The following is a 72,089-nucleotide window of genomic DNA, read 5'->3' as shown; positions in this document are numbered from 1 at the left end:
CTCAAATACCGTAATTAGATAACGAAATCAATTAGAAATTAGCGATTAAATTTTCAAATCAAACCAAACGAAATCGTTACCTAATTTGAGGATTCGTAGCATGGCAGGAGCTAGAGTTGGCAAAATGGGTCATAAACCCATATTATGACCCATTTTTAGTTAAATGGGTCATATATGGGTCAAGTGAAAGTTAAATATGGGTCAGAAATGGGTCTGAGAAAGTAAAACACAAAAAGAAATGGGTTATTAGGAAAGTAAACCCACTTTAGAGTTTAAACTCATGGCCTTTTTTAACTTTATAAAATGTTTTTTTTATTTATAAAAATCGAAATTATAATTATTTTTCATATTTCAATTTTTTTCTTTTTCTTTTTCTTTCTTTTTCTTCCTTCCTTAGCCGGCGGCCGCGCGGTGATAGGCCAGTGAGGCTTGGCCTCGCTGACTATTGGCGAGGCTTGAGCCTCACCGAATCTCGGCAAGACTTGAGCTCGTCGGCATTGGGTAGGGCCTCGCCGAATCGGCAAGATTGAGCCCCGCTGACGCCGGCGAGCTCAATCTCGCTTGTGGCCGATCGCTGGCCGTTGTTGTGGCCGGCGGCCGACCGAAGAAGAAAAGAAAAGAAAAGAGAAAAGAAAAAGAAAATATAATTATTAAAAATTATAAATTATAAAAATTATATTTTAAAAAAAATAATTAAAATTATATTTAAAAAATTAAAAATTCAATTTTTTAAAAAATATTTTAAAAATAATTATAAAAATTTCCATTAAATTTGTATTGCATAAAAATTGTCAAAAAATTTGTATAGCATAAAAATGTTTTAACAATACTTTTTTTTTAATATAAAAAATCATAAAAATGAGCTTTTTAGGTTTAGTTAAAAAATTTCATGTTACGGTTTTTAGTTATTCAATGGTGGTATGTTTACTTCAAATAAGAGAAGCATGTGCATAGTCTACTTTTTTATAAATATTTTAATTTATAGGTTTTTTTTATAACTTTTTATAACTATTTTTAATTTAATTTGAAGTTTTAATCCAATTAGCATATAGTAGAAGTGGGTTTTCTTAGAGTATTAATAGGTTTTAGCATTACGGGTCGGGTCGGATATGTGTCGGGTACGGGTGCACGAGTCGGTCGGGGTCACTAGATTTATACTACAAGAATATGGTTAAAACAATTAAATGGGTCAAATATGAATAGATCCATTTTTGACCCGACCCACCCATTTGCCACCCTAGCAGGAGCTATCCCCTACCGGAGGCAACAGCAAGTCTTGCGGAGGTCCAAGTGGCAGTGCGTAGGAGCAACGCCACCGTGAACCTGCGAAACACAAAATTGATTCGGCTTAAGTGTGCTTGTTGCCCTCCCCTTCTTTTTCTCGTATCTTTCTCCTCGGAAGTCATGGGGTTGGACTCCAACTCGACTGAAGAAAACCAGCAACGAGAAAGATCCAGTTGTGGCGGCTAGGCAAGGACGATCTCACACGTCGGGGATCTTGGCGTGATGTGGAGGCTTGCGGCACGTTAGATATCCACTGAGATCACTGGGAATTCGCGGACGATCTGCTAAACACAAAGGAAAACAGAGCAAGCTCGAGGTGCTGGTGCAGCAGCGTCGCCTCGCGTTGGCACGTCTCCGTGTGTGTATCGTGTTACTACTCGACTCTCAGCCACGGTGGTGGTGGTGCTTGCTCGAAGCGATGCTTGACAAGGTGCAACGCCGGGGTAACTATCGATAAAACGCGACCATAGTGGTAGTGGAATACGCTCGGCTGGCTCACTTGGTGCGGCAGCGAGGTGCCAACGTCAGGGTCTCGGAGAGGGAGCGATGTCGACCTGATTGAGGTGATGACTGTAGGCACGCTTGCTTGCAAATCTGGCGTCCGCGTTGAGTGGTGGATGAAAAAGGAGTTGGAGCAGGGGCAAGTCACGGCGAGGTTGCTGGGATAAGCTTGACGACAGCTTGTTGCTGCGGCGGCTCTGGCGTCGAGCCTTGTGGAGACGCCTTGGAGATCTGACGCGCGTCAAGTTCCAGACCAGCGTCGGAAAACCCGAAGCTCGCCATCGTTGAGAGCGTTGCCGGAGATCACTGCATATGCTGGCGGAGCGTCGGTGCGCGAGGGGGGGAGCTCACGGTTGTGCAAGCACGAGGACCGCACAGTGGCGGAAACAGTCCTGAAGAAGATGAAGGAATACCGCTTCTTCTCTGGCTTCTTCTCTCTGTTCTCCTTTCTCCATCTCTCTCTCTCTCTCTCTTGAGCGCTCTCTCACTCTCTAGCTTCCCCGTTTCTCTTTCGGATTCCCGCTGAAGCTCTCTTCCGTCCAGCAGCTCACTTTCCGAGCTCCCTCTCTCTCTCTCTCTCTCTCTCTCTCTCTTCCCTCTGTTTATTCCTCAGAACGATGCCCAGAACTCTCGGGTTCAAGGGCCAGAGCAGCCCCAAAGAAGAAGAAGAACCAGACCCCTTTCTTCTCTCCTCCAATTTCTCTCTCTCCCTCGAGCTCTCTCTCCTAATCTCTTTCCTCTTTCTCATCCTCTCTGAAAGCCCCTCTCTCTCTCTCCTCGCTCGGATCTCTCTTTCTTCTTCCCTCCCGAAGAAGAGAGAGAGATCCCTGCTCTGCTTCCCTGTCTATGTTCCTCCTCTCCGTGCCGTCCTTCGCTGCGTTTGTCGTCGAGGTATCGTCCAAGGGAGAGAAGGGGGCGAGAAGAAGAAGTGAGCCGGGCCAAGGGAAAAGGGAAGAAGAAATGGGCTGGGCCAGCCCAGGAGGGGAAAAAGGAAAGGGCAAAGAAGAAGGGGCCGAGCTAAGGCTGGCCCTAGCCCAGCCCGCTGCATGTTTTCTAATTTTAATTTTTTTTTAAATTATTAATAAATTTTTTTATTTTAAATAGTAATTTTCCGAAAATTTTGATAATTAATGCTAGCAATGCAAATATTCCTAATTTCTATATGTGATGCAATTTAATGAAAAATATTTTTTATTTAGGGGTTAAAAATTATTTTTAATACGGAACTTTTTTGGACAATATTTTATAACTGCAAATTACCATTTATGTTTTAAATTTAAAATAATCAATAAAATTTAAAGATTTTTCTTACATATCCTATTTTAAATGCACTTTTTGATATTTATGTTTTCTTACAAACTAATTTCAACTTGACTAATACAAATACCAATTCAATAATTAAATTTTAACCAATTCAATACAAATACCACAATATATACTTTAGTATTATATTGTTAATGCCATGTTTATTTTAATATAATTCATTCATATTCTTAATGTGGATACTGAAAGAGATTGGAAACATTGAATAAAAGTCGAATTATTCAAAATAGGAATTGCAATATATTTGCTCTTAACAAAAACAAGTTTCTTATTAAAATGGTATGTATAGTTTTTTATATTAAAGAAAAAATTTTCAAGTGTTTAGTCAATTTAACTTTAAGCTATAATTCCATGCATCTTTTTTTGTGGTACAATTATCATTCGCTTATATAATATCTATGGTCTTCCTATGGGATTTTATTCGTAAAAGCTTGAAAATCAGACTAGCTTTTTGATTTTCTGTATTTTATAGAAAGATTTAAATATTAAAGCATCGAAATCAAGATGGCAGTGTATCTTGCCAAACTCAACAAAGGAATATTCAATTAAGATAAAGAAAATAAGTAACAAGATTTGTGAAACAATTTGTTGAAAGAAACCAAATTCCCGAAGATGGTCTTTCGTATTGTTGAAGAGAAAAAGGGGGAGAAGAAATGAGTTGAGAAGGAAATGGCTATGGATGAGAATAAATAGTTAGGAGAAAGCTATTTGATTGGATAAACGACCGAGAAACTTTAGATAATAGTGAAAAAGCTATTTGATTGGTCAAAAGAGAGTTATTTTCAACAATTAGAAAATGTTGGAAACAACTTTTAATCGTAAATACGTTGGCATTTTTCTAAAGTGGTAGGCTAATTAATGGAAGGGTGACAATTGAACAATTTAAAGTAATTCAAGATGCAACATTGCGCATTGAAGAGAGGTCGAGGGACCTAGTCACATCAACTATAAATTCAAGAATAATATTACACATTGAACAAAAATTTAGGGACTATTAATATTATTTTCCCCTTGAAAAAAATTATCTTACCAGATGATAACATCATCGTCTCGCCCCAAGTGATGTTATGGTCCAACAATAGCGGGTCACTACTTGTTTACCCTTTCTTTTTGTTCTTTGTCTTGTTTTGGTAAAGAACTACTTAATTTGAAGCATAGCTTTTGCTTACTGAAACTTTACCTAGGGAAAGAGCATATGTATATGGAAACATAAATAAGAAGAAATGTGCTGGGCAAAAAATATTTGAAATTTTTCGTTTATTTAGGAAAATAGACCCAAACTTTTTTACAAAGTAAGACGGGTTAAAAACATATGACATAGATTTGAATAAAATTATCATTTACTTAAATAATATATATGTGCTCTCTATGGATTTTATTTGAAAATGCTCGGAGATTAAACTATCATTTAGATCAACTGTATTTTATAGAATGATTTCAATTTTAAAACCTCAAACCAAGAGAAAACTGTATCTTGCCAAAACCACAAAGGAATAGTTATTCAAAAAAGTAAAAAGGTAGGGTAAGATTTGTGAAAAAAAAACATAATCGGAAGTAGATTGTGGTAATCCTCACGGATAGGGAAATTGAATCCCCAAAAGTTGTCTTTCCTCACATCAGAAAGGACCCTCCTCGTGTTCCGAGGAAAATTGATCATTCAATCTACGACGAAGAAATGGTGAATTGGGAAGAACTCCCACAAGTGATCCTAGAACTCATTGTTTGTCGGCTAGCCATGGAAGAATTTTTAGCTACTCGACAGGTGTGCACCTCATGGCGGACCACTGCCGCCAAGGAGACGTACAATGCGAAATCTAAAGCCCCGTGGCCCATGATTTATGCTTACAACCGAATAGCTGAGTTCTCCAACCCTTATACAGGGAGAATTTACCCAGTGCAGTTGCCAGGATCGTATTGCCAGACATTATCTACACCAGGATGGATACTCGTGGCAAATGGGTACAGTGAACACCGTATCGCCAATCCACTTTCTTGCATCGGCATTGAACTCCCCGCTTTGGAGAAGCTTCAACACGAACTACATCACATCCACATGATCGATTTGTCCTGGAGCCTTTCTTTGTCCAGGTACTCATTCATGACTTCTTATGCCGCATCACCAGGGCTTGGGTTTGCCTTTCTCAGATCAGGAGAAGAGATGCGTGGACGGTAGTGAATCGTGCGACGCCTATGCCTTGGTGTACCGTCCTTCAACTGATTTGTTACCACGGGCTATGTGGCCTTTGATTCGGAGAGTCAAATAATGACTCTTAACGACAAAAAGAGTCTCGTGGAGTCGGGACTAATTCTAGGACTGAATTTTTAAGATGATGAGGATTCTTGTCTCATTGAATGTTCTGGCTCATTGCTAGTGGCTTGGACGATCCGGGCCGAAATGTATGATGGACACGTGGAAGAGATTCGAGTTTTCAAAGTTGATATGGAGAAGGGAACTGAGGAAGAGGTCAAAAGCCGGGGGAATATGTCTCTCTTCTTGAATGGCAACTATTCGTTCTCGGTGGAGTTCAACGCCGAGTCTTGCCTTCCTTGGCTCAAGCCAAACCGCGTCTGACGCGCGGATTACGAAGATGATAAAATGAAGTGTTAAAGCATGGAGGACAGAAAATTCGTGACATACCTCGAGCAAGTAGCAGTTGTCTCTTTGATCCTACCAGCAATTGTCTCTTGGATCCAACTAGTAGGCGTCATATCTATGAAGCCGAATGGTTCCAACCTGATTTTTGAACTTAACTTTTGATTAATTAATTTCTTGGCACGACAACGATTTGGGTGTTTTTAGCAGGAGATTACGGATATACATCTCAAAATTAGGGACATGTGCGCAATTGAAAATGTGAGATTAGTTAGGTAATCATCAAGAGATATCAATTTTTAATTATAAAGTGAAACCTTACATTCTCTTTACTTTTATATAGTGAGATGATATGAGGGTACTTTGGTCATTGAAAACTGGTTACATATAGTAGAGATAGACATAGATTACAATAGATTAAGAGAACTTAGCAACCGGCTGAAAAAATTCCAACGCTTATCTAATTTTTCTAATTAATTGTGGAAGAAAATATAAACGGTTCTTTGAACATAGGTAATTGGACTACATGGAAAGATAGTTCGGAACCTTGGATGTCTAACTAGATGTTTGATTGACTTAAATCGGCATCTGAAAAAAAAAAAAAAAAAAAAAAACTACTAGAAGGGCCCAATAACCTTTTCAAATCATAGTGATAAAAAGGCCAAATTAATTTTCGCTTGTGTTCTTGTCTCGCATGGCAATTATTCGCTTAATAGTCTAATAAATGCCATAAATGGATTGCCAAGTTCAAAGTCAACTTGCATCTGAATCCCAACAAACCAATTGAAATTTGGGAGTGTCATTCTTAATATTGTTGGAAGTGGCTAAACAGAACATAGAAATGGGAAATAGATACACTCTCCGAGTATTTAGCCCGAAGTCCCGAACAATTGAACCGACCGGAGTGGCACCAGTAAAATTGCGCTTATGAGTACCGATATGTGCATGCTGCACGTAGTCATAATTTTTCTTAGAGTTCTTTTTACAGCCTTTTTTTTTTCTTACTTTGACCTGGCATTGAAATAAAACTTTTCTTTGCTTGGTAATTACACCAGTTTCACAATAATTGAGAATGGATCAACTTGATAATTTATTCACATGCTATGACATGATAAAATTGCATAAGTGCATGAACTTAGGGTCCATCTGAATCAATTTTTATTTTGCACTTTTTTTCTAATCTAAATCTTGTGTTACATCCATTTGACTCTCGTTCTAACTCTAAACATTTGAAATATGCAACAGTTGACATATGTAGATTCACATGCAGGCTTTTCATAATTTTTTAAACTTGAGTAATATTTTTCAAATTCATCCCAACCCTAAAAAGGTTAGAGAGTAAGCTGAATTTTTAATGAGCCCTTCTTTGATTCTATCTAATCATAGCTCTCTAAGATATCTTAGTCATACCGGAAGAACCTAGAATCCTGTCACTCATGCTAGGTAAAACTACACAAATCCCTAAGATGGGCATTTGTTAGTAATTTCAGGAAGTTATAGCAAGATGTAATAGATATATATGTGTGTGTGTAGTCCCTAAGATGGGCATTTGTTAGTAATTTCAGGAATTTATAGCATGATGTAATAGATATGTGTGTGTGTGTGTAAGGTACATAAGTTAATGGGAATCCCCTAACATTTCAGAGAGACTAATTATGCAAGAATATGGAGGAAGGAAGCCTCCATACAATAACCAATAAAACATTTGCCCGGCTTACATTGTTGGTACCAAAGATGACTTCTATTCGTACTCTTTTAGCCATTGCTTTTGTTCGCAACTGGCCTCTCTATCAGCTCGATGTGAAGAATGCTTTTATTGATGGGGATCTTCAAGAGGAAATCTCTATGCAGCCACCACCTAGTCTTGCCCACGCCCCTAGTTAGGTTTGTTGTCTTCGACGGGCTCTTTATGGCCTCAAACAAGCACCACGTGCTTGGTTTGAGAAGTTTACTTCCGCTATGTGCTTTGCGGACTTTGTTCAGAGTGAGGCAGGTCATATTTATTCATATTTCGTCTACTGGTTGTAATATCCTTCTTCTTTATGTGGATGAGATGATTATTACTGGCAATGAATCCGATTATATTGCACATATTGAGAGGCATTTTCAATGACATTTTGCCATGAAGGATCTTGGTCCATTGCGTTATTTTCTTGGGCTTGAGATTGCTCAAAGTTCTCGTGCTTTCTTCTTTCTCAACAAAAGTATGCCGCTGATATTCCCTCTAGGGCTACTCTTTCTGATTCTTGTGCTGGGGTCACTCCTATTGAGTTATATCAAAAGCTTCGCTCTGACAACAAAGAGCCTCTTTTTGATGTGACTCGTTATTGGACTCTGGTTGATAGTCTTGTGTATCTCACCATTTTATGGCTTGACATTACGTATGCAGTTCATGTTGTCAATCAGTTTGTTGTTGCCCCTCGATATAGATTGAAGGCTTTATTTGATTTGGGCTTAAGGCCCATCCGCCAAAGTTGGGCTCAGAAAGCCCGGCCCACGGGAATAAGGCCCGTGGAAAGAGGGAGGTATAAAAGGGAGGAGAGAGAGAGAGAGATGACGTTGGTTGAAATCAGAATTCACGTCGTCTCTCTCCCGCGCGTATTCTCTCTCAAAAGACAAAAGAAAAGACAGTAAGCATACGGCTTGTTCTTCCTCCCTTCAAGGCTTCATCGGATCGAATTGCTCAATTTCTCTTCCTCCATCAACGTCGGTGTTTAATCTGTGGCTAACAAGGTACGCTCGAATCCGTGGTGTGCTTTTACGATCGGTGATACGTGTCGTTTTCTTGGGCTTCGCTTCGCATTGATTTAGGGGTTCGATTTAGTGTCGAATCCGGTATTTCGAGGATCGTCATTCCCAACATTGGTATCGAGCCCTAGTTCACGTTTTCCCGATCAATTTGATATGTTTTGATTAATTTTTCGCAAAGGAAGTTCGGCCGTACGGATCGGGCGAGCAATCCCGACACCCGAGACTTCTTAGGCCTTTTCATGAGTATTCGAATGACAAAAACAAATTCTGAAAGCACCGGGAGAAAGGCGATGTGGAGACGAGTCTGGAGATGTCTCGAGCGCGGCCGGGCGACGCCGCACGCGTCCACATGCGCGGCCGGAAGGCGCTGCGCGTGGCGCGACGCGCCGGAAGCGCTCGATCGCCGGCGCGTGCGTCACACGCGCCGGTCGGCGAATCGGCGCGTGCGCGCGCCGGCCGGCGCGAACCGGCACGCGCCGGTCCACGGACCGGCAGCGTGCTGGCGTCATCGATGACGTCAGCGATGACGTCGGTTGGCCGGGCGGCGACCCGACCCGCGAACCGACCCGACCCGACCGGCTGACGATGGCACGCGCGTGGCACGTGCCGCTGACGTCTGCGTGACGTCATCCCGCGCACGCGCGCGGCACGTGCGGCCGGTCCGCCCGAACGGTCCGACCGGTCCGTCTGGTCCGACCGGTCCGTCCGGTCCGACGACCGTTGACCGGCGACGACCGTTGACTTGACCGTTGACCGTTGACCGACCGTTTACCGTTGACTTGACCGTTGACCGTTGACCCCAAAAAAAGAAAAGAAAAGAAAAGAATTTGTTTCTTTTTCAATTAAGTCTATGTGGATTATATGTAATCCCTTATTTGTTCTGCATTTGTTGCAGCAACAATGCCTCCCTTGAGGTTGCGCACACCTATTCGCGCGATTCTGGATGAACAAAAGGATAGGTGTCTAAGTTGATAGGCGGGCGGCATCATCGATGGGAGAGAGGTGACTTAATTGATCACGTCCTTGAAGTCAACGGGAAAATTCAACAGGTCATATGGAATGGTCATCCTATGTCACAGTCAGAGATGGTGCGATTTTTCATAAACAATATTCCACCTGAATGGCAAGATGTGTTGAATCGCATATGGGATGTCAACGGAGCTGCTTCCTATAAGAAAATTGTGATGGATTTTGTAAATGAATATTATTGTATTGTTTCAAGGGAATCAAGAAATTGAACAAAAGAGGATCTTTCCCAGTTCGTGTGCTGACTTGGTGTTAGTTGTATTGGCTGATATGTGTTAAGTGTGATTTGTGGACATATTATGTAATGATTACTACCTAATTGTGTTAATTGAAAGCATTATTATTTTTATTGGATGTTCTATTATATATTGCTTTCTGTTACTGCTGGTTGCTGTGGGTAATTAGCTGTGGGTAGTAATAGAAGTTTTTGTAACTTCATAGAATGTATTTGCATAAGACAATTATATTAATAATAATTTTGAGTTAGGACTTTGGAGGATGATTGGAAACACAGTGACCTTTTGATTCTGAAGCCTTACTTGAAATTATTCATTAATATGATGGGTCTGCAAAATAGGGATGCATAAATGATAGGCATTAATAATTTGTGCATGTATGTCTGATGTGTTCAGATCGATATTTTCAGCAACTAAAAACGTTATTGCTGATATGAACGGCAACAATTGTGAAATATTGAATATGAAGATTCAATATGTGCTGGAAAAGCTAGAAGCACTAGAAGCTCTTGACCATATTATGGAAGATCTTGAGAATGCTGTGCGCCACCTTGAGCTGGTAGAGGACCGCTTAACGGCATGTGAGCTGAGAATAGATATTTGCAATGCTGGTTCTAGCTCATAAAGGGTTTTGAGCTCTAAGCACAAGCGTATTGATTCGTTCAATATGTGGGAATGCAAAGGATCAAGTCCTTATTGCAAGAAATCAAGAGTTAACCAACACAAGAGAGGAAAACGTCCTCAAGTGAAGAAAATGTCAAGGGTGAGATGTTTCAACTGTGACAAGAAGGGTCACTATGCTCGCGACTGTCGTGAGCCAAAGTAGCTAAACACCTCTTGCACATTTGAGAACTTTGATTATGTGTCAAGTTTTGAATTATTGGCTGAATTCAATCCTTTGTGGACTGTAGATTCATGAAAGACAGACCATGTAGCGAAGGATAGAGAATCCTTCGTGGAATTCCGACGATACCGACGGAACTAAGTGGATCTATGTGGGATATAACTCCAGAAATGAAGTTAAAGGGATTGACACCTGCCAATTGAACATGCGTGGTGGACGCATCTTGTTTCTACATGACGTTCCATAAGCTCCAGAGATTCGTCGAAATTTAATGTCTGTTTTGGTGTTGGTTAAGCTTGGTTTTTGTATGAACTTCCATAATAGATGTGTAGATTTGTATTTGGATACAAACTACTATGATTTTGGTCACTTTCTGGATGGTTTTATTATACTAAATGTTGACTGTTGTGATGTCAATATGTTATTCCCTTGTTTCACGTCTTCTACTTTATATGATAATGATGTGAATACGGTGGCATGCTAGACTTGGTCATATGGGCCAACAACATATGAAAAGACTAGCCAAAGAGGGCTTGTTGGGCAATATTGAAAAAGTCTATTTGTGCATATGTAAGCATTGCCTAGAAGGGAAAACGACAAGGAAACCATTTGGAAAATGTAAAAGAGCTGAATTTCCTCTGCATTTAATCTATTTTGATGTCTATGGTTCAATGAATGTGAGAGGAAGGCAAGGGGCTGTTTGTTTCATCACTTTTATAGATGATTCTACTTGATTCGGATATGTCTATTTGATTTCACATAAATCTGAAGCATAAGTTGTTTCAAAAAGTTTATGATCCTGGTAGAGAATCAATTAGACAAGAAAATAAAAGTATTGAGATCCGATCGAGGTCAAGAATATTTATCTGATGAGTTCAGAAAATTATGTGATGAAAAAGGAATAGAAAGACAGTTGTCTATTCCATATACTCCTCAACAAAACGGTGTTGCGGAGAGAAGAAACAGAACCCTACTGGAAATGGTTAGGTCCATGATGGCGCATGCTAACTTACTTATCACTTTTTTGGAGTGATGCGTTATTAAATGTTGCCTGCATACTTAACCGAGTGCCTTCCAAATTAGTTATTCCCACTCCATATAAGTTATGGATAGGTAGAAAACCAGAATTAAGTTTTCTTAAGTCATGGGGTTGTACTGCCTATACTCATGAGTCCTCTCACAAGTTTGGGAAATTAGGTCCCAAAGGAAATAAGAGTATTTTCATGAGATACTCCGAACACTCGAAAGGGTATGTGTTCATTGGTGAGCTGGAAAGTGGGAGTATAACTGAATTTGAATCACGGGATGTCACATTCTTAGTGAATGAATTTCCTAAGAAGGGCGAAATAGGAGAAGATTACTCCCTATTTGAGACCTTGGATCAAGATAATGATGTTAGTGGAGTTCATCCAAGTGGGAGTAATATGAGAAGTGATGAATTGAATTCAACTCATTCTCAATTGCAATCACATGATGAGACGACATCATCATTACCTAATTCAAGTGGGAGCATAATGGGGAATGATGTGCTAAGTGTACAATCTCCCATACGGTGAACAAGTCGCCAAAGTATTCCTCGTCGATGTTTTGACATTGAAAGGGAAACTTTTATTGTTGCTCCACAAGATGAGGATGAGCCAAGAAATATTAATGAGGCTCTGAATTGCCCTAATAAGGAAAAATGGATTCATGCAATGGAAGAGGAAATGGAGTCGATGAAATCAAACCAAGTCTGGGAACTGGTTGATCTGCCAAAAGGACGCGGAGCTATTGGGAACAAATGGGTTCTCAAAATAAAGCGAAAGGCTGATGTCTCGATTGAAAGGCATAAGGCTCGCCTTGTGGCGAAAGGGTAAAATCAACAGGAAGGAATTGATTATGAAGATACGTTTTCTCCTGTAGTGAGATTTACCTTGATTCGCATTATTCTGGCAATAGTGACTAGTATGGATCTTGAGTTACATCAAATCGATGTAAAGACTGCTTTCCTCAATGGAGAATTAGAGGAAGAAATATATGGAACAACCTGTTGGTTTCATAGTGAAAGGCCAAGAAGAAAATGTATGTCGACTTTAGGGGTCGATATATGGCCTTAAGCAGTCGTCAAGACAATGATATATACGTTTTCATAATGCCATAATGGCATATGACTTTACAATGATAGATGAGGATCATTATGTATATATCAAAAGATCCAAGGATCAATTCGTGATCATATCATTATATGTTGATGATATACTAATTGCTGGAAGCAATATGGAGCTAGTCAATACTGTCAAAAGTTGGTTGTCTTCCAAATTTTGAATTGAATGATATGGGATAGTAAACCCAAAGACACTCCTATTGCAAAAGGTGAAGGATTGAGCCATAGACTGTGTCCAAGGACTCCACAAGAGAAGGAACAAACGAAATATGTTCCTCATGCTAGTGCTGTTGGGAGCTTGATGTACGCTATGATGTGTACAAGACCTGACATATGTTTTGCAGTTGGAATGGTGAGTAGTTACCAATCCAATCCAGGTCAAGCATGTTGGAAAGCCGTTAAAAGAATACTATGGTATCTTAAGGGAACTGCTGATTATATGCTGAGTTATTAAGGACAGGATCCGCAACTCAAAGGCTATTTTGATACTGATTGGGAAGGAGATTTAGATGAAAGAAAATCTATCTCTCGGGTTTGTTTTCTTACCGAATAATGGCACCATATGTTGGAGCAGTAAGAAACAAAAGTGTATAGCCTTGTTCACGATGTAAGTTGAGTTCGTGGCATTATCAGCAGCAGTATAAGAAGGTGTTTGGCTTAAGAGATTTTTTGAATCATTTAGGTGTTATTGGAAGTGCTGCAGATTCATTGTTGGTTAACTATGATAGCCAAGCAGCAAAAGTGTACACCAAATATCCAAAATATCATGGCAAGACCAAACATATAGATACCAAGTATAATTTCGTCATAGATATGATTGCACGAAAAGATGTGAACTTAGAGTACATACTACACATAGAATGGAAGCAGATCCTATAACAAAGCCAATACCTAGAGATGTGTTTTGTGGCCATGTGAAATCTCTAGGATTGCGTAGAGGATGATGTACTGAATATTGTAATTTCCCTAAGAGTTCACATTTGATGAATTTGTGTATTCATCATTAATGGCTATGAATCTTTGTTTGATCTTTATGCATCTTAATGCTCAGTGCATTACTTTAAGTTGAGAAGTATGTCGGACAGATATAAGATTAGCCCACTCACACGGGTAATCGCCTCTATTTACTTGTGTGATAAATAGAGATGAGACTGTTTTTAAGCTTATTATCTAGGTGATAATCGAGAGCTCAAGCTTAAAACACGTATGTCGCCTTAACTGAGTGTTAAGATGAGGACATAATACTTACTATGTCCGAAAGTAAAATAACCCACATATTTTACTTTATCTGTCTAAAATGCCAGATGTGAGTTCTGATGAATTTTGTGATTGAGTAGATACGTGAACTCAAGTTAGACATTAGGTATGTCTGAACTATCATCTGTACGGTATTGAAAAGTGTAGACATACGCTCCATGGGAAAGGAGTTAATACCGTAATACGTATTTCATACTACGTATGCATAAGACGACCAATAAGAGTGGCAAAAAGTTTGATCTCAACTTTTATGACGTGTGAGACTCTTGAGGAAAAGAGTTCCTCAATTTTTGTCCCCTCATGACTCTTACTTATTCTCAAGATTTCTATTTAGTGTTTGCTATCTTAGGATGTTGCCAATGGTCATGTGTTTGATTCGATCTAATGGGACATTTCTAGAAAAGCAAGCTGAACTGAAATTGAGAGTTTGAAGGAAAGAGGAAGATCGATTTTGGAGAATCACATTATAGTTTTGTATTCACTGGTCGACTAATTATAACTGTCTTTGTGATAATTATAATTGTGAATACAATATATATATATCATTGTTTAAAAGAGATTAAGAGAGATATAAATGTGATCGATCGATCTAGGGTACTGCATACTAAATCTACTCGGAGTATGACGCCCATTAATGAGCTGCTATATATTCCTAACAGATGTATAGCAACGAGCTCTCAAAGTATGCTGGTCGCACAGATTATTCACCGGTATGAATGTTGAAGAGAGGTAAAGAGAATATTGTTCGGCCCACCATGTTAAGAGAGAGTCTATGATGGATTATTCTCTGATGGGCCTGAGTAGGGCCTGTCCGCCCATGTTGGTTTTGGACCACCATGTGCGAGTGGGAGATGAAGGCTTTATTTGATTTGGGCTTAAGGCCCATCCGCCAAAGTTGGGCTCAGAAAGCCCGGCCCACGGGAATAAGGCCCGTGGAAAGAGGGAGGTATAAAAGGGAGGAGAGAGAGAGAGAGAGATGACGTTGGTTGAAATCAGAATTCACGTCGTCTCTCTCCCCGCGTATTCTCTCTCAAAAGACAAAAGAAAAGACAGTAAGCATACGGCTTGTTCTTCCTCCCTTCAAGGCTTCATCGGATCGAATTGCTCAGTTTCTCTTCCTCCATCAACGTCGGTGTTTAATCTGTGGCTAACAAGGTACGCTCGAATCCGTGGTGTGCTTTACGATCGGTGATACGTGTCGTTTTCTTGGGCTTCGCTTCCGCATTGATTTAGGGGTTCGATTTAGTGTCGAATCCGGTATTTCGGGGATCAGTCATTCCCAACATAGATCTTGCGGTACCTTCGGGGTACTTTGACTCGGTCTTTGTTTTTACTGTCCTCTTCTCCTCTCGAGTTACGTGCTTATTCCAATGATGATTAGGCTTCTGATGTAATTGATAGTCGGTCCGTCTCATGATTCTATATTTTCCTTGGCGATTTTCTCATTTCTTAGTGCGCCAAAAAAACAACATATTTTCTCGCGCTCCTCTACTGAGTCTAAGTATCATGCTGTGGCTGACACTACTGTTGAGATTGTCTAGCTTCGTCGTTTGCTTGCTGACATGGGTATCTCGCTCCAAGATATATTGTGACAACAAAAGTGCCATCCATATTGGGGCTAATCCTATTTTCCATGAGCACACCAAACATATTGAGATGAACTGCTATCTTACTCGTCATCATCTCCAGGTCCGCACCATCTTTTTCTTTTGTTGGGACAGCGGATCAGTTAGCTTATGGTTTTACAAAGGCTCCTACAGCACCACGTTTTCAATGTCTACTTTCCAAACTCTCGTTGTTTGATCCACCTTGAGTTTGAAGGGGGGTGTTATAATATCTTAGGGATTTCTTATTTTCCTAAAATATCTTATAGATTAAGCTTCATTGTACCTATTTATTCTAGCCTCGTGCCTTAATGCAATACACGGCTTTTTTCTAAATCTTTCCTCTCTATCATTAACAAGCATTTTGCTGCAGGAGTTCATATGTTTGGTCACTCAAGAAATGCGTTGCCCATGAAATACATTTACTCTTTGAGGTTATCTCCAATGGAATAGAATGGGTTCAAAAGGCATTTGAACAAGTATGATGGCACTGAAGGGAGTTGAAACAATCATCCACAAACAACGAGAAATTCAAGTGCTAAACGTGCTTTATTTCATCATGTCAGTTAGGGATGTATCGGGATATTATTTATCATTATTGATTCACATACTCCAACTTTCATGGGAGACTCTATCTCAATGTGATTAACGGGCTTTCCATAAATGAAAAAATCGAGTAAAAATCACATAAATATAATTTTTCAAAATTTTTCCTAATTTGATGATTCAAAACATCAGCTCATAAGCTTTTTGTTGGTGTCAAAATTAACACAACGGGATGTTTGACGGAAAAGTTATGCCCCTAAAAATTTGGCCAAATTTGTGTAAAAATCACATGAATATAATTTTCAAAATTTTTCCCTATTTGATGAATTGGAAAGATCGGTTCATGGGCTTTTTGTAGGTGCAAAAATCGAGTTAACGGAATGTTTGACAGAAAAGTTAGCTCGGTAAAATTTTTGCCAATTTTTGTAAAAATCAGATGTATATATTTTTTTAAAATTTCCCACAATTTGATGAATTGGAAAAATTGGGTCACGGATTTCCCTAAGATAAAAATCAAGTTAACGAAACATCAGAGGGAAAAATTCTACCGTAAGTGCAAAAGTATTTTATTCATCAAATCAGGAAATTTTTTTAAATGAGGATGAGGAAGGGCAAAGAATAAGAATAGTCTCTCAATTCTGAGTACCAACTCAAAGATGTGATCGGCAGTGTCCAGCAAGTCACCATGCCAGCTAGTCCTCGACCACTAAGAGGGCGAGGAAGAGCGGCGGTGATGGCAACGGGTCCGAGCCATTGGTTCTACCTACCGAGAGGAGCTAGTCAAATATAAGCTCATCTAGAGCAAGAGTGCGGAAATCGTGGTCCTCGAAATGTTGTTCAAATTCCAACATGGTAAGAGCCTATACCCTTTGATCCACATGCACGCATTATATCATTTCAGAATTCCATTAAGTTTGACTTCATCTGCAACGAGTCGCAACCATCGAATAAGATTAGGAAGATGAAGTGCAAGTTCGTGAAAGGGATTATAAGCAGGCGATTTGAGAAGAAGCCCCGCAATCAGAAAGTCCTAGAGCTTTCGCGGGTCCTCTAGCAAGAAGGATGGCAGTGATGAAGTATTATTACTCACGTCTAGAGGTATTAAAATGGGTCTTAAACCCATATATGACCCATTTAAATCATAAATAGATCATATATCAGTCACTTACTTTTTGAAAAGACTAGCCAAATGGGTTTAAATATAAAAAGTTTAAGATAAATAGGTTTTAAATGGATTGGACTTAGAACCCATTTCCAACTCAAGCCTCACAATCTCTCCTCCCTCTTTAACTTTATAATTTTTTTTATAAAAATCAAAATTATTATTATTTTTATATTTCTTTTTAGTTTATTTTTTCTTTCCCTTTTTTTTCCTTCCTTCTCCTCCTTGCCGGTGGCTAGCATGGCCACCGGCCGACAAGGCTCAAGCCTCACCGATTTGGTGAGACTCGAGCTCACCAATGTCGGGCGGGGCTCTAGCCTTGCCGATCTAGCGAGCTCAAGCTTGCAGGATCTGGCATGGTGGAGGCCTCGCAGACGTCTAACAAGACTCTTGTCTCACTGATTTGGTGAGACTCGAGCTCTCCGGCGTCCAGTGAGCTTGAGCTTGTCAGATCTGGCGAGGCAGAGGCCTCGTTGATCTAGCAAGACTCGAAGCTTGCTGATGTCGAATGAGGCTCGAGCCTTGCCGATTTGGTCAGCCTTGAGCTTATTAGCATCAAGCGAGCTCAAGCTCGTTAGACCTGACAAGGTAGAGATGAGTTCACTAGATCGACGAGGCCGATGAGCTCAAGGCTCCCCTGTGGTCAATCATTGGTCGTCGTCGTCGTGGTAGGGGGCCAGCCAAAGAAGAAGAAAAAAAGAAAGAAAAAAAAAAAGAAAATTAAAAATTATATTTTAAAAATAAAAATTAAAAATAATTAAAAATTCGATTTTAAAAAATGAAAAATAACTAAAAATCAACTTTAAAAAAAATTATAAAAATTATCCATTAAATTTGTATTGCATAACAATATTTAGGAATGCCATTTTTTTTCAAAAATATCATAAGAAATAAGTTTTCTTAAGTTTAGTTAAATGGGTCAAGTACGGATTATATTTGGTATATGTCAAAAATTTAATACTATGATAAATGGTTCAAAAAAAGGGTTAAATGGGTCGATTTGGGCTGGACCATTTATGTCTTTACCTAAATCTGATCCGACCCACCCGTTTAGCATATCTACTCGTCCTTGAAGGGGCCAGCTTGCTGCTACCTTGTCCAAGTCACCGGAGGAAGAGGTCGAGGAGAGCGACTGGGCCAGCATGTCTTCTCTATAACGGAATGGGTCTTGATGAAGAGGCGTTGAGAGTTGGTTTGTGGGAGTTTCGAATGGCGGAGCTGCACATGCCGTAGGTAGAGTGGCCTGAAAAACGACCCGGCCAAATTGTTCATGGATGGGCACGTCGGGCAAAGGTGACAAGAAAATGATCATAATATCGATTTCTCAATAAATTCTAACATCAGAAATAACAAATTTTATGTGACTTGAAGCTTTTCATCTGCAAGTAATGTTCATGTTTTGATATGTAAGTTTATATATATATCTCTGTGTGTGTGTGTGTGTAAGTAAGGTTATGTATATGTCGGTACCTTTTTATTCGGTGGAGTAAAAGTTTTATTAAGACTCAAGCGAGAAACTTGTTATAGGCGGTCAAAATAGGATACATTGGAGATCCATACAAGAGAGAAAAAACAATAAGCATTTCTTGTTAATCTAATTGGATGGAATTAAAGAAAGGACTCTATAGCGTCAATTTGATAAATTTTTAAGATTTGATAAAAAATTTATAAGTTTTAGAAATTAATTACACTTCTGTGATAAGTTTTAAAATTTACATTACACTTATCCATATTTTCTTTAAACTGAAAAACACATAGCTACTTATGAGTAATATTCTTTGTGTAGGCTAACATTGCACATGTCTGTAGGGTTCTCTTTCTCTCGGTCCATCTCTCGTGGCTGACTCAAAAAGAGATGAAGTGAGTGTTGTTAAAATATGGCTTTGAATTTGGTTGAACAATGAAAACGGATATTTAGAGTACTCGGATCGAACTTTGAAGCGTGATATCACTTTCTTTAAGGATTTATTTGCCCCACAACGTTGCTAATGGTCACCGGCAAAAATCCTCCAAGATCAACAAAGTCTCGGATGAGAATACTAGATAGCAATTCTAGTATTTCTCCAGGATCTCTCTAGGAAACAATCGAAAAATTGGTCGTAGTTTTTTCAAAAAGAAGACTCGAAAATGACCACATTTTTTTTCTTCCGAAAATTGACAAGTATATATATGAAACAGTCTTGCAACTCTTCGTGAAAATTGCCAAAGAATGAACAAACATGTCCTTTAGAAAAATTGTTCAAATAAACAAATGCGACTCTTCGGAATAAGTCGAAAACCGAACAATTGCAACCCTTCGAGAAAACAGTCTTTGTGTAGTCGAAACAGTCTTTGTGTAGGCTAACATTGCACATGTCTGTAGGGTTCTCTTTCTCTCGGTCCATCTCTCGTGGCTGACTCAAAAAGAGATGAAGTGAGTGTTGTTAAAATATGGCTTTGAATTTGGTTGAACAATGAAAACGGATATTTAGAGTACTCGGATCGGACTTTGAAGCGTGATATCACTTTCTTTAAGGATTTATTTGCCCCACAACGTTGCTAATGGTCACCGCAAAATCCTTCAAGATCAACAAAGTCTCGGATGAGAATACTAGATATCAATTCTAGTATTTCTCTAGGGTTTCTCTAGGAAACAATCGAAAAATTAGCTGCAGTTTTTCTAAAAGAAGACTAAAAAATGATCACTTTTTCCTTCCGAAAATTAACAAGTATATATATGAAACAGTCTTGCAACTCTTCGTGAAAATTGCCAAAGAATGAACAAACATGTCCTTTAGAAAAATTGTTCAAATAAACAAATGCGACTCTTTGGAATAAGTCGAAAACCGAACAATTGCAACCCTTCGAGAAAAGTTGCAAACCGAATAAGTAATTTTCCAAATGTTGTCTTGAAAAGACACAAACAAAATTTGGAATAATAATTTTTATAATTTTTTAAAATAAATAAAATTTCGAATTTTCATTTCCGAAAATTCTCAAAATAAAAACAACCTTTGAATTGAATAAAAAATTAATAACATAACCAAAAAGAAAAATAAAATAACAAAAGGGATTAGAGCTAATTAAACCGCAAGTATGGTGGGGTCTAGCCCCACCGAACATTCCTTGAGGTACACAAGGAAACCCTTCAGTTATAAATCAGCCCACTTCCTCCCACTTTTTCTATGTAGGATAAGGAAAAAACACTCAGCTTGTTTTGACAAACAAATCTCCAACAGCGAGAATGACCTCCAACATGATGAACAAGGAAGAGAAGTAGAGTACAACGAACGACAACCACGAAGCCAAAGATGACCATTGTGAAGAGCTGTCTAGCAAAGATGAAAGTTAGTGGGAGCTTTTACTGCGCCTATTCAAAGGAGGAGAAGAAGACAATAAAAATGCCTCGGAACTTTCATTTGGTGAAGATGAAAGTTACTCGATGTTCCTGTTAGACCTATGTAAAGAAGGAAGAGAAGAAGAAGAGGACAGCAAAGACGTGTTTGCTCCTGCTCAAGTCAACAAATTAGAAGAAGAACTGAGTGATGATAGGTTGATATTTATGTTGATTATCCATTTCACGTGTATTGTGCATATATCTCCATCTAATTGTGCATATCTTGATCGAGATATTATTTTAAAATAATTATCTAACAAAACTTATAAATAGACTGACATATTCTTCAGTAATATAAATATTGAAATATACAAAAAATTCCTTTGTTACCTATTCCGCTTTATTATTCTCAACTTAATGATATTTCGTCCATGTCTCTTGAATTGACAGTATTTAGTCGATCTTCACTTAGTGCCATAAAATTCAACGATCTGATGGGATCCGATCAATTGGTTAATCTAGGCTAAAAATTTCACATTTTATGTTTATCTAAAATTTGAAAAAAAAAATCAGAGAAGTATTTGAAGCCTCTTGACATTAAAGTTAATTATCACACTTTAACGTCAATTAGGGGATTTTTATCAAGTTGCAATTTCTTCGAGTGAGTTTCGCAAATAAATACGAGTGAGCGAGAGCTATGACTCAGTGCTGCTTCAAGTGAGTGAGAGTTGCGATTGCAACTCAGAGCTACTTTGAGTGAGTTTTGCAAAGTAAATGCAAGTGAGAGCTTTGACTAAGAGCTGCTTCCGTGCCTACTCTAGTGAGGCAAAAATGTCTTGGAACTTCCATTTGGTGAAGATGAAAGTTACCGGGTGTTCCTATTACGTCCATACGAAGGAGGAGGAGAAGGAAAAGGAAAAGAGAACAGTGAAGATGTGTTGGCCCTTGCTCAAGTCAACGAGATAGAAGAAGAACTAAGTAATGAGGAGGCGAGAATCTATGTTGACTATTTGTATCTCTCGAGATTGCATATGTATTTCATGTATATCTTCATTTGATTGTGTATATCTTGATTGACATATTATCTTAAGTTACGCATATTATGCTGATTCACAGCTTCTTCATTTCAGTGTTTAGTTTTTTATTTTTTGTACTATTTGCTGTTATTTTCTTGGTGTTACGTAAGTTCTTTGACTTATTTTGGTACTTTTAGCAAAAGGATTTTCGGTCATTTGAGCTGATCCACTGGAAATTAGGTTATACAGTTCATACTTGGGTGGATAGTATAGGTGTGGACCCTGCTCATTCTTTATAGAGAAGGGGAGGTTTGATCTCAGCCTTTGAGGTCTACTGCTCCCGACATCGAATCAAGAGAGCAGCTTTTCGTTGTCCAGCCATTGTTCTAAACAGTAAAGCTTTGTTCGGTGAGTGGGATAAAATTTATCTCATTCTAAATTTGATGATGGATAAAATCAGATATAAGAGGGATATAAGTCAAATAAAATTATTTCATAAAAATATGAGATAAAAGTGAATAGAATTTCTAATATCTAGAATAGAAAAGTTATTTTGCTCAAATAACAAAAAATTTTAATTAACAAATTTAAAATTATATTTTAATATAAATAATATTGGAATTGTAATATAAGAAATTCGACATAAAAATTTATTTTTTAATTTAATCTTAGATTTTTATTTATATATGTGAATTTTATTTTATTTTATAAAATAAATACAAATATATATTTATTACACATTTTAAGTGTTTAGTATTTTAGGTGTATTAGTACAATTTTCTATTTCAAAAAAAAATTATTGGAGAATGATGAAAAAGAAATTAAGAAATAAAAAAGAAATTACTTAAAAAGGAATGAAAATAAAATAAAAATAAAGTAGACAAAAGTGTTGTGAGAGATTTTTACCACTTTTGTTTGTAAAATTTGTGGTTTATTTATATTGATGTGTCATTTACACAAAATAATCTATATGATACGATATTGATATATTCGATTTTATTACCGCAATCACCAAACAATTTACGTAATATTACATATTCCTCTGGATTTTATATCATATCTTATCCAATCATATCCTTATTAGAAATCTGGACAATCAAACATAACCTAAAATTTTTCTTGTCTTTAGGAATTTTTTTTTTCTTTAGCATTTCCTTAGATTCCGAGCATTTGTTTCAGAGAATAAAGCCATATGATGCAAATCGTACCTAACTATGATATGTAAATGCTTCCTTTTATCGCTTTATTGTAGATAGATGTTTTGGCTCTTAGTTGTTGACACTGAGTTTTGCTAATAATGCAAATATAAATTTTTAATTAAGTAAATGGAAAAGGAGAGAAAAGATAATGAAATGACAAAACTCAAGCCTCACCAGATTACGTTGATCTTTTATGTCCAACTCGTTCAATCCAATTCGGACCAGAGTTTATCAAGTAGGAAAAAGCCTGCTCGCCAAGCCCAATTAAACCCACAAATCAGAGGACGTGAACGGAGCCCATGAGACTTCATAAGATCAGAAAACTGAGCTGGGCCATGAATTCAGTTAATGAAGCCCATTATATTTCGTTCGAAGCCCATCAAGAAGAGGCCTATTAATATATAAACAAAAAAGCCCATCCACAGAATATCTCCTCCTTCAGACTCGTTCGGTTTAACTCGACTTATTCATCTTAGCTTCAGCAATTGGATGTGCGTGTGGGTAAAAATCATGTAAACCCTGTAATTTATTTCAATAATGAAAAAAAGAGAAAGAGATGGCATTTCGAATGATTGATAACAATCGAAGTTCTCCAAAGTTGATGAGAACCTTGAAGAAAGACATGCCAAGTGAGCCAAAAATGGATATAATTGGGAAAAAAAATACTTTCGTTGTCATGAAAAGGATAGATATAATCTCATCCCAATAAGGAAAGAGATTCCCAAATGTGATTTGGTAAACAACATATCAGGTCTAGCCAAATAACAAAAAATAAAAATAAAAATAAAAATTTGGGCAATGGGCATGCTAATAAAGGAAAATAAAAATCTAATCTTCATAAGCAGCAGATAGTTATAACTAATAACGATGGAAAATATTTCTATTAATATGGAAAAGTAATTGATAGAAAGTACATAGATGTAGATATTAGACATGACCTTTGTGAATCTTTCATTGTAGATTTGCTTTCGGTGAAAGGTAGGGCTGACGTGGCAGGTCGTGATTGGGCAGTGTCTGGGGGAACCATTGAGGATGAAATGGAGTGGCCATGCTTGGAATGAAAAGTTTCACAACATAACGGAGCCGCTGAGAGTAAAATATTCTTTATCTCACGTTTAAGAGATAAACATAAAACCGAGTTTCACAAATTTAGATCGGGCCAGCATGGAGAGAGGGAGGGAGAGAAACAGAACTTTTAAACTTGATAAAGAGGGAACACATCCTGTTCCTTTTGATAAAGTGCCGGTCAATTCTTTTACATATACAAATGTCCGCAAACGATAGAACCATGACATACTGCTAGATGTTTGTAGAAACTAGATATGATCGAATTGATGGGTTGACAAACATTTACAGGGCCTTTGTTCGATTAGGACATAGTGAAACAGAAGGATTAATTTATATGATCGCCAAAGCTAATGTGTTCATTATTTTTTTTTTGAAATATATACATTGTCTAGATAACCATGACATACTGCTAGATGTTTGTAGAAACTAGATTTTGATTGGACAATCAATTCTCTTGGTTGTGCTAATATGTTTGTAGAAGTCATACTACCAGCTTAGTGATAAATCTAGGGATGTCAAGCACCATGACAATTCACAATGACATTATAACAAAAGAGATAATATTGTGAATATATTTGCAATTGAGATAATCAGATTGATCAAGCTAAAAACATAAGTTCTTGAGCAGTTTTAGATTTTATAGGCTATATTAAAGATTTGAAACGATTTTAGACTTTACAGCTAAATAAAAAATCTAAAGTGGGTTTAAATTCAACAGCCGCATTAATAGTCTAAAATGAGTTCAGAATCAATAGCCGCGTTAATAATCTAAAGTGAATTCAGAATAAATGGCAGCATTTATGATCTAAGGGAAGTTTAGAATCAATGGCCATATTAATGATCTAAAGTGAGTTCAAAATTAATGAATGTATTAATTATCTTAAGTGAGTTCAAAATCAATAACTGCATTAATGATCTGAAGTGAGTTCAAAATCAATAGGCGAATTAAAGTTTTGAAATGTCTTCAATGATTTGAAATATCTGAAATGGTTTCAAACTTAACAGCCATAGTAATGATTTGAAATGGTTTCAGAATCAATGGGCAAATCAATATTTAGAAATAGTTTCAGACGTAACGGTTAATATAAAGTTTTATAATAGTTATAAAGTTAATGTCTAGAATAAAGTTCTGATGCTCTATAGAATTAATGTCCAAATTAATATTCTGAAACAGTTTCAAAATTTATGTCCATATTCAAGTTTAGACATTACGGCTGAATTAATGCTTTAAAACGGTTTTAGAGTTAAATTGATTTAAATAAATGTGATATGATATCGATTATAAAAGGCGATTGAGAGAGGATCATGAGATGATCGAGAGATGATGGTGATCAATCGAATTATTCACATGCCAGAGCAGTTGCTAACACAATTGTAGTTATAAGCTCTCTCAATTTCTCTTTAGCGTTTGATGCTAGATCAGTGGTGTGTCTAAACTAGAGGTCCAATAGTGGGGCTAGAATTGAAGAACATTGGAAAGGAATACTCTAGAAATGCTATGAGGAGATCATACATTTACGATTAGAATCTAAATAATGTCAGAACCAACATTACGTGACATTGGACATAGGAACATTAGAACCAAACTTTTTGAGCACGGTAATGTGATTAGTCTCCTTCTCTTATCTTCATGCTTCTTATTAAAATGCATAAATAATGCTAAGGAATTACGTGTATGGGCGTTTTGCTTCCATTGTGAATCATTTTTTTATTCAATTTACCTATACACATATTTTTGTTTTCGAAACAAAATCCCAACAGCCGCTTCCTTGTACATTACACAAAGGATCCTTCAACCTTTGGTAGACTGGACTAGTCTGTTATAGTTCGAGTATTTCACCCTTTCTATTAGAACATATTTTTGGCGCTCCCAATAGAACTCTTGTTTGTTGACCTGAGGAAGCTTTCATGGCAAGAACAAAAAATTAACAAGAGATAGACAATGCCGTTGGCATCCTCAATCCAATATCACAAACTTGAAATGAAGTTGCTACATATTTTGAGTCTTAAGCCATGGTAGAGCATCAAGAGAATTTCAACGCAAGAATTGATCTTCCAAGACATCACAATGAAGAACAATTAAGAAAGTAAAAGCAAATCCCAGCATGATGACCTTCATGAGGAGGTTACTTGAGAAGCAATAGAAAGAGATGACCAATTATATTGTGAGTAACGTATCAGATGTAATAAGGCTAATAATTATCAATGCTGTGAATGATGCCATTCCAGCGGGTCATATTCGAATTCCTAGGTTCCAATATCTTCAAATTGTTTTTCGCATAGCATCATTCATTTGCTTTGTTAATTCAATTCACATGTTGAATTCCCATCTATTTGGTTTTTTTTATAACTGAATGATGTGGCTACAGATAATTATTTTTCACATGTTAGACTCACCTGACTTGTTATTGTCACGTCCCAAAACCATTAAGAATAGGGGATGACATGACTGTCTTATCACCTAAAGGATGCAGGCTCAAAGCACTCACAAACCAACTCCCAAAAGTCCTCAATGATATTGCTCTTGTTCTATAACCACTAACTGAGAACCTCAAAAGATTGGGAAAAAGAGATGAGCAACCATTACTTAGAGAGTAGCACGCATTTCTTCTAAATAGATCAAGCACCCAGTATCGTAACTCATTTACACCAAATCCAAAAAACAACAAACTTTAAAAATCTGTTCGTTTCGCTGAAAATATTAGGTCTTCCCAAATATTTTCTAGAAAATCATTTTCCAAAAAATAACTATATTTTCTTATATTCGGCTGAAAATTGAAATTTAAGTGGAAAATGTTTTCCATTGTTTGATATCTAATTTGATTTTTTGGGAAAAATTACCAAACAAATTATAATTTAATAATTTTTTAAAAATAAATTTTTAATTAATTTTATTTTAAGAAATCAATTTTTTGTTATTTTTAATTTTTCTTTTTTCTTTCTTTTCCTTTTTCCCTTTTTCTTTTCCTTCATCTTTCTTCCTTCTCCTTCCTCTACCGTTGCATGCATCGACGTGGTTGGCTGCCCAACGTCGACTAAGACCCAATCGCTAGATCCGGCGAGCTCAAGGCTCATCCGTTCCAGGTAAGCCGCAAGCTCGTCAAACAACGGACGAGGCTTAGTCGGCTCGCCAAATCCAGCGAGATCGAGCTTCACCGAGGCCGGCAAGCTCACGGCCTACCCAATCCAAGAGAGCTCAAGCTCCGCCAAGGCCGGCAAGCTCGCCGCTCACTAGATCTGACGAGCTTGAGTCTCGCCCTTGTTATATTTGGCCTTGGGCAAGGCTAGAGTTGGCCTATGGTCGGCGGTCGGTGGTTGGCGATCAGCCAAGGAAGAAGAAAAAGAAGAAGAATAAAAAAATCAGTTAAAAAAACATAAAAATAAAGAAGAAGAGGGAGAATAAATGAAAATGAATAATTCGAATTAAAAAAAAAAAAAAGGAGGAGGAAGTGAAGGTTTATGAGGGTGTGAGATAAGAGAGATTAAGTGAGGAAAATATTTTCCTGAAGCAATTTATTTTCTGTAAAACGACATCAAAAAATTCGGAAAACGTTTTCTTGGAAGTTATTTTTTGTGAAACGAATAGAGTCTAAGATTAAAATGAGTCGTATATTACTTCAACATATCATTTTCATGGTGTAGATACTCATTTAAATCCATCATCACAATACAGATAATAATAGTCAAGTCAATTGATCAATCTGAACAAAATCACACGTCAATCATCCATTCCGTTGGCCAAACTCTTACTCAAATATCTACCATGGTCACGCATAATGCCTTGTGACAAGGGAACCGAGCTCTCCTGTTGGCAAGGTCTTCACTTATATTGTCAGTGATTTGCCCATAATGATATCCTAAACTAGTATTCATAGCTACAAGCCCCTCATTGAGCTTACATCAATATTTAGCACTAACACAAATTCACACCGACATCATTCACAATCCACAAAGCTAAATCTAGAAAGCATTTCATAAATCACAATACATTTCCCAAAATATTTCAGAATTCATTTCATAGACTAGTTCATAAATCAGTATACAACATTTTGCAACACATTTCTTAAAACAACTCTCAAACTACACAAATATCAAATTGTAGTAAATGTCAGATCTAAATTTTATCGAACAAAACATGCTTTTAATAACTTATGACATATCAAATTTTTATAACTTTCAAGACATGAGATTACAAATTCAAATAAGAGATAATACCGCTCACCTTGGGAATACCTAAGGCCAAACAAGAAAGCTAAATTGAACTAATGATCCTGTAATCCTAATAACTAAATGAGCATCGATATTAAAACCAAATAAAACTCTATGTCAATTATGAAACGACTAAACTAAGCCTAAACACTAATAAAATGATTCATATATGCTAACAAATTGCTTAGTTATTTAAATGTAAACGCAACACAAAACTCATTCGTGAAACCCTAAAATTTTGCTCCAACCAAACCGTTGCTTCTAATTAGCCTCCATTAAACCCCGTCGCGACCCAATTATTCGGGGTGAGCCACCTATGGTTTGGCTAATGGATTGCTAAGTCTTTAAGCTTAGCTCGGGCTCTCCCAAGCCCATACCAATTCGCGACTTAGGTTTTAATTCTTAACATGCAAATTTTTTAATTAGGAGTCGCCACTAATCTATTTTTGGTGGGTCGATTAGAAACCCAAGTAAAGTAATGGGAGATTCACCTTACTCCTACGAACCAAATATTTATGAGTTCGGGGACTTGGTTACACTAGACTATCCTAGTGCCATTTCGGTACCTTTTTATTTTATTTTTAAAAAATGTTTGGCAATTGAATTGATTTAACTTCCTAACATGCGAGGTGATCATACATGTGCGCATACCACCAATTTAACACTCAAGAAATCAATTAAATATTGCAAAACATACCTAGGAGCAACGAAAGTATCGCATTGTTAAATCGAATTCACATCAAAGATCACTAGATATGATTTCTAATTAACACGCAATTTCAATTTTTGTTTTCACTTTATTTAATGAAAATCATGACTTATGCAATGCATGTTAATAATCTAATATGACATGGCAGCATGACCTAAACTATATGACATGAAGAAATGCAATAATTAAATGCAATCTAAATGACATAATTCTAATGACATGCAATGCGATGCAATGACATACAAAATTATTTAAACTAAGATGACATGCTGCATATAATTTAGCATGCGAGTTATATGTCATGCGATATTTATTAAATGATTTAGTCTAATGACGAGAAAGTTCTAATGAACCTAATAAAAACTAAATGACGTGCATTTGATATTTCTATTTAAAAATGCGAAAATGATCTAGCTAGATTAAAATTCTATCTAATTTAAACTAAGGATTAAGTCACATTAAATCATAATTTAAACTAAGATATTATCTTAATCTAACATGTAATTGATCTAATATGCAATGACATGCGGAGCAAGCCCTAATTCTACATGACATATGCATGAGAGTTTTTATCTTTTATTTTTTATTTAAAATTCAAAATTTAAAATTGCCACATAATTAAACATGCAACTAAAATCCTAAATTAATGCATTTTTTATATTTTTCGAACTAAGATCCCTATCCTAGCTATGCAAGATAACAATCTAAAACAAACTGAATCCTAATTTAAATATATTTTTTTAGATTTTTAGTGATTCTCTTAAGTAGTAAATCTAAACAAGCAAGATACGCAATCAAATAAAGGATCAAAATAATCGAAAAAAATAATCTGTTGTCTCACAGGTTAAATTAACGATTATCCTAACCCTAATTATTACGACAAATGGTTCAAAATAATTAAAAAAATAACCCGACATCTTACGGTCAAATTAATAATTACAATAAGTTTAGGAATAACTCTTGTGGATAATGCCTACAAGATTCATAAAGTGAACATTGGGATCCAATTAAGTAAATAACTAAAGAATGTAAGCAAAATAAAGTAAAATAAATGAAAAATAAAAACAACCTAATTGATTTAATTATGCTTTTTCTGTTGTTTTTCCTTTTCTTCTGAGCAAGGCAGCACGTGGTGGCCGGTCCGGTGACGAGTCGCCGGCGTGAGGGGATGATCGTCAGAGCTCCGGCGAGAGGAAAACAGCAGCAAGCGATCGGCGAAGAGGTGAATCGAAGGTAGCTTCGCAAACGGGGGCGCTGCAGGGGCGTCGGCTCGGCATCCGGTGGGGCGAGGCGGTGGCAGGGACAGAGCACCGGCATGCAGGCGTCGATCCGGTAGGGGCTGCGTTGCGGCTGAGGAGGAGGCGCGGCGGACAAGTCGGACAGCGTCTCCGCAAGGGGCTAGCGTTCTGTTCGGGACTTGCTGGCGGAGCAGCGAGCTCGTGGGCGATGGAGAGCTCCGGCGACAGGCGAGATCGCGGTGCGGGTGCAGCGGTCGGTGGTTGCAGCAGCGTTGTCGTGGTGTGGGCGCGGCGCGGAACAGACGCGTCGCGGGTGGAGGCGCTGCAGGGGAGACGGCAGAGGCGAACGGCGGAGTCGTCGGGGCTCGTGCGGAGGAAGATCCAGGCGTCGGACGGGACTGGCTTCGAGCTCCAGGCGGCGCGGCGTCGTCGCGGCGAGCTTCGTGGGGAGACCGCTGAAGCGGCTGTGGCGAACACACGGTGGCGGAAGCCTCGCGGATGGAAGTTGCAGAGGAGGAGCAGCGATTTGGGGAAGATGATGAACAGTAGGGGTCAAATCACCTCTTTACTTTTCTCCTCTTTCTCTCTCTCTCACGTCACTCTCCCTCTTCCTTCGCTTTTCTGCAGAAGTTTTTTTGCTTTTTCTTTTCTCTTCTTTCCTTTTAAACTCCACGGATGGCTTCTCTCCCCTTTCACTTTTTCTGAATTTTTTAAAAAGAAGCCCCCGGACGAAGAGAAGGCCACCCCATTTATAGAGTGAAAACTTAGTCTGCTCAACCTACGAAGATTTGCATAACAACTCAATCGCTGAAGATCATCTTTCGAGATTATCGTGTATCTGACTCACTTCTATCAAATCATCTATTAAAATCTTTCAAGTGACTCGCTTTCGACCATTGAAGATTTTATATGCTGACTCAGCGATTGAAGATAAACTGGAATTTTTTTGTGAAGATTTTCCAAATAATTCACTTTAGATAAAACTCCATTATCCAATTCTAAAATCTTTCAAGATATCCATCCGCAACAAAATATTTTAGAATATTCCTTATCCTCCTTAATATTCCCAATGATTTTATCACAAAAAGGCCAAAGATAAGATTGCAATATGATTTTTTTAAACGTCAAAAACTACCGTAATATTGCATCAAATCTCAATTTTCCACGAGATAATTTTCAATAAAAAACATGGGCACAGGCCAACTCTCGCTTTGTGGGCTTAATCCAACTAATTAATTTAAAACCCAAAATCACTAATTCAACCCATCCACCACCGATCCAGTAAATGCAAATAAAAAATAAATGCACCTATAACTAAATGTTATGCAATTAATTAATTATTGATAAAATTAAACCCTAATTTTTTAATTGCGATAAATGACTAAACGGACCGTCAAAATCTAGGTGTCAACAAACCCCATGGCTCTATAAGTACAAAATCTATTATTTTCATAAAATCTCAAAGTTCCACAACTCAAAAATGGGATTTCGTGACTTGATTTTCACAAAACTTTGAGTTTAAGCCCTTAATATGAAAGTCACTCCAATTGGACGAACGAGGGGCATGAACACTTACTAAACATTACAAATCAGATTTGAATCAGCTTGGCGAGATCTATGGTGCAAAACCCTCTTCTTTCTTTCCTTTTCTTTCTCTTTTCCTCCCCTTTGTTCTGCGCCAGCTCTCGGTCTTGAAAAGTTGAGCGTACCCATTTCTCCTCTTTTTGTTGACTTGTCACCCTTTCTTATTCGTGGCCCCCACAATTTTTTTTTTTTTTTTGACTTGGTCAATATCCCGAATATTTCAGCTGTAGCTGGTTACAATTGGATGAAGTTACCGTGGGTTTGGTTTGGCTGCATATAGAAGGTAGATTAGTGTGAATAAGAGAAACATAGCTCAAGATTGTGTGAAAGCTAAAACACGAACCATTAGAAGGCCGCCATATATTTTCCTCGTACACGAAACCAACGAAACAAACGTAAGAGACGCAACTTTGAAAAGGACGCGTCTGTTAGGGCCTGCATGGTTGCAACTTGTTTCTGTTCCCAGGAACAGAAATTTCTGTTTTTTGTTCCTTAAACAAAAGGAACAGAAACGCGTTTGTGTGCGTTTATTCCTTTTTGTTCTTTTGTTCCAGGAACAAAAAATTAAAACAAAAAAAACACAAAAACTTGTTTCTTGTTTAAAACACAAATCGAAACACTTTTCTTTTTTTTTTCTTTTTATCTTATTTTTGTTCTTCTTTCTTTTGGCCGGTCGCCGCCTCGGCCATGGCCGGCGGCCGGCCGACGAGGGCCCGGCCTCGCCTTCAGCCACGGCGAGGCTCGCCGGCCCCCGGCGAGGCCGACGCTCGTCCCTCGGCGAGGCCGAGGCTCGCCGTAGGCCGGGCGAGGGTCGGCCTCGCCCGGGCCGGGCGAGCTCGAGCTTGCCCGACCATGGCGAGGCCGACCTCGCGCCGGCCCGGGCGAGCTCGATCTCTCCCAGATCCGGCGAGGCCGAGCTCGCCCCGGCCGGCGGCGAGCCTCGGCCTCGCCGGCGGTGGCCCGGCGAGGCCGCGCCTCGCCGCGCCGGCCGGGCGAGCTCGGCCTCGCCGGATCAAGGCGAGGCCGACCTCGCGCCGGCCCGGGCGAGCTCGATCTCGCCCGATCCGGCCTCGAGCTCGCCCAGCCGGCGAGGCCGAGCTCGCCTGGCCCGGTGGCGAGCCTCGGCCTCGCGCCCGGCGGTGGCCCGCGAGGCCGCGCCGCCCGCCGCCGGGCGAGCTCGGCCCTCGCCGGCCGGTCGCCGGCCAAGGCCTTGGCCGGCGACCGGCCAAAAGAAGAAAAAAATGAAAAAGAAAAAAAAAAAAAAATAGAAAAAATAAAAGAAATAAAAAAATTATCAAAATTTACCAAACATGTTTCTTTTATTTTTTATTCCCGGAACAAGTTTACCAAACGCGTATTTTTGTTCAAAAATTGTTCCTCGGAACAGAAATACTTTTTCTATTTCGTTCTGAACAATTTTTAAACAAAACACAACCAAACGCGCCCTTAGCTTTCACAACCGTTCGCGTTTGTGCACGTGCGAATGAACAGAACGTGCCCTGCCACTTTGACGGAGAAAACAAATAATAATAATAAAAAAAGAAACGTTGACCAAAGACCAAAACCCCAAAAAATGGAAAAAGAAAACCGAAAATGCAGATCATATATAAATTTATGGATAATAGAGAAATTATAGTTCTCTGTATTGCTCTCAGGAAGCAAGCAAGTGTATAGCGTTGAAATAAATTTATGGATATTAAAGAAATTCTTACTAAAAAATATTGTCAAAGAAATTATTTGATATTTCCTTATGTTGTAGAATAAGTAGTTTCCTTGTTATATTAAGATAGCTAACTCTATTTTCTTTCCAATAAGTACTGTTCAGTTACAATAGATTTTTTTTTTTTTGGTCAGACAGTTACAATAGATTAAAAAGTTCATTTATTGATTAAACGTAATTTTTTACTAATTTTTCTATTCCTGTCTCTTGAAGATCCCATACTATCTATATATAGGTCCACACTTTATTTCATGACTTTAAACTCGAAAATAAACCTTAGGTCTTTTATAATAATTAGTTTTATATTATTCCTTTGTATAGGACATATACATGTAACCATATAAATCACTTGTGATCACATAGATTTCTTTGATTATTATTTAGATATTGAAGTAACTGATCTATTTCATTCTTAATTCAATAAACACAAACGTAGACGTTTAGATTAACCATATTTCCACTTCCCAGTCTCTTCTTTATATATATGTAAAGCCATTCTCATTGAATTTGATTTCGAAATAATTGAATTCATTCTTCGTTCGGTCTAGATGTTTAAACCTTTTTTTTTTTTTCTGTTCAATGAAGGTCAATTCAATTATCAGTGTTCTGTATTGGAGCTCACGTGACAATGCATGTGTATATAGTGGGGGCAAAAAAACCTTTTCTAAGGTGTGTTCGTTTTGAAAAAAATGAGTGATTTGAAAAATATTTTATGAAAAATAATTGTTTAGGACCATTGAGGCCAAGCTCATGACCCTAGTACTCGTGCATGAGATTTTGGTGCTCATGCCTAAGACCCTAGCACCAGTGTGTCAATCGAGGCTAGGCACAAAACCCTAGTGCTTGTGCTCGATGCCTAGCACTTGAGCTTTAGTCCCTCGCATTTAGCCTTGGGTCCTCGACACTTGTGCTCAAGTCCATGATACTCGAGCCAAAATCTATCGAGGCTAAGGCTCAAGACCCCAATGTGAACTCGAGTTCTATCGAGGCTAAGATTGATACCCAATTCTCATGCCCTAATCCATCAAGGTTGGGCTCAGGACCCAAGTGCCCATGCCTCAACCCCCCGCGCTCAAGTCGGGGTCCATTGAGGCCGAACTCGAGATTCTGGTGCTGTATTGGTTCTCTGGTTGGCCATGCGCAAGTTAGTAGTGTTGGAATAGTGTATATCTTTTGACAAGTCAAATCAAAATTTTCAAACCAAATAATAAAAAAAAGAATTAGTTCATTTTCAAGTTTTAACCAAACATAAAAAAATACTGTCATTGAAAATGACTTTATGAAAAATATTTTCCAAAAATTTCACATTTTTCCTAAAATAGACGGAGCCTATGTCATGTCGACCCACCAACAATTTTGGTGAAACTCGCTTGCTTTGATGTAGGAGGGGCATTAGTGTGAATGTCAATTGCCTGATATTCCAGCGCATGGGTTTAATTATTGCTCTGCAAAGACGTTAAGGGAATTTGTAGATACTAAACCTTAAAACCTATGTGCATAGACTGTAAGTCATGGGTTACAGTTCACGGTATTGTCAATAATGTGGTTGTTATGCTCAATCCACTATATTTGAAATCCCTTGTGAAGGTGGGTTTATAATAGAGCTAATTTTCCTTCACAAATAGAGTGCACTCTTTTACGAAGTATTTCTCTCCCGCAAGTTTAATCTCTCAATAATTTTTATCGCAAAGTGCGGACAAGAGTTTTTAGCATGTAATAAATCTATAATGCTTAAGGCAATGGGCTACCTAATCATGAGAAAAAAATAAGCTCAACTAGTCATTACAATCATTTCAATAGTTACAAGTTCGATCAAGACCGTTGAGATTTCAGAGTGGTTGGTCAAAAAGGCCCGGACACTTTCTGAAATGGGTGAACGAGATTCAATTTTGAACTACAGGAGCTAAGTGTTCAGAGATGAAGGGCACATTTGATGACATTTCTATTCCGGAAAATAATTTTTTAACATAAATGATTTTTTTGTGTTTCTGTTCTCGGGAACAATTTCTGAGTATAAGAATGTACTTAGTAATTGCAAAAATTTATATTCCATAAATAGAAATGCATTTGATAAACTTGTATAATTTTGTTGTTTCTTTTAATTTTTCAATTTTTTTATTATATTTTCCATTTTTCTTTTTTTTTTTTTTTTTGCCTTCTTTTTTTTTTTTTTTTTCTATTTTCTTTTTTTTTTTTCCTTCTTTCTCTTTGTGGCCGGTCGCGGTGAGCTTACGGAGCCTTGCCGGTGGCCTTGGTGGCCGGGCGAGCCTCGCTCCGCCCGGGCAAGGTCGAGCCTCGCCCGGTGGCCTCGCGAGGTGCAACCGGCCATCGAGGCCACCGGTGAGGCTCGACCTCCCCCAAATGGCGCGAGGTCGGCCCGGCGCCAACCAGCGAGGATCGCCTTGCTTGGATGGGCCAAGCTCGAGCTCGCCCAGATCTAGCAAGGCCGAGCTGGCCCAACCACCGGTGAGGCAGAGCCTCGCCGTGGCTCGGCGTCTCCGGGGTTGGTGACGCCGGCGAGGTCGCCGGCTCTCGTCTGGCCGGTTGTCGGCACCGGCCATGGACCAACCAAAAGGAAGAAGAAGGAAAAGAAATAGAAGAAAAAAAGAGGAGAAAGAAAAATTGTTTCTCGGAATTGTTCCCGAAAACAAGAATCAACTTTTTCTACTTCTTGTTTGTATTTCAAATCTGTTACCGGGAATAAAAAAATAGATTTTTTGTTCTCGGGAACAAAATTTTAACCAAATACATTTATGTTCTTTTTTTGTTCCTCGAAACAAAAGAACATAAATTTTTGTTCCGGGAATAGAAACAATTTTAAACAAACAAGGCCTTAGTTGCCGCACCCGCTTGTTCTTCATGGGGGCAGTCTTATTATTTACTTTCAGAATCTTGCAAAAGAAACTTGAATATAATCAATATGATTCCAAATAATCAATAACATATTTGATTAAGTTTTGTAATTATCTAAGTTAACTTGGAGTCAACAATATCCCCTTTTTAATGTGAAAACCAACCCAAATTAAACAAAAATTTCCAATCAAGAAACTCTCCCTAAACATGCTATGGCGAAAATTAATAAACTTCCATGATAAAATTTTAAGTCATAAGCTATTAAGGGCGCACATAACAAAATTTCTGAAACAGAAATCAATTTCTAGTTAGAAATTGATTTCTCCATTTCTATTCCATGAACGAGTTTTGAGTAAAGAAATGCATTTGATAACAATTCAAAATTTTCTATTTCTGAAATAAAAATTTGTTTGATAATAGAATAAAATTTCTATTCTAGGAGCGGTAATGACCGATGTCCAGTAGCCGGAGTCCGATGTTTGGCGACTGGCGTTCGGTGTCCAGTGACCTGCGACCAGCGGCTGAAGTCCGATGTTCGGCGTTCGGCGCCAAGTCTAGCGACCGACGGCGAGCGGCCAAAGTTCGTAGTCCGACACTGAGTTCAGCAACCAGCGACCGGAGTCTCAGTGACCGCAATCGGCGTTCAACGTCTAACATCGACATCCGAAGTCCAACGACAGGAGGCCAATGGCCAGAGTCCAGTGGCGGGTGGCGGGCGGCTGACATCCGACGGCCGATGGTGAGCGGCGGACAGTCGCCAGCGAACATCCAGTGGTTGGTGGTGAGCCTTTGGCATCCAATGATTGGAAACGAGCAGCCAATGACCGATGCGTGTCCGGCATCTAGCGACTAGCGGTTGACGATGGGCGGCCGGAGTGCGATGGCCAGCACCCGACGTCCGGTGGCCTATGGTTGACGGTTGGTGGCCAAGGTCGGTGGTGGGCGGCCGACAAGCGGTAGCGGACGTTCGGCATCCCACGGGCGGCAAGTGGGCAAGAAGGCTCATCTATCCAGTTCAATATCATACGCAATCTTTCCCTATTGTCATAACATCGAAAAGGTCAAAGGGACACTGAGAAGTGCAACAATCCAACGTTACGCAAGTTTAAATGTCTATATAAAAGATATATCCGAAAGAAACAAGTTACAATGTTCTGGAAGAAACATATAAAGATCTAATAAGGTGGTGGTAGAGGTATATATATAGGATTTTGGAGGAAAACTAAGCAAATTGACGGAGCGGTTGAAATTCGGCTTGGATGTCCTACCGAAGAACTGCAAAAACCTGATGCATCCCATCACAGACCATGTGAATCCCACCAAAAGAGAAGAAATCTCCATAGAGAGACCTTCTACCGATGGATAATTGTCATTTTCATCATCGTTCTCCAATGGCCGGCGGAACACGACTATAGTAACAATGTTTTGTACTTAACTACATATATGTGTAAATTTTTATTTGCATAGCATCATTCATTTGCCTTGCATTTTCACTCACATGTTTGAATCCCATCTGCTTGGCATTTTTTTTAAAAAAGAATAACACGTAGCTATTGATGAGTAGTATTCTTTTATGGGACAAGTAACTCCAAACTAGAGAAATTAAACTTCGACCTTCCAGCAGTTAGCAAATTCTCTATGTTAATATAAACTTTAATACCAACAAAGTAATTTTAACCCCATGTCCTAAAGGGAAAAATTGACCATTTTCTCAACAAATTTTAGCATCAGAAATAAATAAATAAAAATTATGTGGGTAGTAATTTTTCATTCCAAGTAATGTTCATGTGCAATGAATAGTCTTTCTATGTATATCAAAATCATTTGGAAGAATATATGTGCATGTCGGTGACTTTTCATTCGATGGACGTGAGAAAACTGTTATAACCGGTTACAACTGGAAAAAGTTATTTGAGTTTAGGTTTGAGTACACATAAAAGGTGTTTTGGGTGCGAGGGTGGTTGGATAGTGTGAAAAGGAGAAGAATAGTTGAAGACTGTCGCGAAGCTAACGAAACCGACGAAACAAACGTGAAAGCCGTGACTTTGAAAAGAACGCGTACTTTTGCTTTAGCAACCATTCGCATATGTACGCGTGCGAGCGAACGAAACGTGCCCTGCCAATTTGACGCAGACCGCAGTGCGGAAAAAATATTAAGAGATTTGGTGGTATCACATCAAAAGGCGCTGAGGTTGCATATATTATTTTCACTCATATCCGATCTACTAATATATCGACACCTGTTCAGCAATCCATGTCAACAATCACTTTAAAATCCTAAAGTGCGTTTGGTAATGGTTTTATTTTAGGTAACAACTTTTTATCAAAAATAATTTTTTTAATTCTAATCTTGAAAACAATTTCTAAACAAAAAAAATATGTTTGATAACCTTTCAAAATTTCTTTTTTTCAGGCTAGTGAGCCTCGTCGTGGCTCGGTGTCTTCGGGAGCCGACGATGATCTAGCGAGGTTGTCGACCCTCCTCTGGCCGGGGTCGGCGTTGGCCATGGCCGGGCCGAAGACCAACCAAAAGAAAGAAGAAAAAGAAGAAAAGAAAGAAAAGAAAAGATAAAAAAAAAAAAAATAGATCTTAAAAATTGTTCTTGAGAATAAAAAATTATTATTTTTTTACTTTTTATTTTTGTTTTAAATCTATTTCTAGGAACGAAAAATATATTTTTTTGTTCTTGAGAATAAAATTTTTAGCAAATAGGTTTATATTCTTTTTTTCGTTCTTTGAAACAAAAGAACTAAAATAATTATTTCGGAGAACAAAAACTTGGCCCAAGTAAAAAATCTCAAAATATTTTCATCTTTCGCTTCTTCCGCGTCAGTTCATAGCCGGCGGACCTCGGCTCCTCCCTGCCGTCACCAGCAGCGGAGTCGCCGGCACTGTGACCAAGCTGCCCACCGCTGCGTCCAAGCGAGCATGGCTGGCTCCCTCTGTTTTCTCCATCTCGAGATCTGGCCATCCATGGCCGAAATCGTCCGCACTCGTCCATGGCTGTCGTTGGCATCGTTCAACCATGGTCGAACGCGTTCAGGCGTCGTCTTTATCGTTTATCCATGGCCAACCACGAGCTGACGGAAATGGACCACGGATCTCGACATTTGAGAGCTCTGTCCATGCCTCCGAGATCTCGACCTCGCCTGTCGCCATGGCCGACCATGAGCCGACTGCAAGAAGACGGCTTCTCTGCCTTTTCCTTGATATTTGAGCTCTGTCCATCGCCTTCGAGATCTCGACCTCGCCCGTCGCCATGGACGAGACCAGATCTGGATGGAAAACGACTTCGAGCCGCCGTGGCGATGAGGGGTGGCTCGGCCGTCGGTGAGGCCAACCACGAGCCGACTGCAAGGGACGACAGAGCTGGCCAGAAGTGACGACGGTGGAAGACGGAGACAAGCAAGAGCACAGGGGAAGCATCCATGGGTGAACGGATAGCAGATTCTTTTTCTTTTTTTTTTAGTTATATTCCATGTCGGCAGACGTGTCGATTTGCTATTAAAAATGCCACCTCGCTGACCGCTATATTTTCTCTACCAGACAGAAGGCGGGAAAAAAAAAACATAAAACGACGTGGACCGCAAAGGAGCAGAAAAGTAAAACAGCATCTAAATATAAACTGGCGAAATTCAAGCACCTAACGAGAAGCTCTTTGTCGCTTGCCCTCCCCGACTCTGTGTAAGTTGGTGATCTGGTCGCTCTTCCCTCTTCAGGTGTCGCGCAGCGTGAGAAATTTCGTTTACCTCTGCTTCTTCGTGCCACCATCAGGTCTTTCTCTCAAGTCTCCCGCAATTTCTAGGGATGTGATATGAGCTACGATAGTTGGTTGAGAAATTCTGGGCGTTTCAATTATTTCAAGTGCTCTCCCTCATTTTCGTAGTCATGTTGGTTTTGAGTGGTTAGCTACAATTCTAGATACTCTGTATCGCTCTTGGGAAGCAAGCTAGTGTACAGCGTTGAAGTAAATTTATACGTATCAAAAATTCCTTGTTGGAGAATTTTTTTGGAGACATTGTTAGAGGATATATTTGTTTCGATATTTCCTGGATAGCAGATTTTCATGTTAGATTAATAAGCTAATTTATTTCTTTCCTATACCATTGTTTGGGGATAAATGCCCCTAAATTAAACAATTATTGAGTAAAGGCCTTTGACTAATTTGTTTGTTCCTCTCTCTCGAAGAACCCAAACATTTATATATATATATATATATATATATATATATATATATATATATATATATATATAACTAGCAATTCTCATTTAATTTTGATCCCAAAATAATGAATTTCATTTTTCGTTCAATTGACTCGTACTCTTATCTCTATTCAATTGAAGGTTAGCTTAAATATCAGTCTTATGAATTGGAGCTCTCATAACAATTTGTGTGCATATTCATAGTGGGAAAAAAGCTTCGTTAAGTTTTGTTGACCCACCAACAATTTTGGTGAAACTACCTTGTTTTGTTTTGATGAAGAAGAGACATTAGTGTGAATGTCAATTGCGTGATATTTTAGTGCATGAGTTTAATTATTGCTTAGCGAAGATCTTAAGGCAATATGCAGGGCTCAACCTTACGTGCATATACTGTACAACATGGTTATAGTTCCCGGTGTTATCAATAACTTGGCTATTGAATTTTATTTTTTTTACTATATATGGGGAAACTTTAATTCGCTTTTCTTTTGTGTATATAGACATGGTCAGAAAGAGAGATCAATTTTGGGAATATGTACAGCGTCTGGATGGCAAATTTAAGTGCAAGTTTTGCGATAGAAAATTTGCTGGTGGTGTTCCAAGAGTTAAATCGCATTTATCTGGCATTAAAGGCTCTGGTATAGATATATGCACCAAGGTTCCTGAAGATGTTCGAGTTGCCGCTACTGAAGCAATTTTTGGTCCCAACAAAAGAGCCAAGGCTGAAGCCTCTCCAGTTAAGATTGAAGGGACTTCGCTAAAAACGCATACCAATAAGGATGAGGTTTTGCTGGATAAATTGCTTGTTAAGTTCATCCTGTTGAATGATATCGATGTTGACATTGTGCGAAGGCCATCCTTCATTGACTTTGTAAATGCTATGATTGACCATGGTTCCCATTATAAGTTGCCATGTTGTTCACTAGTCAAAACAAAGTTAGTGCCTGATTTGGAAAACGTAATTGGAGAGCATGTGGCAAATGTGAAGAAATCATGGGTTAAAACTGGCTGCACACTCATCTATGATAGTTGGAGTGATAAGGAGAGATCCTTCATTTATATCTTCGCTTATTCTATTGAAGGGGCGATCCTATTGAATGCGTTGGAAATAAAAAATGATGAATCAACAAATGCGAGGTTTCTCTACCCTCTGGTAGAATGTCTAAACCAAAAACCCTAGAATTCGGCTAAATCTTGTTTTCAGCACCAGTTTTTGTCTCTGTTACCTCTCAATCCTTTCAAATTCGAAAAAAGAAAAAAGAAAAAATCATGTTTCATTCGCTTTGCGTTGGATAAATGCGGTGACCTTTTCTGGTAGGAGAACAGGCATACAAGGCTGGATTCAGAAAAGCACTGAGATGATCTGTGAAAATCTTACAACCAGGTGAGGAGCATCGGCTTATGAGACCTGATTTAAGGTTGGATTTCTCCTCTTTTTTCTTCATGTTGGTGGAGTGCTTGGAAATGCTGATGAAGGGCTGTGAATCTACGAGGTAGCTGATTGTGAGAATACGAACTTGTTTGATGAGGTGATCTCGGGGTGGACTTCTGGCAGGAATTCAGGGTAGATGTTATCTGAACAGCCTCTGATTAGAGTATGGATACAGCTTGAATGAAAAAGAGCTACAGAAAAAAGTGTAGAGTTTACTGTCAGCATGGTGTTTGAAAAAATGCCAAAGAGGAAAATCAGCCAAGTATAGCAGTATTGCTTGTTCCTAAGTCTGTCAAACTAGTCCGAAAGTATGGATGGGCGAGAGGAAAATGAGTTACGTGTAGCAGCATTATGCAAACGATTAGGACACCTATGGGCTGAGGAAGACGTGGTAGAGGTAAATCCGGAAATATCATTACAAAAAAGAGAGGAATGCAATAGAACAATATTGGGTAAACTATACTCAAAACCCAATGTAAATTTTCCAGCATTCTTCTCAACTATAAAGAAAGCATGGAAAACAGAAGCAGTAGAATGTGCTCAAAAAGGAACGGGGCTCTTTACCTTTGTGTTTCAATCAAAGGTTGAAAAGGATAGAATCCTAAAATCTTCACCCTGGTCTTACTCTAGTAATCTGCTTGTGCTGAAACAATGCGATCCTGAAATTCCAGAACATTGTTATGACTTCTCTAAAGCATCATTCTGGGTCAGAATTGGAGGTATTCCCCCTGGGTGGAGGGTGGAAACAGTTTACCATGATTTGGGGAGGAAGCTAGGCCAGGTTTAGGAAGTTCAGGTCGAAACTATGGGAAACCTACAGCAAAGAGGAGGAAGAGTAAGAGTGGAAATAGATTTATCTAATCCGCTAAAAGCAGGAACCATTTTGGATATTGGCAAGAAATGGCTGTGGGTAGAATTTAAATACGAGAGATTACCCCATTATTGCTATTCATGTGGAAGGATAGGCCATTACGCACAAGATTGTTCTGAAATTCCATATGCAGAATCCCCATGGGCAGTTGACAAAATAGGGTCCTATGGACCATGGTTGAAAGCAGAAGTCAGTGATCATAGTCCTTATTGGGAGACTTTTTATGGAAAAATTGAAGAAGACATTATTGTAGAGGAAACCATACCTGTAGAACACTCACCAAGCAGTGAGAAGGCTCTAATTATAAGGGAGAAAGGTCCAGAAATGTGTCTTGAAGCCTGCAGCAAAAAAAGAGCTGAAAGTTCCGTGGAGCCGGAGAGAATGGAACTCCCTGTTACAAATCAGAAAGTCAATAAAGATTATGGAAAACAGATTATCAGCTCAGACAATCTCACACAGACTCCTCTTAAAATAGGAAAGAGCAGCAAGAAGAACATGAAAGTGCAGAAAGCTAAGAAGTAGAAGTGCTTACCTGAACCTATACCAATCCTTATTGATGATTCAGGTATGACAGAGACTCCAGTGAAGTTCCTTAATGATCGAACAGACTGGGCTTTGGTGGCTAGCCCTAATAAGCCACCAAAGACGACATGAAAATTATTAGCTGGAATTGTCAGGGGCTGGGCAACCCCCTGACAATCCAAGAGCTAAGAGCATTAATTGCTCTTGAAAGGCCCAATATAGTCTTTCTAATGGAGACTAAAAACAAAGCAACAATGGTGGAAAGCATATGCAAAAAGCTCCAATTTCAGAACTTATTTCTCGAAAATCCAATGGGGATAGCAGGGGGACTGGCGCTAATGTGGAATGAGGAGGTAACATTGACAGTGCAAAGGAGTTCAAAACACTTTATTCATGTTCAGTGTATTGAATCAGCTAGAAATTTAAGCATGCAGATAACGTTCATTCATGCGTCCACACATTTGGGGGAAAGGATACAATTATGGCAGCAATTGAAAACGTTGAAGCCTCACAGATCAAATCCATGGATATGTATGGGGGATTTTAACGAAATTCTATATGTATGGGAGAAGGTGGGAAAAAGGGAAGCAGACAATCAAAGAATAGCAGCATTCAGAAACATGCTTAATGAATTAGCTCTAATGGACATGGAAAGTCAAGGTTGTGCATTTACGTGGGCAAATAACAGAGAAGGGGAGGATCTTGTTAAAAAACGACTAGACAGAGTGTTATGTACCTTGGAATGGCGCGTAATATTCCATGAGGCAGAAGTTCATGCACTTCCAGCAATTGGCTCGGACCACAGTCCCCTGGTTCTGAAGCTACACCCTGGACCAAGGAAGAAAAGAAGAGAATTTAAAATGGAGGCCTTCTGGTTAGAGAATGCAGAATATCATGAAGTTATTAATCAAGCATGGACCTACACAGCCTATCCACAGACTACTTTTTCAGCCAAACTGTAGGAGACAGCCAAACAACTGACACAGTGGAGTCAAAAAAAGTTTGCACATGCACCTACAAGGATAAAAGAGTTAACTCAGGCCCTAACAACAATCACCAATCAACCACAACAGAATTCAAGTAGACAGGAAGTGAAAAGCATCATCCATCAGATTGATACATTAAGAAAACAAGAAGAACAATATTGGGGACTGAGATCGAGAATCAAGTGGCTACAGTGGGGAGACAAAAATACAAGCTTCTTTCATGCAACAACAGTTCAAAGGAGGCGTCGGAATCATATAACAATGTTGCAAATGGAAGATAGTAGTTGGTGTAGGGATCCAGAAGCACTCAGACATCATATTTATGACTATTACAGCAATGTATACAAAACAGCAGGGGAAAGAAATTATCAGCCGGTCTTAAACCAATGCAAATCCCCTATCGATGACCAGATAAATGCATCCCTGGAAGCTAATCCCACGATGGAGGAAATTAAAACAGCAGTTTTTCAGTTGGGAGCTATGAAAGCGCCAGGTCCTGATGGTTTCAATGGCTTGTTTTATCAAAACAGTTGGGAAATTATGCAGAATGACCTGTTCCAAATGGTGCAGGATTTCTTCAACACAGGAGTATTGGATCCTCATTTAAATCGCACCTATATTGCCTTGATCCCCAAAGTGAAAAATCCTGAGACAATTAGCCAGTTTAGACCCATCAGTCTTTGCAACTTCAGCTATAAAATTATTTCAAAATTACTTGCAAACAGATTGAAGCAGTGGCTGCCAGAGATAATCGAACCTGAACAGAGTGCCTTCGTTAAGGGGCGTCAGATACAGGATAACATTCTGATTGTGCAAGAAGTGCTACACCAGCTGCGCATTACCAAAAGACAGAAAAAAACATCAGGCAGTGCTCAAACTAGATATGCAAAAAGCATATGACAGAATTGAATGGGATTTTGTTCGGGATTGCATGCTGAAAATGGGCTTTTCTGAGAAATGGGTGACCTTAATAATGCAATGCATAACCACAGTAACTTTCAGTGTCAAGCTTAATGGAGAACCTACCTCGTTTTTCAGTCCGTCCAGAGGCCTAAGGCAAGGAGATCCTCTGTCGCCATACTTGTTTATCCTAATCACAAATGTATTAACGTGGTTAATGGAGAAAGCCGTACAGGAAGGCAGCATACGAGGTATACAGCTTAACAGGTCTTGTCCTAAGCTCTCTCACCTTATGTTTGCAGATGATGTTATTTTCTTCTTGGATGGTACTCTACAAGAATGTCAGAACCTGTCATTAACAATTAATCAGTATTGTTATGCAACGGGTCAAGCGGTTAACCTAAATAAATCAGGAGTATCTTTTAGTAAGAACTGTCCCTTACCACTTAAAAGAAACATGGCACATGAGTTGAGAGTGCCTGTGATTGATAAGACAGGAAAGTACTTAGGCATCCCTACAGAATGGGGACAATCCAAGAAAGAATTATTTGCATGGATAATTACCAAAGTAAATTCCAAGTTAGAAGGCTGGAAGGAAAAATTACTCACCAAAGCAGGGAAGGAAGTCTTGATCAAGAGTGTGGTGCAAGCAATACCGACATATGCCATGTCGATCTTCAAACTGCCAGTCTCCATCTGCAGAGCAATTGAAAGGAGAATAGCGTCATTCTGGTGGCAGAAAGGAGATACAAAACAGGGAATCCACTGGAAAAATTGGCCTGCTATGAAGAAAAGAAAAGATGAAGGAGGGATGGGATTCAAAGACTTAATTACCTTCAATTGTGCGATGCTGGGTAAACAAGTCTGGAGGCTGCACAAGTCCCAAGATGCACTCTGGAGTAAAGTTCTGAAGAGCATCTACTTCCCAAACGGGGACATATGGAATGCACAGAAGGGTCGACAGTCATCTTGGGGTTGGAAAAGTATGTTGGTGGGGCGAGAGTCTATTAAACCAGATATCAACTGGTTAGTCGGGGACGGCAAATCAATCAAAATCAGAGAGGATAAATGGTTATCACAGGAGTTAAATGGACAACCAGTAAATCCAGCAGAACCAATCAGGGTGGAAGGATTAATTAATGAAGTATCCAGAACATGGAAGCAAACCCTTATTCATCAGTATTTTGAGGAGAAAATTGCAAATGAGATCTTAGCTATTCCCTTGAGTCCAGATCCCAAACCCGACAGCATAATATGGACAGGCAACAGCACAGGGGAATTCACGGTCAAAAATGGCTATAACAGAACACAGGCACGGAATGCTAAACAGAAATCACAAGAGGCATCTTGTTCTTACCAAACCCCACGATCCCTCTGGACAAAGATTTGGAGCCTCTCCGTTCCACTGAAAATCCGAACCTTCCTGTGGAGCATTTGTCAAAATGCCATTCCCACCAGAGAGAACCTCCACAAAAAAAAGATTAGTCCCGACCCTCTCTGTTAGATGTGTCACACGGAAATAGAAACAACCGAACATGTTTTCCTCTTGTGTAGATGGACTAAGGAGATATGGCGAGATAATAGAATACAGAGCATGACTCGATGAAACAAATCGGAAGAATTGATTAATGGCTGATGACAGAATTTGAATCAAGAAGAACCTCACCCGAGCGCGAGTTCATCGCATGGGTGCTCGCGCAGATCTGGGAAAGCGGAACGCACGGATCTTCCGAGATAAACTTCCAAACTCAGCGGAAGTAATTGACCTTGCTCATACCCAAAATCAAGCTTTCGGTGGAGGAACGAAGCAAAACCTAAACCGAACTACAAATCGGCACTTACCGAGAAATGGAAACCACCCGGAGATGGAGAGTTGAAATTGAACGTGGATGCTTCATGGGTATCGGGCGAATTCATATGTTCTCGTAGCCGGCATCGTCGAAATAAAGAGGGCGTCGTTGTCGATGGATTTGCAGCGGAGGCTAGGGTTTCTTCAGCGAACAAGCGGAAGCGAAGCGCTTTTGCACGGGCTCTTCTTTATCTCTCGAATGGTCGAAGTCTCACGTGCGGGAGTCTTCAAGTCAAACAGTTCACTTCTTATGCGAAAGTGATAGTTCAGGTGGTAGTGGACTCGTTCTGGGGCCGGGCCGAGATCCCATGGAACTTGAGAAATATTATACCAAGGTGCCAACAGGAGCTTCGTATGGGCCGCCATGTCTCCGTATCTTACTGTCCTCGGGAGGTAAATCAAGCCGCTGATTGGCTGGTACGCGCACATCGCTTAAAGCAACTTCCTTTAGATTGGGTGCATAGACCCCCTCTATCCTTTTCGAATATTTTAATTTCCGAATGTAACGCTCCGATGTACTCCAAGACTTCTTAAGCTAATATATCGGTAGCATTTTCGACCAAAAAAAAAAAAAAAAAAAAAAACAAGCGATTTGCTAAGTGAGATTTCATATTTTGTCACTGAAGAAATTGGGGTCAACAATGCCGTGCAGTACATAACCAACAATGCTGGAGAAGAACAGTTATTTGAAATTATGCCAAATGATGACCATCCTCATGTGTACAAGACTAAATGTGTTGCCCATGAAGTACAATTACTCTTCGAGACTATTTATTATGATATCCAGTGGGTTCGAAAGGCATTTGATCAAGCAAGAGCAGTTGTCACTAAGATTCAGAAGCATGATAGCATCTTATCATCGATGAAGCAGTTCACAAACTGCAGGGACTCGAAACAATCATCAACAACAATATTTTACTCAAACTATTATATGCTTCAATCAATCATGGGGATTGAAAGTGAGCTGCGATTGCTTGTTTCATCATCTGAGTGGCTTTCGTTGAGTTTTGACAAGGATGAATCAGGCGTAGAAGTGGGTGAAATAATTCAGGGTTCTGAATTTTGGAGTGGAGGGAAAGAAGTCTTGCAAGCTCTAGAACCGATATTTCAAGTACTCTGTCTAGTTGATGGCTACAACGCTACTTCTGGGTTCTTGTATGCAGCTGTGGAAATGGCAGATGAGGCTATTAGACAAATATATGAGACTAATGTAGCTAAGTATCAGAGTTTATGGAAGATTTTCAAGCAATGGCGGGGTGATATCATTCAACCGATACATGCTGCTGCTGCTTTTCTTAACCCTGCTTACATGTGTAGCGAGAAGTACATAGAGAATGATGCAATGAAACATGGCATGAATATAATGTTGGAAAAATTGGTAGATGGTGAAGAAAAGGAAATATTTGTGCAAGAAATGCTGCTCTATCGTAACAAAGTGCCAAAGTTGTTCACTACTATGGCTGTGACAATGTTACGGACATCTCATCCTTGTAGGCGTCTATTCTTTTATCAATTAACCACATTGATTTAATTTCATATATTATATGTTTCAATGTGAAAATTATATACTAATAGTGCTGCATATAAAGGTGACTGGTGGGACTATTGCGGTGATGTCCTTCCTGTATTGAAGAAGTACGCAATTCGAATCCTAAGCCAACCCTGCAGCACTTCTTTCTGCAGGGAGAGTTTGAGTGCATTTGAAACTGCTCAAACTGAGAAGAGGGAGCCATTGATGCCTGCAGTGATGGGCGATTATCTGTATTTGAGGACAAATGCGTTACTGATGGAGAATTTCAACACAATGAAAGAAAAAATTAGGAAGCCACTTGATCTCGTGAAACTCAGAGAACTCCCTGATTTTTCAGAGTTTATCAATGAGAATTTCACTCGTGATCTATTGAATGAGATCAAAGTTCCTTTATCAGATGGAAAACAAAATAGTTGGTAAGAATATTTGTTGCGACACTTATGGTGATGATTGTGCTTTAAATGCATGCCAGCTGATTTGTCACCAACAATGCGGGATGATTTACTAGAGGTAGAATCAAATATGACGGTAGTGAATGATAATGTCACTATGAATGTTTTTGCTCTTTTGTATTGGTTTTCCGCAGGAGTTCACCTTAAGTTAATTTGCAAAGCTATTTGAATTAGTGAATTCCTTCCAAGTATATTTATATGTGTTGATGACAGAGACCGGGACAACATCATTTCTTATGATGATGAGTATCGGTGTCTCTGCTTCTTTTCCATTCTTCAAAAGACTAGGTGAGATCTATACAAGCTAGTGAATGCTAAAAGGCCCTATGTTTGATCGTCAATTGATTGCGATTTTCATAGAAATGTGAATCACCTGCTAGAATGATACCATATGTTGGATTTGGCCCTCAGCATTCTCTTCCTTTGCATGACTCTGCTTTTGGCAAGAAGGCTGTCCTCATATTGTATGTACTAAGCACTACCTTCTGCAGTGCAGATTTTTATTGGGTAAATTGTTAAATTCTTCTTTCTATCTACAGGTCTGCATCAGCGAGAAAAGATGGTGAGAGCAAAAAGCAATTACGTCTTCATTTTATAACTAAACTACCATTGAGCCTAGTCAAAGGTGATCAGGTTAAGGGGGAGAGAGGAGCTCCTATTCATGTCATCCTGGTAGATTCCAGTACAGGTAGGGTTGTGCAATTTGGACCCTTGTCAATGCTGAAGTTGATTGTGACGGTTATTGGAGGTGACTTTGATGAAGAAGCTGGTAAAAATTGGACGGAAGAGTTCTTCGTAAACAATGAAATGAAGGGGCAAGAGGGGAAGATGCCACTCTTGGCTGGTGATCTCTCTGTGATCCTCGATAAAGGCATGGGAACTTTGGGTTCTATCACTTTTAATGACCTGTCAAGCTGGACAAGAAGTGGAAAATTCAGACTTGGAGTCAAAACTGCGTTGGATTGTTGTGAGGAAATCCGTGTCCTTGAGGGCATATCTAATGCCTTTGTTGTGGAAGATGGTAAGTAATTTAAGTTTAGACATTTGATGACAATTAATTCTTTTTTTTTCTTGACATGGGACATCTGGAACAACGTAATAAGGCTAATAGACTTGCGACTGCGGTATCTTATTTAATCAGTCTGGTATAAATAATTAAAAAATAGAATAGAGTAGAATCTGCTGTTGCCTGCATTTCAGGTTTGGTTGCTGTTTGTTGAATCCATAATCCTAGAAATGGAGTAAGCTTAAAAGAAACAACAAACAATTGAACAGGCGTTGCCTTGCGTGTCTAAATTTCCTAATTCTACGAAGTCGAACTCCTAAACACATCAAACCAAATAGATTTGGAGTTTCAAGTGTGATTTCTGAATCGGTTGTGCTAGCAATAACTTTTGAAAATGGAATCGCTCTGACAGCATTCATGGCAATTGAATTGACGGTGACTTTGCTTAGGTGACTTTTGGCCATTCAATACAGTAATGACTCACCGAAATCTATGTCAATGCATTGAATCTGGCCTTTGTTAGTTTGCATCATCAAATATGATTTCGCCATTTTTATTTTCTCTGTTCATTGCTGACATAAATCTGAACATCATCGGTTTAATCATGGCCAGTTCTAGTCTTAACGCCCTTGTTGTCGCTAAGCCCGTATGCCAATTTGGGAACGCCACTCCCGTGGTGAGCCGGAGCTTCGGTGATTCGCAAGAACTGGCTTGCAGCAGAGCGAATGATGCGGTTTCCAACCCTGCCTGTACTTCATGGTCGCATTATCTGCAACCTCAGGATTTTTTATGCCCTCTATGTTGTAGCATTATAGTCATTTGGAATGGGAAACATGCCCGTACGATGCATTATTGGCTTGTACCGTAGCAATTACATGGCTCTCATTTTTTTTTAAAAAAGAAATGGTAATCTTGTAAATAGAGATATATTTCTGAAGTTGAGATTGTAAATTGGTCGTTTTAAAAGTAGAAGTACATTTTGTGAGGGAAAAAATCGGATGTAATCAAATTATATTTGCAGACATTCACAAGTTTCTGCGGAAACACAGGATGTACATGTCTCATTTTCTTTAAGGGTAGAGACAGATGTTGTCGATGAACCCAACCCGATTTGTGCATTCGGGCGCTGATGAATTAGAGAAATTTGAATGCTGTGTGCTGAGACTTGTCACTTCGGTTGCAGCCCGAGTGTCCTTGACTGGTACTCTCTTTCTTTGATTGGTACTCTGATGCCGATCTAATCCTCGGTTGCTTACCTATTAATTTCAATAATATGTGAGAACAATGTGAAAATATATGTACACTTGCACTTCTTTAGATGGTTATTGATTATAGATATGCATTGTCAAATCCAAATGAGTTATACAGGCTCACTGCAAAAGTCATATAACTCTCATATTTCAAATTATGTAAATATATTATATGGTCTGGATTGTTTGTAGAGTATTAGGATCTGCTGTAAATTCAAATAGATCACTTTGAAGGCATTGAGATATGCTCATTAAGTTAAATAGTTGAGATGTAATTGATCCATCGAATTCAACCGTGGAGTTCATGAGACCCTCTTAAATTCACATAGACTACGTTTTACAAACACATGTTCTACTTAAACCTAGGTATTTTATATGGACGCAATTACACTCTTATGGACACAATTACACTCTTACTTTAGGTGTAGATATCACTTGACAAGGTCATTTGAGCTCATTAAAGAAGCATAAAAAGCCCGCAATTTTTTTTTCTCGGATCCTGTGAAATCGAGAGAGAGCATGCTTTGCATGCTTATTATCCATAAGAAAATTTCCTTCTCTGCTAATCAAAAAATTTCTCTTTTTCTTACAACTCTTTAAAAAAAAAAAAGATTTCTTCACACATGGCACAACTTAAATAAGTTTACAAAACGAATAGTACAAATACATTTGATATGTTCGAGCTCTTTGCCAAAAGTATTGTAGACACTGGATTGATTTATAGTCTGAAAATTGAAAGTCATTTTCCGTGTTTTTCTTCATTTGGATAATGCAACGATGAAAAGTAAATGATCTGACTTTTGCAATTCACCCTGATTGTTTTTTAATGCAGTAAAACATGAATTATGGGAAGCAACCCTCACCTTTTCCTCGGACACGAAACAGCAAAACAAACGGAAGAGTCATAACTTTGAAAAGAGCACTTCATCTAGTTTTCATAACCATTCGCGTATGTACGCCTGCAAGTGAACAAAACGTCCTTTGTTGTTTGCACACGTAGGTTTTGTTCCAAATATATAGAATATGAACCACACAATTTCGAATATTTATTCATAAATACCAGTTGGACAAATTATTAAACGTGTGATATGCATGTAAATAAAAGAAATGGGATAGAAAAGTGCTCGGTTGATTTAATAGTGGTTCGACTCTCGAGATTGTTCACGAGTTATGCTGGATCTACTAAACTTTTGAGGTCTCATGTGAAGGTTGGTTTATTATGGACCTAGCTCTCCTTTACAAATAGAATAAACTCTTTTACAAAGTATTTCTCTCTAACGAGTTTGATCCCTTACTAGTTTTGATAGCAAAGTGTGGACAAGAGTTTTTAGCTAGTGTAAGTAATAAATTTGTAATGCTTAGGGCAATAGGCAACCCTACTTATAAAAAAACAATCCCAACTAGCCGTTACAAACATTTCAAATAGTTAGAAATTCAACAATTGAGATTTCAAGGTGGTTGGCCAAGAAGGCCCGAACACCCGCTAGAAATCTGATTTCTCTTTTTATTCATACAAGCAACAAGACATGAGTAATAGTGTCCAATCATCTGGATTGATCAGCAAACAATTTTCCTGAGCAAGCTTTTATTTTTTTGTAATCACAATCGGGACGCCGGAAGGAATTAGTATGTCCAAGGTTCTGTGCAGAGAAACAGATAATGCACTTGTAGGTAGTGGTGATATTCTCTCCCTGACAATATCCAGAGAAGTAAGGATTTTTGCCTCTCGGGATCACCTGTACCATCTGCTTCCCCATCCCTCTTTCCTCCTTGGCCCGTAAGCATATCTATAGTCTTGCTGTTTTCTTGTCAGATATTGACATTCTTTTTGGCTTCCTAGAATAAGAGGAAAAAAAAAAAAAAAAACATAGTCACTGAGATTCTCGCTACTTGCAGCCACTGGGAACATCTTTGGTTGTACCATTGACATTGTCGTTAAGGCCACATTGCCAAATTTGGGACGCGTCTGCCGTGGACCTGAGCAGGAGCTTCGGTGATGAGCAAGAAGCTGCTTGCAGCAGAGTGAATGATGGAGTTCTGCTCACTGACGATGCTTCTTGCCTTGACGGAGATCTGCATCTCAGGCTTCTTGATGCCCTCTACGGTGCAGGATTATAGTAATTTTTATTTTTTCGTTAGAAAGAATTATAGTCATTTGGAATGGGAAACATGCCCGTGCGATGCATAAAAGCGTACATATTTATAAAGACGATTCTGGAAATATGGCATTAGCAAATAATGCCAACTACTTCTTGCCTTGTACGTTAGCATTACATTTGACTCCGCAGCAATTGGCTTTGACAAGAAACTGAGCATTCACTTCCAATTAGAGATAATACCAAAAGCATACTTGAATTTTGATCTCAACCTATACAAAATTTACTCAAAATAATAATCTCAAACTACACTCATAACAAATTTACTCTAAATTAATTTTTGTTAAATTTTATCATAAATTTACTGAATTTGATAATATGTGATAGTTTTTTTTTTTTTATCGAAAAAATTAATCTTCATTACTTATAAGTAAAAACTGAACGATAAGAAAGATAGGCATCCGAATATAAAATGTCTCATAAGATTTGAAAAGGTTTAGAGGTCCAATTATATGGTAAAATCTTAACACATTGGGCTTTAGCGACCCAATTCACCATGCGATTGGCCTTCCTTGCGCAATGTACTATTCTGATATCTTGAAACGAGCCCACAGTCGTTTGTCTTGATCTATGAGTTGCTTATCAAAGTTAAGTTGTCTGACTCCAACGTACGAGAGGCTTGTGTTCGCGCACCAAACCACTTCAACGCCTCCAACAAAGCCAGGGTTTCTAGTTGCAAGACTGACGATGCCCGAACCTCCATCGCGAATCCATCAACCAACTTTCCCGACTCATCTCTACACACTCCGGCTATGGCTCCAGCGGACGATCCCACACCAAGCGACCCGTACACATTTATCTTCAACGGCCCTTCTTCGGTGGAGACCAAGTCGACGGTGAGTTCCCTCGTTTAATTTGATTGTGTTTTTCAAATGGTTCCATCTCCTGAAGTTGCTTTAAATTGCTATGGCTTCCTCGACCACCGCAATTGGATCTGGCTTTCTTTGTCGGAAAACAAAGTGGTTCGGAGCCTTCCATAAATTCCACATCACGCTAGCGACTAGCTCAATCGAAGGTGAGTTTGTTTGGGGTTTTCTGAACTTCAGTAGCCAATCTTCAATTCTTTGCAAACCTTGATTCGAGACTTGCATATTCAGTGCCGATGAGCCCAAACTGCCTTCGGGTGCGTTTGGATGGGCATTTAGAAAGCCCATCCAAGCCCCAAAGCCCTTTCACCCTAAATAGGGGTGTTTGGCAAAGATTCCCAAGGGGCTTTCAAGTGAAAGTTTACCCTTGGGAATGCTGAAGGCTTTAATGAAAATATTAAGTTCCCTATTCTACCCCAAAACTTTCTTGAAAACCCACCGTTGCCCTGCATTTATTTATTTTTAAATGAAAAAGGAGCAGCCCTTCGCCGGACCGGCGAAGGGCGGCGGCCGTCGGCTGAGGTCGCCCAAGGTCGGGCGACCTCCGGCGAGGGTCGCGCGACCCACCAAGGGCCGCCGGAGGTCGCCCGACCTCGGGCAACCGGGGTCGCTCGACCCGGGGCCGCGAGACCCGGGCGGAGGTCGGGCGACCTCCGGCGGCCCTCGGCTGGGTCGCGCGACCCTCGCCGAGGGTTGCCCGAGGTCGCCCGACCTCCGGCGGCCCTCGGCTAGGTCCCGCGACCCTCGTCGGAGGTCGCCCGACCTCGGGCGACCTCGGCCAACGGCCGTCGGCGCCCAGATCGGCTCGCGCGGCGGCCGCAGTTCTTCACCGGTCCGACGGAGGGTTTAGCTGAATTTTCAAAAAAAAAAAAAAAAAAAAAAAAAATATATATACAATACCCATCAAAGCCCCTTGCGAAAGTTTGTTTTACCAAACGCACATTCAACTCAAAGTCCATTTGCAAATTTTTTTTACCAAACACAATTGCATTTTCCCCAAGTAGCTTTGGGCTTTCAGCATTTGTATTGGACTCAAAGTCCATTGCAAATGCTGAACCAAATGCAGCCTTCGTCCAACTACACAACAAAAATAAGTGCTCAATTGTCTCCGGGTTTTGATGGCATAAAGGGCACTTCGATTCAGGTATTATTTTCCTTTTATGCAAGTTTCCTGACGAAGGAAGTGTATACTGACAAATACTCCATAGAATAATTCAGATCTTTGGGGGGTTTTGTAATCATAGTCCATAGAGCTCTTGGTGTCTGATGCGAAGACGAAGGCTGACTTTGTGGGTGTTGATTTTCTGCGCTGTTGATGTTGTTGTAGGAATTTTTAACTCTATAGTCCCTTGTCTTGTTACAAGTCCACACTAGCTTATCCTTTTCCACATGTATGCTTAAAGGAATTGCTAGGATTTCCTCTACAATCTGTTCATCAAAAAGCCGCTGCAACTTTTCTTCATTTCATTCCTTTTCCTCCATTCTTATTAATTCCGCTACTGTTCATGATCCCCTAGGTTAGCAGGTCCTCCAATAATGCCCTGTTTTAGCAAACGATCTCCTCGGATTTTTATATCTTTCCCGTCTCCTACTGCCCACCTCACTTCCTTTGCTATAGCATCTCTCCCCTTCAATAGACTTTGCCATCACCATGATGGACGATTCCCTTTTCTAGCATGCCAGAAATTTCCATTTGGAAATAAAGCCCTTTGAATGTTTGGCTCCAAAGAGAGGAAGGGTTTTTTGCAATTCTCCAAGCCTGCTTGCTCAGCATCGCCACATTGAAAATTGATTAAATCCCTGAAATCTAACCCACCATCATCTTTCCTTTTCTTCAAGACATCCCATTTTTTCTAGTGAATCGCAACTTTTGAGTCTCTATTCTTCCACCAGAAAGACAAAATTTTTTGCTCAATTGCGCAACAAATAGAGACTGGTATTTTGAAAATATACATTGCATATTGGGGGTAGAGCTTGCACCACTACCTTAATTAGCACTTCTTTGCCTGCTTTGGAAATGAGATTTTCTTCCTATCCCACTAGTTTTGAATCCCTCTAGTTTCGAATTCACTTGTGCCATAATCCATGCAAACATTTGCCTTTTCGACTTACCCTATTCAAATGGAATTCCCAAATACTCCATGTTTTCTCAATTTTTGGGACCCTCAACTACTGCGCCAAATTTCTTCTTAGACTTTCAGGGCAACCATTACCAAAGTAAACTCCAAATTTGTTTAGGTTAATGGCCTGTCTTGTGGCAAAACAATATAGATTCAAAATTTCACAAAGCATCTGACATTCTGTGATTTTTCCTTCCAAGAAAAATATGGAGTCATTGGCAAATAAAAAATGGGTTAATGTGGGACAATCCTTGCTGAGTTTGATTCCTTTAAATCTACCCTCCTCCATTGCATTCTTCATGAGACAAGACATCACATTTGCTACAATAATAAATAGGTATAGGGACAAAGGGTCTCCCTTTCGTATTCCTTGTGTGGATTGGAAATAAAGGAGATTTTCTCCATTATACTTAACATTGAAAGAAACTATTGTAATACTTGCATTACCAAGAGATGCATTTAACGTTGAAGTCCATTTTTCAACAAGTAGGCTTCCAGAAAATCTCATTACATCTCTCAATAATTGACATGTGTACTAGTTTTGGGTTTAATACTTTATTTATAACAGGTGTACTAATGTGAGGTTTTGATTATTGACAAATTAGTTTGAGATAAATTTACCATAAATATATCAGTTTGGGGTTTTTGGTAGTTAAAAAATTAATTTTTGATAAATTTGTCATAAGTGTATCGATTTAAGGTTTTCATGATATTAACCAATAAACTAATCATCAATCAATCATACAAAGGCCTTCCCGAAGGATCAAGAAATATAACTATCCTAATTATATGAATCTCTAACTTAATGAAACTAAGCTAGATCAAATATTAAGATCTAACAACCTAATTAAGACCTATTTTCTAACTATATTCCTTTTTTTTTTTTTAATTTTCAATCTTTTTTATTTATTAGTATTTATTATTTATTATTATAATTGAGGACACATGCCGAATTTTTGGACCCGACTCGAAAAGGGTTAGACTTGGGTCACGTAAGGTTGGACCAATGAAAACACAAAAGACCTAATTGAAGGAATGGGCTTTTCTTTCAAGCCTAACCTAATAGTAATTAGAGTAAACTTAAACTGATCCAAATTCAATTCTGCCAAATTGAGCCCAAAACTCACAAGTACGATTAAAACCGAAATTAAGCCCAAATCTACCAAACCAAATTAAACCCACAACTCACCAAAACTAGGTTATGCCCGTCCTCTTGAAAGCAAACATAGACCAAGAGCACACAATGCTTCAATCAAAAAACAATATGCCAAAGCATCGAGCCATGAGCATATCTACTTCACAGTGATCACTAGGGGTGAGCAGCGGTCTAGGGTCGACCCTGGACCGACCTGACCGGCCCAACCCCGCCGGTCTGGTCCGGTTCCCAAGGGACTGGGTCGGTCCTTGGTCCTGAAATTCCCGGGACCAACATCAAAGCGGGTTGGTCCTCGGTCCTAAAAGTTTTGGGTCGGTCCAACCTGGACCAACAATGTATATTATATTATATTATATTATATTATTTATAATTCTTTTTTATATTCAAACCTAAGTAAAATGTCTGTTATATTATATTATATTGAGATGTTCTATCAATAACACTAATAGTAATTTCAATTTAAAACTTTTGTTGAGTATTAATTAAGTGTCGTTTGTTTTGTTTTCAGGTGTTTAGAAGTTCAAGTGAATTAACAAAATGTGAAGTTATATATTTATGGTTTATATTAAGTATTTTGAAATTTTTATAGTTTAATTGTATTTTACTAATGAATTTCAGCTGTACTTTGCTTTTCAATTTGTGTCAAATGGTATAAGTTTTTGAAGAGTAGAGTAGTATTGCAGTTGCTACGGTGATTTGCTAGTCAAGTGGTGTGAATCTCATTTTTTGGTTAAGTGGACTCTACATGATCAAATGCAGGAAAACGTTTTTGCATATGGTGTTATGAATATTAAAGATAGATGATTACAAGAACTTTCCATCTTGTCCCATATCTCGATGAGCGCTTATTGGTACGAAATTTCTATTATTGTGTCATCTTAAATTTGCTAAATATGTATTTGTATTTATAGTTTAGTTGCACAATACCGCATTTTCGATGGATGTGTAATTTGAATTTGTAGGTTTGCTTTTTTAGGGAGTATAAAAAATAAGACGAAAAAAATTATCGATCGGTCCTAGGTTGACCCTAGAACCTGACCGAACCCATTGGGTTGGTCCGGTCCTTGGTCCCAGGCTTAATAGGGTCGGTCCTCGGTCCTAAAAATTGAGGACCGACACTGTACGGGTTGGTCCTAGGGTTAGGGGGTGGCCCGGACCAACCCGGACCATGCTCACCCCTAGTGATCACATATCTTCATCACCCAACCTCTACCATCGGCCATCACCTTCAGTCATTTATCACCGACGTTCACCATCCATCGCTGAATCATCCGTCACCGATTCAGCAATATGAAATGCACATGTAACTATGTCTAATAGCTACTGACTCGACTACATCGTTTGGACATCGCTCGTATGTCCTCAGATCGAATGATTACGGGAAGTATTTTGATCACCTCTAAGAAACATTTTATCAAACATGCCACATGTGTTCAGCGGAGTGAAGCGAGGAGTAATGAACTTGAATTTGACCCCAGGTTCATGCATAATAATTCCAGAATGTGTGCAATTAATGAGACACACTCACACGAAACAGACCTGGTCTTAATAGAGAACATGCTATATCGGTTCCTTCATTCACCAGAACCGACAAGACAGAGTTGAAATGTTACCATGTCGAGGAGGCATTCTTGGTCTCGATTACTGGTCAAGCATGTTTCTGGATAGCATCGACAATCGAAATCACAACGAGATCTGAGAATTTATAAATCTTCGGCTATGAAGCAAGACAGAGTAATCCTAATGCTCTTTCGGAAATGAGGCCTGCGGCAACTAGAGTCGGTTGAATACCTCGTCTATGGTGATTGATGCTGGCGAAAAGGCCTCGAACGAAGGCTCACACTTCTCGAACGCACTGAACCGACAGTAGAACAGGGGAAGACAGAGAGCTTCTCGGAGACAGTGGAAAGGGCGATCACCGGCGATGATGCAGGTCGTCGTCCGTCAGCGAAAGAGGATGAAAGGTATCTCGAAGAAGGTTCTCGAAACTCCAATTATCACGGTTTCTCTCTCGCTCTCTCTAAGTGGAGAACCAACCGAACCTTCATGGAGAGAGAATTGGGGGGAAGAAATCCCTTTTTATCACTTTTTATCACTTTTTATCCTCTTTTTTTAATACTACTTTTTTTTTTTTTTGGTTAGAATTCCACAACAAAATAGGGAGTTAAAAAGAAAAAAATAATTTAAAATATAGGGTTTTTATCCCGATTCACCCTTAAACTAAAATTATGTCCAACAAAAATTTTCATTATAATTAACAAATTGCACTTACATATCTCCATTATAAGATAAGAAGACAATATATTCAGTCACTATTCATGAGCCAAAATCCAAACTACTAATAAATTATTAATCCAAAATATAAAAGCAGTCTAGCTTTTCAATCGTTAGGGAGTATGAATTAGACCCCAACATTTTTATTATTTATGTATTTTTTTATTATCATTTGCGCTTTTAAAAAGAATGCATGCCTAACTGTAGACTAAAAATAAGGTGCCGACATAATCTGATTGTTAGTTTAATCCATTACATTCGGTGACCACATTCACAAATCTAAACTTAATCGGTATCAAATTTGGCAAAAGAGCATGCACATATCATTAACTTGACAATTCATTCATCCTAAATCTTGTCTGATTTTTAATTTCCAGATCATTAATATCCAGAAATGAATTATAATCCCAATTGATTTAACAATGGGTTTCAGAACAACAATCCATATGTCAACCATTCTAATATGGGGTCATCACTTTGTGGGGATCAAGTTGAGAGTAACTAAGAGTTTAGCACAACGAATGAGTTCAAAAAAAGAACGAGGTACACCCTTTTCGTGGAGTCGGGTGATCCCATAGTGTTCCTCATTCTATCACCGAGCCTTTTGCAGCAGGCTTGCCACGATCTATGTAAAAGGGGGAGCACGATGTCAAGCATCAAGTAGAAAAGTTTTAATATTGGGAACGAATCGACTCCCTTTTCCTTCGAAGGTGGGTAGGTTTGACTTTCTACTTCTCTTATTCCTTGAATTTGAAGGTGTCTTCATGCGAATTCCCTTCATTATCCTTCTCGGTCATCTTCCAAGAAAGTGTGATTAGATCAGCTCATGAATGAGTCAATTTAATTTGGAACATATACTTCCTTTTTCCTTCCGAGGTATGCGTTTGATCCGTCTTGTCCATTTTCTAGTATGTGAAAACTGAAGTGATATGTCAGGATTCCAAGTGAATAAGAGCAAATATAGAAAGATTACTCCTTTTATTTAGGAACACCAAAATGTGACATTCATGGGCTGCCCCAAACCGATAAGGCCCACCAACTCCATTAGATGACAGCCCGTAGATTTGAAGGGAATTTGTTAATAATCGCGATTGCTGTTACGGACGGTTCAACGTCAGCTACAATTCAAAAAGCAACAAGGTAAGGGATAGACAAGTTATCAAGGCACTTCCTGATACCAAGCTTCAACCACCTTGTGGATAACACCATGCAATTATTGGAAAACATTCCGAATGTCCTGGGAATAATTTAGATTTGAAATAGTAACCACAACTAATGTTATCTTGTCAGTTTGGCTATAAATAGCCAGCGACAAGAATGTTGTGGAGGACAAAAAAAAAAGAAAAAGAAACTTGATGAAAATAACACACGTGTTGCTTTGTTCTATTCGTATTGCAGTTATCCTTTGATCGTTTTTGTCTTTTACGTTCGCTTGAATTTATTGTTTCCTTTCTTGTATTTACTGTAATTAGAGTCTTTTCTTTCCTTTCCGAACGCAGAATTCGACATGCACAAAAAAGCCGAAGAGCCAATATTCGGTGAAGGGTATTTCATCGGATACAATTCCTGGTGAAACATCTTTTTAGCATATGCCCAGTGAGACCATCGCGTTCGGATTTGAGGAAGTGCGGATGGCAAAAACCAAGAATCAAGAGACTCGCAATACCTCGGCCAAGGACAACCACTCCCTGCGGCAAGCCTCGATCAAAGGAATCGAATGCCGACACGATAGACGAGGTCAACATTGGCGCAACTTTCACGGACACCCCGCGAAACCTTACCAAAGATCAAAGGAAGGAATTGGCCCCGAATTCTATTATGGAGACACCACGAGGAGGATGTTCGAAGTACAATAGAATGATTTGACTAATCATATAGTCAATCATATATCCGGAGTGATCACCCCCTTGATCACTAATTTGGTAACCGAACTCATGTCGAGATCGGGGAAATCGAATCAGCCGCTTTTGATTCCAGGCAGCCAGGCGGGGTCAGGGTCTGTACCTTGAAGTTCCTCTACCTCCTTCAATGGTGGTGGAAGTTTAGGCTGGGCAGCGCCACCGCAAGCGGTCAGAATACTACAAAGGCCAAATGTTGCCAACGACCAAAACCAGAGCGATCATGATAATACTGGCTTGGTCTGAGTCGGCCAGTTAATTCATTTGGGCGTGTATAGGAGGAGACCAACGGAACTAACGTCGTTACGACGAATCCGAGTCCTTGGGTGTCGGGAATAGACATTAAAGGAGTTGGAACTCAGCCGCTCAATACAGAAACCACGAGGCCGGTGGGTCATAGTGCTGCATATCAAACGGGAATAGTGAACTCGATAAGCATCGGAACTATTCCTACTCCCATCCCAGGATATCAACCGTATCGGCCTCAGGGTCAGAGAGATTTTATAGCTCATGTTCCTTACTTCGCCGTCTATGGGGCAATTTAATTAGGTTAATCAAGTGCAAGATCCATCATGGGACCAGCGTGTTATTGAACAAACAACTTGCCTAGTGATGCAACGCATGGATTTGGAAGGAGGAGTACCCAGACCGATGTATCACAAACCGTACTACAATATCCAAAATCCGCGGGGATACAAGGTGCCAGATTTCATTGTTTTTACTTGAGAAGATCACCAGTCAACAGTGGAAAATAATGGTAAGTTCACAGCGCAATGTGGGGACACTAACAATGATGGTAGAATGAAATTAAGATTGTTTCCTTTGTCGTTGTCAAAGACGGCCTTTACTTGGTACACTAGTCCCAGCAAATTTTGTCCAAAATTGGGAGGATATGGAGGGTAAGTTCCATATCCAGATTTACAGACCAATCCCCAAAACAGCCTTTCGGATCTTGCAACCGTTAAACAGTATAATAATGAGACCGTAGATTAGTATATTGCCCAATTTAAGAAGATGAGAAACCAGTGTTTGTTCTTTCTTCCAGAGAAAGAAGTCGCCGAAATGGCTACCAATGGTCTCAAATTCATTCTAAAAGAACATTTTGCAGGGAAAAAGTTCACAGAACTATTTCCATTAACCTCTTTCGCTACGCAGTATGAGAATTTGTGGAAAGAGAAGGAAAAGAAGCCATATATGGATTACAAGCAAAATATGGCACTGTATGATCGAGATGATAATTATAAGGCGGAAAGCGACCAAGAAGAGGCTACCGAAATTGTAGTTGCCCAGATGACGCTGGACAAGTCCTACGTTTTTCAGGTTCTGAAGCTTGCCCGAGTTAGAGAAATGGCGAGGATGAGAGCCAAAGATACGCAGAGGTATTTGTTCGATATAACAAAGTTGGATGAAATCTTTGACCTCCTTGTTAAAGATGGAGTAATAAGGCTAATCGAGGGTCAGACGATTCCAAGCAAAGAGGAAATGGCCAACAAAATGGCACCATTCGTGGAGCCATAACACCAATTATTGCAACGTTTTTAGAAAAGCGGTAAAAGAAGCTATATGCTAAGGAAAAATCAAGTTTGTAGAAGAAGGAAAAAAAGAATGGAAGTTGATATGGACCCCTTCCCACATACAACTGGGTGGATATTGTGTTAATTACACATATATCTAAAGATTACACGTATATTTCAATTTGATTGTGCATATTTTGATTGGAATATTATCTTAGAAAAGTTATTTGAAAAAGCGTGTATTCTTCATTAATATAGACATCAAAATATACAGAAAATTACATTATTCTCTATTCCGTTTTATTATTCTCTATCGGGCCCATCTGAATTATGGTAAATGGATTGCTTGGGAATAGTTACTTTATTTTTTTTTTTAATTCTCTATTAAAGATTTTAATGTTGTGATTTTAAGGCTAACGTTGCACATGTTTGTAGGGTGCTCTTTCTCTCGGTCCATCTCTCGTGGCTGACTCAAGAAGAGATGAAGTGACGATAGACCTCCAACGTGATGAACAAGGAAGAGAAGAAGATACAACGAACGACGACCACGAAGCCAAAGATGACCATCGTAAAGAGCCGTTTGGCGAATATGAAAGTTAGTAGGAGCTCCTATTGCGCCTATTCAAAGGAGGAGGAGGAGAAGAAGACAATAAAATGCCTCTGGAACTTTCATTTGGTGAAGATTAAAGTTACCGGATGTTGCTATCACGTCCTTGTAAAGAAGGAAGAGGAGAAGAAGAGGACAGCAAAGACATGTTGGCTCCTGCTCAAGTCAACAAATTAGAAGAAGAACCAAGTGATGAATAGGTTGGTATTTATATTGATTATCCATATCTCTAAAGATTGCACATGTATTGCATGTATATCTCCACTTGATTGTGTATATCTTGAAATATTATCTTAAAATGTTTTCCCGAAAATTATTTTTCGCGAAATAAACGGAGCCTTTTAGAAGACTTTTTCCTTTCATGTAAAATGTTTTCCCCAAGGAATTTATTTTCCATGAAACGAACATCGAAAAATTTGGAAAACTTTTTCCCAGAAATTATTTTCTGCGAAACGAATTAGATTAACTGTATTTTATAGAATGATTTGAATTTTAAAACCTCAAACCAAGAGAAACTGTATCTTGCCAACAACCATAAAGGAATAGTTATTCAAAAAAGCAAAAAGATGCGATAAGATTTGTGAAAAAACATAATTGGAAGTAGATTGTGTTAATCCTCACGGATAGGGAAATTGAATTTCCGAAAGTTGTCTTTCCTCAGATAAGTAAGGACCCCTCCTCGTGTTTTGAGGAACAAGTTCACCTAGAAGTTTTACACCAGGAAAATTGATCATTCAATCTATGACGAAGAAATGGCGAATTGGGAAGAACTCCCACAAGTGATCCTAGAACTCATAGTTCGTCGACTAGCCACGGAAGACTTTTTAGCTATACGACAGGTGTGCACCTCATGGCGGACCGCTGCCCCCAAGGAGACGTACTATTGGGATTATTGGATTCCTAAAATCCGGATTTGACACTAAATCGAACTCCTAAAACGAATGCGGAAGACAAGCCCGGGAAATTCACATGTATCACTGATCCTAAAGCACACCACGGAATCGAGCGTACCTTGTTAGCCACAGATTAAACACCAACGCCAATAAGAGGAAGAGAAACTGATCCCGTTCGATCCGATGACGTCAATTGGCCTTGAAGGGAAGACGGCATTGCCTTTTGCGCACTGTTTTTCTTTTGGAGGGAGAGAGGGAGATGAACGTACGTTATGCCAACGGCTGTGTTCCTCCCTCTCTCTTTCTCCTTTTATACGTCCCTCCAACAGAAAGGAACGTACCCCTTCATCCATGGGCCCTAATCTTGTGGGCTAGTCTTTTAGGCCCAACATGAGCGGACGGACCAACTTAGGCCCATCACATAAAACCATCATCTCCCACTCATACATGGTGGGCTGAACATAATTCTTTTTACCTCTCTTCAACATTCATACCGGTGAATAATCCGTGCGACCAGCATGTTTTGAGAGCTCGTTGCCATACATCTGTTAGGAATATATGGCAGCTCATAATGGGCATCACACTCTGAGTAGATTTAGTATGCAGTACCCTAGATCGATCGATCACATTTATATCTCTCTTGATCCCTTTTAAATAATGATATATATATATATATATATATATTGTATTTACAATTATGATTATCCCAAAGACAGTCATAATTGGTTAACTAGTGAATACAAAACTATAATGTGATTCTCCAAATTCGATCTTCCTCTTCCATTCAAACTCTCAATTTTAGTTCAGCTTGCTTTTCTAAAAATGTCCAATTAGATCGAATCAACCCATGACCATTGGTAACATCCTAAGATAGCAAACACTAAATAGAAATCTTGAGAATAAGTAAAAGTCATGAGGGCACTAAAATTGAGGAACTCTTTTCCTCAAGAGTCTCACACGACATAAAAGTTGAGATCAAACTTTTGCCATTTTTATTGGTCGTCTCATACATACGTAGTATGAAATACGTATTACGGTATTAACTCCTTTCCCATGGAGTGTATGTCTACACCTTCAATACCGTATAGATGATAGTTCAAACATACCCAATGTCTAACTTGAGTTCACGTATCTATTCATTCACAAAATTCATCAGAACTCACATCTGGCATCATAGACAGATAAAGTAAAATATGTGGGTTATTTTACTTTCGGACATAGTAAGCATTATGTCCTCATCTTAACACTCAGTTAAGGCGACATACGTATTTTAAGCTTTAGCTCTCGATTATTACCTAGATAATAAGCTAAAAAACAGTCTCATCTCTATTTATCACATAGTAAATAGAGGCGATTACCCGTGTGAGTGGGCTAATCTTATATCTGTCCGACATACTTTCTCAACTTAAAATAATACACTAAGCATTAAGATGCATAAAGATTAAACAAAGATTCATAGGCATTAATGATGAAAAACACAAATTCATCAAATGTGAACACTTAAGAGAAATTACAATATTCAGTACATCAGCTTCTACGCAATCCTAGAGATTTCACATGGTCACAAAACACATATCTAAGTATTGGCTTTGTCATAGGATCTGCTACCATTCTATGCGTAATATGTACTGTAAGTTCACATCTTTTCGTGCAATCATATCTTTGACAAAAATTATACTTGGTATCTATATGTTTGGTCTTATCATGATAATTTTGGATCTTTGGTGTATACTTTTGCTGCTTGGCTATCACATTTAACCAACAATGAATCTGCAGCACTTCCAATAACACCTAAATGATCAAATAATCTCTTAAGTCAAACATCTTCTTATATTGCTGCTGAAAATGCCACGAACTCAGTTTCCATCGTGTACAAGGCTATACACTTTTGTTTCTTACTGCTCCAACATATGGTGCCATTATTCGGTAAGAAAACAAACCCAGATGTAGATTTTCTTTCATCTAAATCTCCTCCCCAATCAGCATCAGAATAGCCTTAGAGTCGCAGATCCTTTCCTTAATAACTCAACGTATAATCAGCAGTCCCATTTAGATACCTCATTATTATCTTAACGGCTTTCCAATGTGCTGGACCTGGGTTGGATTGGTATCTACTCACCATTCCAATTGCAAAACATATGTCAGGTCTTGTACACATCATAGCGTACATCTAGCTCCCAACAGCACTAGGATAAGGAACATGTTTCATTTGTTCCTTCTCTTGTAGAGTCCTTGGACACAATTTGTGGCTCAATCCTTCACCTTTTGCAATATGAGTATCAATGGGTTTACAATATTGCATACGAAATCGTTCAAGAACCTTATTTATATATGTTTCTTGCGAAAGAAGTAACGATATCTTCTAACGATCTCTTGAAATCTTAACTCCAAGAATGTATGTAGCCTCACCCATATCCTTCATCTCAAAGTTGGAAGACAACCAACTCTTGACAAGTATTAACAAACTCCATATTGCTTCCGGCAATTAGTATATCATCAACATATAATGATATGATCACAAATTGATCTTTGGATATTTTGTTATATATACAATGATCCTCATCTATCATTGTAAAATCGTATGCCATTATGGCATTATGAAAACGTATATACCATTGTCTTTGACGACTGCTTAAGGCCATATATCGACCTCAAAAGTCGACATACATTTTCTTCTTGGCCTTCTTTAATGAAACCAGTAGGTTGTTCCATATATATTTCTTCCTCTAATTCTCCATTGAGGAAAGCAGTCTTTACATCCATTTGATGTAACTCAAAATCCATACTAACCACTATTGCCAGAATAATGCGAATCGAGGTAAATCTCACTATAGGAGAAAATGTTTCTTCATAATCAATTCTTTCCTGTTGATTATACCCCTTCGCCACAAGGTGAGCCTTATGCCTTTCTATCGAGTCATTATATTTTCGCTTTATTTTGAGAACCCACTTGTTCCCAATAGCTTTGCGTTCTTTTGGAAGATCAACCAGTTCCAAATTTGGTTTGACTTCATTGACTCCATCTCCTCTTTCATTGCATAAATCCATTTTTCCTTACTAGGGCAATTTAGAGCCTCATTAATATTTCTTGGCTCATCCTCATCTTGTGGAGCAATCATAAAAGTGGTGACTTGTTCGTTGTATGAGAGATTGTACACTTAGCACATCATTCCCCATTATGCTCCCACTAGGATTAGATAATGATAACGTTGTTTCATCACATGGTTGCAATTGAGAATGAGTTGAATTCAATTCATTACTTCTCATATTACTCCCACTTGGACGAACTCCACTAATATCATTATCTTGATCCAATGTTTCAAATAAGAGTAATCTTCCCCTATTTCGCCCTTCTTAGGAAATTCATCATTTAAGAATGTAACATCCCGTGATTCAAATTCAGTTATACTCCCACTTTCCTGCTCACCTATGAACACATACCCTTTCAAGTATCTTCCCCTATTTCACCCTTCTTAGGAAATTCATCCTTTAAGAATGTAACACCTGTGATTCAAATTCAGTTATACTCCTACTTTCTTGCTCACCTATGAACACATATGATTTCAAGTGTTTAGAGTATCTCATTAAAATACTCTTATTTCCTTTGGAACCCAATTTCCCAAACTTGTGAAATGACTCATGAGTATAGGTAGCACAACCCCATATCCATAACTCATATGGAGTGGAAGTAACTGATTTGGAAGGCACCCGGTTAAGTATATAGGCAGCAGTTAACAACGCATCACTCCAAAAAGTGATAGGTAAGTTAGCATGCGCCATCATGGACCTAACCATTTCCAGTATGGTTCTGTTTCTTCTCTTTGCAACACCATTTTGTTGAGGAGTATATGGAATAGACAACTGTCTTTCTATTCCTTTTTCATCACATAATTTTCTAAACTCATCAGATAATATTCTCGATCTCGATCGGATCTCAATGCTTTTATTTTCTTGTCTAATTGATTTTCTACCAAGTTCATAAATCTTTTGAAACAACTTAATGCTTCAGATTTATGAGAAATCAAATAGATATATCCGAATCGAGTATAATCATATATAAAAGTGATGAAATAAACAGCCCCATGCCTTCCTCTCACATCCATTGCACCACAGACATCAGAATGGATGAAATGCAGATGAAATTCAGCTCTTTTACCTTTTCCAAATGGTTTCCTTGTCGTTTTTCCCTACTAGGCAATTCTCACATATGGGCAAATCGTCTTTTTCAATGTTGCCCAACAAGCCCTCTTTGGCTAGTATATTTATACGTTGTTGGCCAATATGACCAAGTCTAGCATGCCACACATTCACATCATTATCATATGAATTAGGAGATGTTAGATTAAACACCAACGCCGATAAGAGGAAGAGAAATCGTTCCCGTTCGATCCGATGACGTCAATTGGCCTTGAAGGGAAGACGGCATCACCTTTTGCGCACGTTATGCCAACGGTTGTGTTCCTCCCTCCCTCTTTCTCCTTTTATACGTCCCTCCAACAGAAAGGAACGTACCCCTTCATCCATGGGCCCTAATCTTGTGGGCCGGGCTTTTAGGCCCAATATGGGCGGACAGGCCAACTTAGGCCCATCACATAAAACCATCACGTACAATGTGAAATCAAAAGCCCCGTGACTCATGATTTATACGTACAGCCGGATAGCTGAGTTCTTCAACCCCTCTACAGGGAGAATTTACCCAGTACAGTTGCCAGGATTTTATCACCGGACCTTATCAACACCAGGATGGATACTCGTGATAAATGGGTACAGTGACTACCGCATCGCCAGTCCCCCTTCGTGCATCAGCATTGAACTCCCCGCTTTGGAGAAGCTTCACCACGAGTTACATCACATCAACATGATCGCGTTGTCCTGGAGCCCTTCTTTGTCCAGGAGCTACTGAGCCATGCTTTCCTCTGCCGCATGACCAGGGTTTGGGTTTGCCTTTCTCAGATCAGGAGAAGATGCGTGGACGTTAGTGAATCGTGCGACGCCTATGCATTGGTGTACCGTCCTTCAACTGATTTGTTACCACGGGCTATTTGTGGCCTTGGATTCGGAGAGTCAAATAATGACTCTTAACTTGAAAAGTCGCATGGAATCGAGACTAGTTCTAAGGACTGAATTTTTTATGATGATGGGGATCCTCTTCTCATTGAATGTTCTGGCTCATTGCTAGTGGCTTGGGCGATACGCGGCGAGAAAGCATGATGGACACGTGGAAAAGATTCGAGTTTTCAAAGTTGATATGGAGAAGGGAACTTAGGAAGAGGTCAAAAGCCTGGGGAATATATCTCTCTTCTTGAATGGTAACTCTTCGCTCTCGGAGGAGTTCAATGCCGAGTCTTGCCTTCCTGGGCTCGAGCCAAACCGCGTCTACTGCGCGGATTACGAAGAAGGTAAGATGAAGTGTTACAGCATGGACTACAGAAAAATCGTGACATACCTCGATGCAACTAGCAGTTGTCACTTTGATCCAACCCGCAATTGTCTCTTGGATCCAACTAGCAGGCGTCATATCTACGAAGCCGAATGGTTCCAACCTGATTTTTGAACCTAATGTTTGAGTTTTTCCTTTTTCTCAATATGGAGATTTTTATGTCAAACCTGGGCCCATTGGAATGGCCCATCTCCACCCTGGATCGTTAGGGTCCCATACGTGTGAGGCACGGGATCAACGGTCAGTACAAAAACTTCCTCATTTACCGTTTTCGTTAATAGGACATATGTCAGTTGTAGGTATTCGTTTAGATTTTAGCTTTTGATTGATTAATTTCTTGGCACGACATGCATTTGGATTTTTTAAGCGGGAGATTACGGATAGACATCTCAAAATTAAGGACGTGTGCGCAATTGAAAATGTGAGATTAGTTAGGTTATCGTCTAGAGATATTAATTTTTAATTATAAATTGATATCTTAGGTTCTCTTTACTTTCATATAGTGAGATGATATGAGGGTACTTTGGTCATTGAAAACTGGTTACATATTGTAGAGAGACAGACAACAATAGATCAAGAGAACTTGGCAACCGGCTGAAAAAATTCCAACGCTTATCTAATTTTTCTAATTAATTGTAGAAGAAAATATAAACTATTCTTTGAACATAGGTAATTGGACTACATGGAAAGATAGTTCGAAACCCTGGATATCTAACTAGATGTTTGAATGACTTAAATCTTCATTTGAAATAAAAAAAGGAAACAACTAAAAGGGCCTAATAACCTTTTCAAATCATAGTGATAAAAAGGCCAAATTAATTTTCGCTCGAGTTCTCATCTCGCATGGCAATTATTTGCTTAATAGTCAAATAAATGCCATAAATAGATTACCAGGTTCAAATTCAATTCCCAACAAACCAATTGAAATTTGGGATTGTCATCCGTAATATTGTTGGAAGTTGCTAAACAGAACATAGAAATGGGAAATAGATGCACTCACCGAGTATTTAGCACGAACAATTGAACCGACCGGAGTGGCACCAGTAAACTTGCGCTTATGCCCCTTACTGTGCCAGGACATTGAGGGTACAGATATGTGCATGCTGCATCTAGTCATAATTTTTCTTGGAGTTCTTTTTTTAGCCTTTTTTTTTTTACTTTTACCTGGCATTATAATAAAACTTTGCTTTGCTTGGTAATTACACCGGTGTGGCAATAATTGAGAATGGATCAACTTGGTATTTTATTCACATGCTATGATATGATAAAATTGCATAAGTGCATGAACTTAGGGTCCATCTGAATCACTTTTTATTTTGCACTTCTTTCTAATCTAAATCTTTGTGTTACATGCATGTGACTCTTGTTCTAACTCTAAACATTTGAAATATGCAATAGTTGACATATGTAGATTCACATGTAGACTTTTCATAATTATTAAAACTTGAGTAATATTTTTCGATTTTATGCCAACCCTAATAAAAAGGGTTAGAGAATAAGCCAAACTATTCTTAAGAAGCCCTTCTTAAATTCCATCTAATCAAAGCTCTCTAAGACATCTTAGTCATGTCGGAAGAACCTAGAATCCTATCACTCATCCCAAGTCATTTCTATATAGAACAACTCTCATGCAAGGTAAAGCCACGCAAATCTCTAACATGGCATTTGTTAGTAAATTCAGGAAGTTATATATATATATATTGTGTAAATATGTGAATATCATCAATCATATGGGGTACAAAAGCTTAGAGGAATCCTTTAGCATTTCAAAGAGACTAATTATGCAATAATATAGAGGAAGGAAGCCTCCATACAATAGCCAATAAAACTTTTGCCTAGGAAGGCTTACATTATTGGTAGAGTGATGCTTTACTTCTTACAACCTTTCGAATCCTAGCCATAGAAGATGAGGCTCAGTCAATTTGTTTATTGTTTGCGATTGTATTCCATTCAAATGCAATAGATAGTCCCTAAGAAAGA

General features: G+C 38.9%; 3 protein-coding genes and 1 long non-coding RNA gene across 4 annotated transcripts; 3 read left to right on the top strand and 1 right to left on the bottom strand.

The window, feature by feature from the left end:
• Positions 1-39,837: 39,837 nt before the first annotated feature.
• On the top strand, positions 39,838-43,211 carry LOC104445137. The gene is made up of 4 exons (XM_039313639.1): positions 39,838-39,957; positions 40,887-41,539; positions 42,402-42,537; positions 42,823-43,211. Exons 2-4 carry the CDS (start codon positions 40,889-40,891, stop codon positions 43,209-43,211), a joined length of 1,176 nt encoding a protein of 391 aa, XP_039169573.1. The 5' UTR covers positions 39,838-39,957; positions 40,887-40,888.
• A 167-nt stretch (positions 43,212-43,378) lies between these two features.
• Positions 43,379-46,642, bottom strand: LOC108957779. Its single transcript, XR_005551593.1, has 9 exons — positions 46,455-46,642; positions 45,932-46,101; positions 45,707-45,793; positions 45,541-45,612; positions 45,387-45,446; positions 45,224-45,287; positions 44,955-45,028; positions 44,750-44,843; positions 43,379-44,039 (listed from the first exon to the last, which is right to left on the bottom strand). It is a non-coding gene; the product is annotated as an uncharacterized LOC108957779 (long non-coding RNA).
• A 901-nt stretch (positions 46,643-47,543) lies between these two features.
• LOC104446720 lies at positions 47,544-49,213 on the top strand. Its single transcript, XM_039311906.1, has 2 exons — positions 47,544-48,436; positions 48,536-49,213. The coding sequence occupies exons 1-2, from the start codon at positions 47,641-47,643 to the stop codon at positions 48,895-48,897; spliced, it is 1,158 nt and encodes a 385-aa protein (XP_039167840.1). The 5' UTR covers positions 47,544-47,640; the 3' UTR covers positions 48,898-49,213.
• Positions 49,214-49,256: 43 nt separating this feature from the next.
• On the top strand, positions 49,257-50,828 carry LOC120293175 (calmodulin-binding protein 60 D-like). Its single transcript, XM_039312088.1, has 2 exons — positions 49,257-49,950; positions 50,548-50,828. Exons 1-2 carry the CDS (start codon positions 49,647-49,649, stop codon positions 50,613-50,615), a joined length of 372 nt encoding a protein of 123 aa, XP_039168022.1. The 5' UTR covers positions 49,257-49,646; the 3' UTR covers positions 50,616-50,828.
• Positions 50,829-72,089: the final 21,261 nt, after the last annotated feature.

This window comes from Eucalyptus grandis, chromosome 5, assembly GCF_016545825.1.
Source record: "Eucalyptus grandis isolate ANBG69807.140 chromosome 5, ASM1654582v1, whole genome shotgun sequence".
NCBI lineage: Eukaryota > Viridiplantae > Streptophyta > Magnoliopsida > Myrtales > Myrtaceae > Eucalyptus > Eucalyptus grandis.
Note: the sequence above shows the minus strand (reverse complement) of the source record. Positions and strands in the feature narration are given on the sequence as shown.

Bases quoted from the DNA above. Each gene is read 5' to 3' on its own strand.
- LOC104445137 (XM_039313639.1), top strand. From the start codon at position 40,889: ATGGTCAGAAAGAGAGATCAATTTTGGGAATATGTACAGCGTCTGGAT. The intron at 41,540-42,401 runs GTAGAATGTCTA...TTTCAATCAAAG, and splicing joins CGAGGTTTCTCTACCCTCTG to GTTGAAAAGGATAGAATCCT. The intron at 42,538-42,822 runs GTATTCCCCCTG...TTCCATATGCAG, and splicing joins ATTCTGGGTCAGAATTGGAG to AATCCCCATGGGCAGTTGAC.
- LOC104446720 (XM_039311906.1), top strand. From the start codon at position 47,641: ATGCCAAATGATGACCATCCTCATGTGTACAAGACTAAATGTGTTGCC. The intron at 48,437-48,535 runs GTAGGCGTCTAT...CTGCATATAAAG, and splicing joins GTTACGGACATCTCATCCTT to GTGACTGGTGGGACTATTGC.
- LOC120293175 (XM_039312088.1), top strand. From the start codon at position 49,647: ATGCTGAAGTTGATTGTGACGGTTATTGGAGGTGACTTTGATGAAGAA. The intron at 49,951-50,547 runs GTAAGTAATTTA...AATCATGGCCAG, and splicing joins TGCCTTTGTTGTGGAAGATG to TTCTAGTCTTAACGCCCTTG.